We start from the raw sequence: 71,498 nt of genomic DNA, 5'->3' as shown, positions 1-71,498 counted from the left end.
GACATGACTCTGAAGGATCTCTAATTACAAAGGACTTTTGAGCGGAAGCGAATTGTCCAAAACCCATTGTGAATGAATGCATGAGTTTACAGTTATACAGAACAGATTATGCATTATAAACTAAATTACAACATGCTTTCGAAAATTAAAAAAAAAAGGTTGAGAGATTATACCTTTGAAAATCGTTCTTCAAGATAATCCCTTGATCAAACTCGCTCACGAACACAACGAACAACTCGAACTCCCTCGAACAAGTAGCAACTTGATCCTCGAACAAATCGGACACTACCACTAGATTACCATGGTATTCTCGGTGTGAGAATCCAGAAGTAGTGGACTCTGGCTTATTTTGGTTAGAGGGCAAGATTGAAGTTTAGGAGGAAGACGATCGTATATGCAACAACACTATCGTGTAGAAAAAATTAGTTTATTACATAGCCAAACTACTCGATCTTCTAGGCTCTCAAGTGATCGTATAGTGAGACTCTCTTACTCGTTTACTAATAATGTCAGTCGTCTCACTTGTCTCGTGGAATAATTAAAACAATTTCATTTATTCCATTTTTTCCATAAAAACTTAATAACTACCCACTAAGGGTGGTTATTTGAGAAAAAGAATTAAATTATCAAATAATTAATAAATATAAATAAATAGATAACTAACTTATCATAATATCTTTATAATCTATAGTTTTAATATTACATCATATACAATATATAAACCATAGTTCTTTTTCTTTATTTTATGATATATAAATCATATTTATATTAAATTTAATAACTATGAATCTAATCCATAGAAACTATATTTGAATCATATCAAAATATTAGTTCCTCCAATCAAACAATAATGTATCAAATACATTATATCAATTATATCATATATAATTGAATTAATTGAATTATATCATATATAATCAAATTCCCTCTTATTAATTTGAACAATTCAAATTTGTTGGAGTATATCAGCAAGCAGCGAAAGCAACAAGGATTAATAAGCACTCTAATTCATTAATTTTGGCATTAACTAAAGCATGCTCATACTAAAACAAGAGAGTTTCAAGCCATACCTTTGCAGAACTTCTTCAAATATTGATTTTCAGCTGCAAACTTCTCCAAATTTTGTTGTAGACTACCTCAAGATCTTTCCCACTATTCTCTTGGAGCTTTAGATTGAGTTGTGGGACTCAAAATAAGCTTGAATGAAGGGAACTTAGAGAAGAACTCACAACAGCAACCCACTTGAAGAACAATTTCTTCAACCCGAATTTTCAGCAAAAATTTTATAGATGCATACCTCAATTCCACTCCAATTTTCTCAATATATTGCAGGACCTTCATGCAAAGAAGATGGTTGCATGAGATGCAGCTCATGCTTGGAGTTATTGAAGCCAAACTATGTGAGTTTTGTGTGAGCAAGTTGAAGATGATAATAGAAAAAATCACAATTCCATTTTGTGTTTTTTAAATTTCAATTTTGATTTTAAAAATCAATTTGATTTAAAAAATAAAAAAATAAAATATATTATTAATTTTACAAAATTAATTTCATAATCAATTTTCTAATAAAATTAATAAATAATTATTTAAACAATTTAAATAATTCTAATTAATTTAATATCAAATATTAAATTAATTTGACATAAATTCACCTTCATATATTTAAGTCATATTTAAATATTAATTCTCCTATTTCGTTTAATTCTTAAAATTAAACGTGTAATTATATCTCATATAATTACTAATTCCTTTAATTTTAATTTTAACGTTTCAAATTAACTTATCATGCTACTCTAAAGCTAATCCATTTACGAGCTAGTAAGAGGACCTCGCGGACCTACAGATTATGGGCTTCAACGATCCAAGATTAATTGGCTACACTCATTACACCGAATTAACCCCATTTGTTAACTAATGGGTCACTCCACTAAAGCCCATAGTTGAACTCCCCTCACTGTAGATATAATATGTCCACTTGATATAATCATGATTAGTAAGTTGATCATTCACAGGTTGTTCGTAATAATGGTTGGGTCAAATGTCTGTTTTACCCCTGAGATTACCTCTTGTTCCTTAAGTCCCATTGATCCTCTAATGAGCAATTGATTTGTGATCCAATCAACAAACTGAGTCCCTCTCGGGCCAATGAGAGGGTGGGGCTCTTGTTCAAGACCTTGGGTCAGCTCTTAAGGGAACAACCTCTCTACGATCCCTAAAGGCAGGTAGGAGTGAATTCCTTCTTGCACCCTATGTCCCCAGCTATCTACCCGGTCTTACCCCTGAAATGGAGGTTTATTGAGCCAGCGTTGTTGAGCCAACCCTCACCTTTGGAAATCTAAGGATAATCACGAATAAACAGGAGTTCATAGTTAGCTCAGGATTAAGGTCAAGTTACCTAGGTCATCACTTTGAAATAATCAGTCTTAAAAAGTAAACAACGTTATAATGTAAGAGTGACTGATTTTGTGGTCCGATCTTGTACAAACCCATTTGCACAGGACACCCCCACTCCTCATATCATAACATGTACGAATTAGGATCACTTCGTTTGTAGCACTTTACAACTCTTTGTAACAACTACAGAGTATACCGCATCCAATAGTGTTACCAGAATAAAACACCCAACCTTTTTCATATACTATAGAACATTTTGACTATTTACTCGAACTTGATCCACTTTTATGTCTCCACATAAAGTTCAAGTACTCATGTAATAGTCAAGGGTTTTTTAGGTTTACTGGATTTCTAATAAGCAATAGATATATTCAATAACAACTTATTGAGTTTCCAGAATAAGTTTTATTACTTACAAACCATGAGTTTTAGGACATAAAAACCCAACAAAATTAATCCAAAACCTTATTCTCAACTTGAATCCATTGAGTTACCAATGGGACCTTATGGACCTGTAGCTTGAAGCTCCAACAGTATGTGAATAACTGACTAAACTCTTTAATCATATTATCCACCATCCGTTAATTGTCAAGTACTCCACTAAATACCGACAACTGCACTCTTTGCACTACAGATATATTCTCGTGTCCATTGTATATTATCAATCAACAATACGATGACCTTTCACAAATTAAGAATAGCTGGGCCAAATTATCGTTTTGCCCCTGTAATTACATCTAATTCCTTAGGTACCACTGATCCCTCTAATGAATAATAGATCATAGTCCCACTATGACTAAACCCCTTTCGAGCCAAGAGAGGGTGTGGCACCACATTGTTCAAGACCTGGAATCAGCCCTTAAGGGAGTAATTTATCTACTTACCCCTGCTTCGGGGAAGAAGTGAATTCCATCTTATGTAGCTGAGTTCCCAGCTCCCTAATCAGATGAATCCCCAAAATGGTAGGCTTGTTGAGGCAGCGATCTGGCCATTCTCACCCATGCAAATCAAAGAACTGCCCTCATAGACAGAAGTTTACAACTCACTTAGGATTAAGGTCATGTTTTCTATGGTCATCCTAGTAAAATGAAAGTCTCAATTATAAACGGGGTAATATAACGAGACTAAACATTTCGTAGTCCGGTCTTATACAAGCTCCTTTGTATGTAATATCCCTGCTTGCATGTCTAATACATGAATGATCAGATCAAATCATTTGTAGCATTCTAAATCATTTGTAACACCTGCATTTTAATGTGTCTCACGATTCGAAAGAATTAGGGGAGGGTCGTTTCATTTTTGTATCGAGAACGAAGGGCCATACTTGTAGTGTCACCAGGATAAGGTATCCAGCCTTATCCATATACTACTGATCATTTAGGTTATCACTTAAAATATGATCCATTTGTATGTTTTCACATACATGTTTAAGTTACAACGATAACCATGGAACTTAGTTTATTGGTTTGTGGTTAATGCAACTAAAATATCAAATATTTCATAGACAATGTGAATAAAGTATTATATATTATAAATCACAGAAAGTTTATTCATACAAATATTTACAAACTACAATACCCTACGAGATTTAGGGCATCAACCTCAACAGACTCAACCTCCAAGGACCATGTGCAAGGTAAGGTTTTGTGGCATGTAAGTTACAAAAATGTGCTAGTGAAGAGAGAGTGAAACATAGGGGCTCTAGGAATGATACCAGATCCTTCTGTGATATACTTGAGGAGTGAGTCATACAAAAGGATGCGTCTAAGGTTCATGTCTATCAACAACATAATTCAGTGTTGCTTGTAGTTGAGTGGGTTATAGATGTAATCGACATCTATCCTTCCAGGCTGATGTTCAACTACCAATGGGAGCATATAATCACATACATATGCTCTTTCTCCCATACTTTAGCATCTTTTTCACACGTTTTCTTATATATGGCGTGAAACAAGCTATCTGGATCCTATAGGTTCAAATGACTCTTTAAAATAGATAATAATAGGTTAAGTGTATATCAATCACGCAAAATTTAAATCATCTATAATACATACCAATATGTCATGTGACAACGTTGTGAATCGATGAACACATATCTCTGACCAGTTAATAAACTTTTGTCGGAGAAACGTGAATAAAGCATCGAGAATTCATAATATATAAGTTCAGTTAATGAGTGGAAATAGTAAATAACAAGAATAAAAACATGATGAAGCTGTTAATTTACGTTGTTCTCGACCCAATAATTGTCACGTGTTCGCTCATGGAACAACTCCTTCATCGTGCAATTCGTCCTAAAGAGGACTTCATTACTTGGCCAGTGAAAACCCATATCCACACTTGTCAACTAGCCCATGAATGCATTCATCACATCCTTTGGAATAGCATGTGTAGGGTCATAGGGAACGATGTCAATCGTGTTAGGAAATGTCCTAAAACTCATAGTTTGTAAACTTTAAATAGATTCTATTTCACAATAAAGATGTTATTGCGATTTTTAAATTGCATTTATAGATTTCTAAATCCAATAAACTAATGAACCCATGGCTGTAACATGAATACTTAAACTTTATGTAGAGATACAAAAGAGGATCAAGTTTGAGTATATAGTCAAAACCGTCTATAAGTATATGGATAGGATTGGGTACCTTATTCTGGAGACACTATGGATGCGACCCACTTTGTATATTGATACAAACAATGTGATCTCAAAGTCGTTCATGTGGAGACTACATGCAAGTGGGGACATCCTATACAAAAGATGTTTGCATAGGACCAGACCACGATATAGTCACTTTTCTTTATAACGACTGTTTACTGTCAAAACTGACTATTTCAATTTGATGACCTAAGGTAACTCGATCTCAATACTGAGTTAACTACGAACTCCTATTTATTCGGTATTATCTTTTAATCTGCATGGGTGAGAGTGGCTCAACATCACCACTTAATAAGCCTCCCATTTTAAGGGTAAGACTGGATAGATATTGCGGATATAGTACTGCAAGACGAAATTCACTTCTACCCATTTTAGGGTTAGCAGATAGGTTGTTCACTTAAGTATTGACTCTTGGTCTTGAACAAAGGGGTCCCGCCCTCTTTATGGCTGAGAGGAACTTAGTTTATTGATAGGACCATAAGCCAATTGTTTATTAGTGGATCAGTGGAGACTTAAGGAGTAAGATGTATTGCAGGGGTAAACGGTAATTTTGACCTAGCTGTAAATACGAACAACCTGTGAAGGATCGATTTACTGATTATGGTTAAATCAAGTGGATAGAAATATATCTGCAGTGAGGAGAGTGCAACTACTGAGCTATAGTAAAGTGTCTCGATAGTTAACGAATATTGACTAATTCGGTTTAAAGAGTTTTAGCTAATTAATCTCAAATCGTTGGAGCTCATGATCTATAGATCCATTAGGTCTCTCTACTAGCAAGTAAAAGGGTTAAACTTTAGAATAGCGTGTTGAGAGAATTTGAAATGTTCAAATTCAATTTAGGATTTGGATTGTTATATTCGATATAATTAAACATTTAATTAACGAATTACACGATTTTTTGAGAGTTGAAAATATTTAAATAAGATTTAAATATTAAATATATGAATAAGAATTCATGTTTTGGATTAGATTTTAATTAATTTAGTAATTGATATTAAATTATTTAATTAATCAATTAAATTTGTTAATTAATTATAAAGTATTTTAAATAATATTGAATTTCAAATTTCAAATTTCAAATTCAGAAATTTAGTTTTTTTTAATTTAATTTTATTTTATTTGAAATTTAAATTAAATTAAATGAAAAAAAATGTTTTAGAAATGGAAATATTGTTTTTCCCGCTTTTTCCATTTATCCTCCACCTATTCCACTTAATTAGTGGATGATTGAATGTCAATCTCCATATTTAGTCCTTTTGCATGCTCAAATCACTTAAATATAAGTTAATTAGAAGAGAATTTGTTGATGCAACCTGGAAAAAAAAAATAGGAATTTTTGTCAATTTTTTCCCTCTCTTCAACTCCAATAATCCTCCCCAAATCTCTCTCAATTTGGATCCCACAATCCAATTTAAGGACTGAGAATAGTAAAGAAGGCTCTTGTGGTGGTCTACTACAAAGATTGAAGAAGAAATTCAAGGAGATTTGGAGCAATCAAATGAATTCATCAAAGGTTGTTTTTCTTGAAACCCTATTTCTGATATCTTCATGAACATGCATGCTAAATCCACTAAAATTGATGTAGTTAGTGTGCTTAGGATCCTAATAGCTTCTTTGTGTTAAACGTAAGCTCCATCAAGTGGGACGTTGACCTAGCTGAATGTATTTATGTTTTTTCCCCACCACCCTAGCCATGTGAACTGGAAGGGTATTATCGACTTCCTCTTCCTATTTGTTTGTCTCTATTCCTCTTCAAAGTTTACAGGCTCGCTCTTCACATCAGACTCGACATTCATCTTGGGCTCACCCTTCCCATTGGGTTCGTCCTTCACCTTGAGCTCGACCTTAATCCTAAACTTCTTCAATACCTATGGTGAAAGCAACTCATAATGTGGTAGTGTCAAGTGAGGAAAGAGTGGTATCTCGGGAAGCAGCATAGAAAGATGTGGTATATTGGGGAGAGCGGCAGATACTGTAATGATGGGAAGGATGAGCTCGATGGATGGTGAAGGGATGGAGTCCCTAGATACGATGGATGATGGAGGGATGGGGTCACGGGACTTGGTGGAAGGTGGAGGAATTGGGACATTAGACTGGTGGAAGATGGAGGAATGGAGTCATGGGACTCGTGGATGGTGGAGGAATGGGATCACTGGTCTCGGTGGAATCCATGCCTAAACCCTACATCGTTTAAAAAGTACCCCTGCTCCTTATGGACCTTAAAGCTATTTCCTATAGCACCTACAACCGAAGTCGAGCATACATACGACGATCTTCATGCGTGAATAGCCGGGAGGAAAGAAAGGGGGATAAATGATAATGAAAAAGGGCGCCGCGTTTGGACGGGCGGGCGGAATGGATGTTCTGACTTTGTGTTCTTGACCTACTTGTCTCTTAGTCCTTATAGTCGAGTATATTATATAACCTCGAAAGGAGAATGAATACCGGGCTTTTACTTTCCTTTTCATGAGTTAGAAGTTTCACCTACTAATTACCGCTCCGTGGGAACATCTTAATCTCCAATCAACGAATAAGAAATAGGAAGCATCTGGTCAATCAGCAGCTGGGCGAACGGGCGAGTGGCCTTGACATTAGGTCAAACACTACATGTTATATATTTACGTTATGTTAGGAATGTCCTAAAATTCGCAGTTCGTAATCATAGAAACATATTCTATTTATCAATAAAAGTATTATTGAAGAATTTATTCAATAAAAGTGTTATTGAAATTGCATTATGTTACAAAATCTAATAAACGAATCCATGGCTATAGTATGAATATTCTAACTTTATGTAGAGACATAAAAGAAGATCAAGTTATAGTATATAACCAAAAAGGTCTATAAGTATAGGGATGAGATTGGGTACCTCATCCTGGGGACACTATGGATGCGGCCTACTTTATATACTAATATAAACGATGTGATTCCAAAATTGTTCATGTAGAGACATGTGAACGGGCATCCTATGCAAAAGATATTTGCATAAGATCGGACCACGAAATAGTCACTTTTCTTTATAACGATCATTTACTGTTAAAACTGACTGTTTTAATTCAATGACCTAGGGTAACTCGATCTTAATCCTGAGCTAACTATGAACTTCTGTTTATTTAGGATTATCCTTTGATTTGCATAGATGAGAGTAGTTCAACAACACTGCTCAACAAGCCCCCTTTTCGGGGATAAGATAGGATAAATAGCTGGGGACATAATCATGCAAGATGGAATTCACTCCTACCAATTTAAAGGTTAGCATATATGTTGTTCCCTTTAAGTACTGATTCCTGGTCTTGAACAAAGGGGTTCTGTCCTCTCATGGTCGAGAGGGATATGGTTTGTTAGTTGGACTGTAAACCAATTGATCAATAGAGGATCAATTGTGACTTAAGGAGCAAGATGTATTTACAGAGGTAAAACGGTAATTTTGACCTAGCTGTAAATACGAACAACCTGTGAATAATCGACTTACTGATCATGGTTAAATCAAGTGGACAAAAATATATCTATACTGAGGAGAGTGAAACAATCGAGCTATAGTGGTATGTCTCGGTGGTTAATGAATACTGATTAATTCAGGTTAAAGAGTTTAACCGATTAATCTCAAATCGTTGGAGCTCATGATCTGTAGGCCCATAAAATCCCTCTACTTCGTAAAAGATTAAACCTTGGATTAGAAAATTGAGGGAATTTGAAATGTTCTAATTCGAAATTAGGGTTTGAATTTGAAATGTTTAAGTTCAATTTAAGGTTTGGATAATTATATTCGATATAATTAAACATTTAAATTTATCAAAATTAAACGTAATTGGAGAGTTTAAAATATTTAAATATTGATTACATTTATAGGATTCATGTTTAAATTAGGTGTTTCATTAATTTAATATTTAATATTACATTATTATTTAATTAATTAAATTAAAATTATTTTAAAATTTAAAAGGAAATTCGATTTTTTTAATTTAATTTAGATTATATTTAATTTATTTTAAAATTAAATATAATGAATTAAATTGAAATTAAGAATTTTTAAGTTTGAGTGGAAAAATCTAACATTGAGTTTTTTAGTAGATTTTTCCATATTTCAACACCTAGGCCACTCACTTAGTGCTAATTGAAGTGTCAATTAGTTGAATGAGTGAGTGCTTGCATGCTTGAATTTGTTAAATACTTCATTTTTCAGAGATTTGAAGGGCATGCATTCTGATTTTTGAAAATTTTCAACAAAAATAGTTTTTGCTCTCAAACTCTCTCAAACCCACTAAATCTCTCTCAATTCTAAGTTTCCACCACCCAATCCAAGGCTGTGAATCGTAGAGAAGAATGTCTTGGTGGTCTACTAAATAAATTAAAGGTCAATTTTGTAGATTAAGCAAGGAGCAAGTGGAAATCTTCAAAGGTATACACAATGAAACCCTCTTTCTGTTAAAAACTTGTTTTAGCATGCTTTTGACAAAAATTAAGTGTAATTAGATTGCTTAATGATTCTGTTAGCTTCCTTTTTATGCATCTTTACTCTATCACATTAGAACAAGTTTAATATAATATTACATACTCGACACAAGAACCGCAGTAAGCTAGTGATTGCTTGTACATCGGCCTGAAGGACATTCAAGTCAGATTGCACATCGTCCAATTTATGTTCCATCACACACACTTTCTGGTCTATGTCATGGAGTGATGCACAAATGCCCACACCTTTAATGGGCTCCGAATTGGATGTATTCCGTCGAGATAACACTTGCTTCTCAATTGGGGGCACATGCTCGTAAGTAGGGAGCTCGTGAGACTCGTTATAAGGAGGGTGAGTCTCACGCACGTCACTAGAGAGCTTATAAGACTGATGCTAATCAAGTTCTGGCTGGTGGGACCGATACATGTGACTCTCGTAGTCACTGGAGTGACTATGAACATCTTTATCATGGTGTGATCTATGTGTCTCTAAGGAGTTCATCTCAACATCAATACACTCGTATACGGGTCATTCATCAACCTAATGTCCTTATACCGCCTCTCTCTATTCGACATGGCCAGTGCTGTGGGTGTGATCCTTATCTATACAAAACAACAAAGAATTTGTTAGTTATATGTGACATTCACCTTAAATTCAAGTAAATATTAATGTAACACTAACCTCGCTGGACTCAAACACGTCCCGTTGTATTATTTTAGTCGGCTATGAGTATGTACATTCCCACCTCAAGAATCAAGGTATGGCATGTCTACTAAGTTGGGTTGCAACTTTTCCGGCAACCGTTGATATGATCTCATATGCCTACACCTACCATAATTCATAAATGATTATAAAACAAGAATAAATAGTAAGTTATATTGTGACGAAAAAAAGTAGATCTCGTATGGCCAATGAATGGATTGAATGGGGATCGAATCCCGCAGCACAAGCGCTTTGTTAGAATGGTTTGCATCCCGCAATCCGATTTTTACATAAACATAACCATTGAATTAAAACAAAACATAAACATGTAATAAGCATGCACCAGGAAAAAGATTAGAACGATTTTTACCTTTGTAGATTTTCAAGTGCCACGAAAAATCCTCTCCTAATTCCATCGAACAAATTTCCAACAATCTTGATGACGAAGAATTTCTTGAACAGTCTCAAACACTACCACGAGAGTAACCTTGTTATTCTCTAAGATTCCAATAGAGTGATGGGTGGTATCCAACAATTGAGAGAGGGAGAGGAGAAAAGAGTTTTAGAGAATAAAGAGGATTTTCTTTGTAGTTTAGGAACAAAATTCTGCATAATAATACTATGGTATTGTATATTATGTTGTTTTAGTGTGTTCTTAAAGGGCCATAAGGAGGTCTTTATATAAAGAAGGGTCAAACTATTTTCCTAATAATTTCTTTTTCTATAATTAACTAAATAACACTTATTTAATTAATTAGCCAATTTAATTAAATAACACTCATTTAATCAATTAGCCCAAATAAATAATACTTATTTAATTTTAATTTTCACAGTAATTAAATAATTATTTATACATTAAACCTAATTTAATTTATATATTAAATTATCATATATAACCCATGTATATGTGCAAAATCTCTCTATTAATTAATTCTTTGTAAATTTAATTCACTTGAATTAGTTAATTTGAATCTTATTCAAATATTACTTTCCAATTTAATTATAAATCATATTCATAATTAGTTACATATCAATCACATTAATATATAGTTTCCTCAAACTAATTTGAACAATTCAAATTATCCATCTTAAGTATCATTTAGTGAGTTAATGAGGGGACCTGGTGGACGTGTAGATTAGAAGTTTCAACGATATGGGATTAATTAGTTAAACTCATTAACCAAGTTAATCAATATTTGTTAATTATGGGTACGATCTACTATAGACCCACAGTTGTACTCTTCTCACTTTAGATATATTTTTGTGTCCACGGATATAGACTAATACTAGCAAGTTAGTCCTTCACGAATGTCTTAACTCGAATTGGGTCAAATTACCGTTTTACCCTTAGATTACCTCTGACTCCTTGAGTACCAATGTTCCTCTAATGAACAACTTCTTTATGGTCCAACCAATAAATAGAAACCACTCTTAGGCCAATGAGAGGGTAGGGCCCTTTGTTCAAGTCCTGGAGACACCACTTAAAGGAACACTCATCTACTTACCCTTAAGGCGAGAATGAGTAAACTTCATCTTATATTATCATGTTCACAGCTCCCCATTCAGTCTTATTCCCGAAATGATAGGCATGTTGGACCGATGATCTGGCTACCCTCACCCATACAAATCAAAGGACAATCTCTCATGAACACATTCATAATATACTCAAGATTAAAGACTAAGTCACCTTAGTTATCCTAATGAAATAGGAACATAACTAGTCAATAGTATTACATCTAGTGGTTACTATTTCGTGGTCTAGTCTTATGCAAACTCATTGCATAAAATACCCCCACTCGCGTATCATCTACACGAACGCGTTGGATTATTACGTTTGTATCAAATACAAAATGGGTCGTATTCATAGTGTTACTAGGATAAGGTACCCAGCATTATCCCTATACTATAGAGCCTTTAGGTTGTATCTTGAATATTGATCCTTGTATGTCTCCACATACAGTTCAAGACTCATAAGATGGCATTGAATGTTAGTTTATTTGATTTAGGGTTATTAAGACAAAATAGACAACAATACAAGCAATAACATTTATTGAATTAATCTTCATAACTCTTTATTTATGACAGTCAATTAAAAACATTTACTATATACGAGTTTTAGGGCATAAAACCCAACATGGATATTACCTGAAATCCATGAGGAAATTTCGGTAGGTTGTACTTGACAATGTAGTTCTTATTGTTCTTAGACTTTTTTTTTTTTTTTTTTTTTGTAGTTATCTGCCTTGCCACTCAATCCTCTCTGTAGTCCAAGTAACGTTGATAACTTGTAGAAATATAAGTTATTTTGGCTCTTAAGTTGGAACAACTAAGGTTTTTAATGATAAAATCTCCTCATTTTTAGAAGAAACGCATGGAATTACTCAAACATTATCAAACTCATGCAAAAGAATGTTTATTACTAAATACTACGGCACCAACGCGTTATATTGCAGGATTTCAACAAGAAGCTAACGCATGATTAAAAAGTGTTGCAGGCAAAATTCTAACGTATGGGCCATGCGGCGGAGGGATTCAAGGCAAAGAAGATTCATTGATTTAGGCTGTTTGTGTCAAATCACCACTTGCAAGTTTGGACACCTGCAGTAGGCGGCGTCTGAAAAGCTTCCGAGTGTCAGGCGGCTAACCAGGGCATGGACTTTAATGCTGCCCATCACCAAGCTGGAGATGACCAATGCCTATAAATAGATGAAATCCCTCCAGAGTTTGAAGTTTAGAAATTTTCAAGTTTTCACTCTCAGTATTAGCATAGTCGTAGTTTAGATCTTTAGAAGTTGTGTTGTGGTGCCAAGAAGAGCAGAAGGGAAGAGAACCACCATCACCGCCGGTCAAGGAGTGGAGGAAGCCGAGCTTGAGAGAGACACTTCATCCAATTCCTATACAAGTGATTGTACACAACTAAAATTGAGCCAAAGAGATACAAAAGATTGTACTTTGCGGCTTGACTCAGTTCATTTCATCTTATTTATTACTTTCGTACTTTCATCTAATTAAATATTGCTTTTGTAAAGATAATCTGCTTCTTTATAAAATTCATATATTTGATCCATCACACTTTGCCATTGTTTATTTCTTGTTTATGTTGGATGCATCTATACTTCATGCAAATTTTCATTTCAAACGCTTAAGCCAACTTGATCAATTGGTAAAAACATCTTTAACTTAGACTATTCGAGAGAATAAATAAGCCCGCATCAAGTAGAACGCCTAGTACATCTAGAGATAGACTTACTGTTGTTTATTGCATCCTGTGTTTGACGCGTGCATCCTAGAGATAGGTTTTGTATGTTATTCGCATTGAGAAGTGTTGAATAAAGTCTTAACGCATAAACAAAGATAAATAAATCATCCATTCATCACATTCTAGTTCGTGTACACTCATCTTAGATCGACGCATATCACTTACAATAAAATCCATTTCCACACGACCCATCATTCTCTACTCAACTCTTTTGTATCTTCTTGCACGAGCACAACACCTTAGTGTAAATAACACATTCCTTCATACATTTAGGAAATCCCTATAACAGCTACAACGCAAGGTTTGCATTAGCTTAACCTGAATCCATAAGTTCGACCTTGGACTTACCAGGAACCTAAATTGGATTTATACTTGGGTCTGATTTAGGAAAACTTGAACATCAATAGAAGGAGTGTCGTGCGTTCTGTCGCACATTTCTAATGCACCAACGCGTTACAAATACATAAACACATCAAAGCATCAACACATCATTCATACTTAGAACTTATTCTTCCAATTTATTTTATACAATACACTCCTAGCTCGAATCATAATAGCAACGAACAAGTTTTTGGTGTCTTGCTGGGGATTCATAAACAAAACTAACCAGAAATTTCATTTGTATCTTTTGTAGGAACACTTCAGTCGAGGGAGTATTACGAGCTAAGCCTAAGCTTGTGAATGTTTATGAGCAGGGAGAACACTTCTAAACTTATATACGACCCCGAGTTTAAAAAGACCTTTCAACGTAGAAATCGATCTAATCATCGTCGAAGGTTGAGGTAACAACTTTTCAGACAACAGAACAGGCAACAAGCAATGGTGAACAACCAGACAAATCAAAACTTAGCTCAACAACTAGCTCATGTTGCACAAAATCCGATCCTAATGGCAAACAATAGCACATGTCCCATGAGGGAGTACGCGTCTTCTGTATTGTATGATTTCTCATCAGGAATCATATACCCAACGCCAGATGGGACGAGATTCGAGATGAAATCTGTAATGCTTCAAATGAGACTGCTGAACAATTTGGGAGTGGTCGTGGAGAAGATCCTCACGCCCACATGAAACGTTTTCTGGAAACGTGTAACTCATTTGTGATTCTTGGAATCACCCCAGAAGCGATCATGCTATCTTTGTTTCCCTATTCTTTGCATGATGACGCAAAGCAATGGGTAAGCTCACTGGAGCCTGGTGAAATCACAACCTAGGAGAAGTTGGTGGAGAAATTTATGCAAAAATACTTCCCACCCACCACCAACGCAAGAAAGCGTTGAGAGATTATGAATTTTGAGTAAGAATAAGCTTAAACCTTAAACGTCGCATGGGAGCGTTTTAAGGGATTGGTCAAAAATTGCCTAAATCATGGACTACCACTAACTATTCAGATGGAGACTTTTTATGGTGGATTGAACAGGGCATCGCAGATGGCAGCCGAGCAGCTGCAGCTGGTGGAATTACGGATAAATCTTACACTGAAGCTAAGAATATATTAGACCGCATTGCTAAGCACAACATAGAATGGGTGGACGATTCGTATGACGCAAGAGCTGACAAGAAGAAGAGATCTCAGAATGTTAATTCTATCGATTCTAACGCAATAGCCATACTTTCTGCACAAGTGGCTATGATAACCAACCTTTTGCAGAACATATCACTAGGAAGTGCATCAAATCAGCAGAAGATGAATCAGGTATAAGCATTCGGGCAGCCCATGGTTAGCTGTGTGGGTTGTGGAGATCCTCATTCCTATGTTGATTGCCCACAAAATCCGCAGTCAGTATGCTTCATTAAAAACAACCCATTTTTCAATACATATAATCTCGGATGGAGAACCATCCAAATTTTTCTTGGACAGGAGAAAATCAATAGGAGCACCACCCAGGGGCGAACCAACAGCAAAGGTAAGGACCTTAGCCTGCATTCCAATCAACGCATCAACCACACCAACATTCCTTTAATAGAGGAGGTCAGGCATCGAGTTCAGGATCTTCGCTTGAGAACCTATTGAAGGAGTACATCGCCCAGAATGACGCCTTGCTGAAAAGCCAGGCGTCGTCTATCAGAAACTTGGAGATACAGGTAGGGCAGGTAGCGAACGAGTTAAACAATAGGTTGCCTGGAGTTTTACCTAGCAACATTGAAACTCCTGGGAACAATAATGGAAAGAAGCAATGTCACGCGGTGACATTGTGAAGTGGAAAAGCTCTTGAAGAAAGAAGAATGAATCCAAGAAACAACAGTCCTTCAAAAGAACACAACACACGTTCAATGGCATTAGAAGATCAAGAAGAAAGAACGCCTGAAACAATAAGCCATTCAGAGCCAAGTACGTCTAATGCGGGAAAACCTGCGGTGCCGCTAAACACACCCCTAGACGCTTGATGAAGAAGAATGATGAACAATAATTTAAGCGTTTTCTTGAACTCCTAAGGCACTTGCATATTAATATTCCACTTATAGAGGCCTTGGATCAAATGCCAAAATATGTCAAATTTTTTAAGGATATTTTGATGAAGCAAATGAGAGTCAACGAGATGGAGGTAATTGCGCTAACGCAGGAGTGCAATGCGTTAGTAAGCAACAGTCTACCCAAGAAACAGAAGGACCCTAGGAGCTTCATAGTCCCGTGCTCGATAGGAGGGTTGGATGTGGGACATGCGTTATGCGATTTGGGAGCAAGAATTAATCTCATGTCATTCTCAATCTTCAAGAAATTGGGAATAGGTGAAGCACAACCCACTTCTGTTACTCTTCAACTCACTGACAGAACAATCAAGTACCCTGAAGGAAAGATTGAAGACATTTTGGTAAAAGTCGACAACTTCATATTCTCAGCAGATTTTATCATCTTAGACTATGATACGGACAGGGATGTACCAATTATCCTTGGACGCCCCTTCCTAGCCACTGGAAAATTTTTAATAGACGTGCATAAGGGAGAATTGACTATGCGCGTAGACAATTAAAAGGTGAAGTTTAATGTGCTAAACACATTAAAATTCCCAAATAGTGAAGATTGTCAATTGAACAGTATAGAGTTGCCTGAAGAAGAAGTGACCTAAGTGTGCGAGGTCCTCGCGTTGGAGGAGAACATGAAAGAACCAGAGTCGCCAAGTCTGAGTGAACGGCGGACGAAACCAACACATCCATCACTAGAGGAACCACCAGAACTCGAGTTGAGACTGTTACCTAATCACCTGAAATATGCCTTCCTTGGAACAAATAAAACTTTACCTGTAATTATTTCCGCGAATCTTATTGAGCGTAACGAACACTTTCTGTTGCAAATGCTACAAAAGCACATGCGTGCAATAGGTTGAACGCTAGCGGATATCCATAGTATCAGCCCATCTAATTGCATGCATAAAATCAGGCTGGAAGAAGGGAAGTGGGGATCGATTGAGCCTCAAAGAAGGTTGAACCCCATAATGAAGGAAGTGGTCAAGAAATAAATCTTAAAATGGTTGGACGCAGGAGTGATCTATCCTATATCCGATAGCAGCTAGGTAAACCCAGTCCAATGCATTCCCAAGAAAGAGGGAACAACTGTGATAGTCAATAGCAATAATGAACTCATTCCTTCAAGGACTGTCATGGGCTGACGCATCTGTATGGACTATAGGAAGCTCAACGCGGCAACAAAGAAAGACCACTTCCCCATTCCTTTCATTGACCAAATGCTTGACAGACTTGCTGGCAAAGAATTTTATTGTTTCCTTGATGGATACTCTGGTTATAACCAGATTTTGATTGACCCAGAAGATCAGGAAAAGACAACATTTACCTTTCCCTTTGGAACGTTCGTGTTTAGACGCATGCCCTTTGGGCTATGCAACGCACTTGGAACATTCCAAATTGTATGATGGCAATTTTCTCTGACTTCTTGGAGAATACCGTTGAAGTATTCATGGACGATTTCTCAATCTTTGAAGACTCATTCCAATCATGCTTAGATAATTTGGAGGCCGTCCTTGCTCGATGCGAGGAAATGAACCTTGTGCTGAATTGGGAAAAATGTCACTTCATGGTGATTGAAGGAATTGTCTTAGGTCACAAAGTATCTGAAGCTGGGTTGGAAGTTGATGAAGCCAAGATAGATGTCATAGCTAAACTTCCACCACCATAAAATGTTAAAGCTCTACGAAGTTTTCTAGGACATGTTGGCTTCTATCGAAGGTTCGTTAGAGGATTCTCTCAAATTGCGCAACCTATGAGCGCATTGCTAGAAGCGAACTAGCCCTACGATTTCAATGATGACTGTTGCAATGGATTGGATGCAGCGTTTTATTCTCATGTGCGACGCGAGTGATGTTACAGTAGGTACCATGCTAAAGCAGAAGAAATGAAATTTGATACATCCCATCTCTTACGTGTCCAAAACACTGAAAGACTCTCAGGAACACTACACAACCACGGAAAAAAGAAATGTTGGTTGTAGTGTTTGACATCGAGAAGTTTAGATCTTATTTAGTGGTGCGTCAGCCACTATCTATACAGATCACTCAGCCATAAAGTTCCTGATGAGTAAAAAGGACGCGAAACCAAAATTAATAAGATGGATGCTGCTATTATAGGAAATTGATATTGATATTCAGGATAGAAAGGGAACTGAGAATCCGGTGGCTGATCACCTGTCCAGGTTAGAAAATCAGGAAATCCAAGATCAAGAAAGTGAAATCAAAGATTCATTTCCTGATGAAAGCTGTTCAGAGTTGAAGGCTGGGAACCCTTGTATGCAGACATAGTTAATTACTTAACTACTAAGCAATTCCCTGGGAACTTTAACTCTCAGCAAAAGAAACGGTTAGTACATGACAATAAATTTTATTTTTGGGATGAACCGTTTCTCTATAAACAAGGCCTTGACTCCATAATGCGTCGACGTGTTTCGGGGGAAGAGATGCAATGCATCTTGGCTGAGTGTCATGACTCTCCTTACAGAGGGCATTTTGGTGGGCAAAGAACCGCTGTGAAGGTCCTTCAAAGCCGATACTTTTGGCCCACCCTCTTCAAAGACACGAGGGAGTATGTTCGTAAATGTGACCACTGCCAATGCACCGGGAATATCTCATCAAGGGACGCAACACACTTGAACAATATTCTTGAAGTTGAATTATTTGATGTTTGGGGCATTGATTTTATGGGATCTTTTCCCCTGTCATGTGGCCAACAATATATCCCGCTTGCAGTAGACTATGTATCAAAGTGGGTAGAAGCAGTAGCTTGTGCTAGAAATGATGCGTCCACTGTTTCTAAGTTTCTTACCAGGAACATCTTCACACGCTTTGGAACGCCAAGAGCCCTGATAAGTGACGAAGGTACGCATTTCATTAATCGTATCATTTCAAAATTACTTGCCAAATATAATGTTAGGCACAAGATCGTTACCGCCTACCACCCACAAATGAACGGTCAAGCTGAGGTATCCATTCAGGAAATAAAATCTATCCTGGAGAAAGTTGTCAACGCATTGCAGAAAGATTGGGCACAGAGGCTGCATGAAGCATTCTGGGCCTACAGAACTGCCTAAAGACCCCCATAGGTATGTCTCCATACTCTTTAGTATTTGGAAAAGCTTGTCACTTACCCATAGAGTTGGAGCACAAAGCTTTCTGGGCAGTAAAGAAGCTAAATTTAAACTTGGACGCTGCGGGCGATCAACGCAAACTTCAGCTCAATGAGCTTGAGGAGTGGCGGTTGAACGCATACGAGAACAATAAGCTCTACAAAGAGAAGACCAAACGTTGGCATGACCAATGCATTAGTAAAAAAGAGTTTGTTTTTGGCCAAAAAGTTTTTTTATTCAATTCACGATTGCGTTTGTTCCCAGGGAAGTTAAAGTCAAGGTGATCAGGACCATTCATCATTAAAACAACCTTTCCCCATGGAGCAGTAGAATTAACGTAGGAGGATGGCACAAACGCGTTCAAAGTAAATGGCCAAAGAGTGAAGCCATACTTTGAAGATGGCATAAAACGTCAAAAGTCATCTCTCGTACTATGCGAAGCCAATTGAGGCTCGCGTCGAAGCATCCCTACGTTCGCATCGACACAAATTCCAAGGATGCTTCCTCTTTCCTTATTCTTTTTGCATTATGTATTTTATCAATGCGTTTGAGTTAACTTTGTTTGTTTATCTGCGTTTTAAGATTGATTGTTTATTGTTATTGCCTTCATAATTAGAGATTTACTTGTTTTAAATAAATTAAAAAAAAGTTGTGTATAATTGGGATGAGAATAAATGGACGTGTCTAAAAAATGCCCAAGTCGAAAGGACGTGTCTCAAAAATGCAAAACACTCGAGTGCTTGGAAGCCCAATGCACGTCTTTCGACTTCGCATTAAATGCGGACGTCAGGTGCTGCCTGAAGTCACCCCTCTCTCTCTCCCAAGCTTATAAAAATCGAGACCTTTCGTTTTCTTCTTCTTCATTGCCCTCGAGCTCTCTGTGAAAGAAAAAAAGAAAAACCCTAGCGCCTCTCATTTCTCTCACCGCCATTTACTCAAACATTTCTCCGGCCACTCTTCAACCACGATGTCGTCAGCGTCTGATAGTCAGAATCAATCAATGAGCTTTGGAGACGTCTCGCTGGTAAGCTCTTTCTTCTCCTCGTCTGTTTCAACATCGTCTCCCCCAAGCCCTCGACAGACCTCAAAAACCTCTGTCCCAACCAAACGTCTGCACGGCGGAGCATCCTTCACTTCCCAACGATCGTCTCGGTCGAAGCCCACCAAAAACATCACAACCCTTCCTTCTAAGACCACCCAACAGTCAGAAACCACCCCTCAACCAAAACCTAAAACCCCTTCAAAACCAAGGCAACGTTCTTCATCATCCACGACTGCCAAGAAGCCATATACTAAGCTTGCCCCACCACCATTCATTCCAAACATCACTCCGGTGGGTGCGACGCATGACCCCATCCCAGCCTACCTCCACAGCGCCCCATCGCCAGTCGTGCGTCCACCTCCTCCACTGTCAATCCAACACTTGGCCACCATCTACTCAATTAAAGCAGACGCGTCCAACCAACCGCGCGTTCATCCATCAGGCACCCCACCATTTACTCCACCTAGGCCTAGCTCTGACAGTCCTGCGTCAGAGCGTAACCTTGAAGAATTAGTAGAATTGGCTTAAAGGGATAAGCAAGAATTGTTTGGAGCTATCTTGGCAAGTCTGAATCAAGGCCAAAAAGAAGAGCAAGTGATGCGTTCCGACCCACCTAACGCATCACTTGAATTGGACGAACAGAACGCTATGCAATGATGCTCGAAGTAAAGTTAGAAGAAGAAGATGAAGACTTAGTTAATTCTTGTATTTTTACTCTTGTATTTTTACGATCTTCATTGCGTTTCTATGATGTATTATGTGTTACACTTGGAAACATTTCCCATACTTAGTAAATTCTGACTAACACTTAGTTAATTCTTAGTTTAGCAGTACTTTACCTTTTATCTTTCAAAGTACTGCTCAAACTGTTAATTCTAAGTGGACCCAGAGATCAAGTGTATTCTTTGCACAGAGTTCATCAGGGCTGAATTTATTGGTGAAAAAGGATGGTTAAAGAGAATATGGCACCTGCTGGAAACCTGAGGGGAGATTTGCCAGTGCAAGATCCTGTTCTTCTTGCTACTAATCAGAACATCCCTATGAGGGAATATGCAGTGCCAGATTTTTACAAATTTTCACCAGGGATGTCAAGACTAGTAGTTGAGGGGAATGCAAGCTTCAAAATGAAACCTATCATACTGCAAATGATTTAAAATGTGGGACAATTCGGAAGATTACCGGGAGAAGACCTACACGCACATTTAACTAACTTCACAGACATGTGTAGCGCATTCTCCCTGCCTGGTGTAACTCAAGGAAGTTTTAAACTGTATCTATTTCCGTACACACTGCGGGATGAAGCAAAGAGGTGGGCTCAAGCATTAGAGCCGGGCGAAATTCATGGATGGGAACAGTTGGAAGATAGGTTCAGGAACATGTTCTTTCCTCCGTCTGTCAACGCACAAAGGCGGAGGGAGATTTTGAATTTTGAACAAAAGAACTATGAAACCTTGAGCACTGCCTGGGTGCGATTCCGACAGTTAGTAAAGAACTGTCCGCATATAGAGATTCCTAATAGTATTTTGATGGAAACCTTTTACAATGGCCTGGACCAGTCAATGCAAGCAGTTGCCGACTTCTCTGCAGAAGAAGGATTAATGAATAAGACATATACGGCAGCAAAGAATATATTGGATCGCATATCGCGACACTCTAACGAATGGGTTGATACTGGGCTTAAGGTAAGAGGTCTGGAGCCAGAACAAGTAGAAAGAGCCGATGTGCTGACAGACATAATGAGTGCATTGGTCGAACAAATGACTATGATGACCTCACTCCTCCAGACAGTAGCTAATCAGTGGAGAATTCTCTCCCAGAGCACATCACAAATTAAGGTAGTGAGTCACATAACTGCAATGGATTGCATGCAATGGGGAGAAGAGCATCCGAGAGATGTCTGCCTATGGACTCAACAACCCGTATATGCTGTTTATGATGAATCATAGGGCAACGACCACAACCATGGTTGGGGAGATCACCCAATTCTCGGATTGGATGAGACTCTCGCTCATGAAGGCCATAGTTTCTATCAATTTAATTATCAAAAGGATCGAGGCAACCCTTCGATCTTCACTACTTCGGACTGCAGCCCAAGTGATTCTCAAGGTACACAACCATGCAACCAACTGTTTGCATATGATACCTCTTGCAGTACCTCGTCTCTGGAGACGTCATTGAAGCATTACATTGAAAAGAGTGAGGTTACGAGGCAGTCGCAAATTGACTCTCTTAAAGAATTAGAAGACCAAATAGATCAGTTTGTGAGGGAATTAAAGAAGAAAACGCCTGGTACACCACAGGGAAGTTCAGGAATGCTGGGGCCAAAAGGTAAAGAACAATGTCATGTTGTGACATTGCGAAGCGGCTGAACAACAGCCCCCATTGCGCCGAAGGTACCAGATGCTATAACAATACCAACAGATTTAACTATTGATGATGACCAAGTACAAAATAACGAAAGCAACCCCAATTCAGAAGCAAGATTATTTACAAAAGATGAAGCCTCTCAAGACTTGAACTCTCAATCAACGCAACCTCCAGTCAATAACACACAACAAGCACATGACCTCACTAAGCAACAAAGTGAGCAGGAAACGTGACGGGATTCTCCACCTTTCCCATTCAGTCTGAAAAAGAAAGACAATAGTAAGCAATTTCAGAGGTTCCTGGACGTTCTTCGACAGCTACATATTAATATTCCCTTAAAAGAAGCATTAAACAGATGCTGAGTTATGTGAAATTCCACAAGGATATTCTCGCCAACAAGAGAAAGATTGGAGAAAATGAAACAGTTGCACTAACATATGAGTGTAGTGCCTTGTTTCAAAACAATCTCCCTGCTAAAATAAAGGATCTTGGGACTTTTACATTACCTTGCACCATAGGAGGGAAGATGGTTAGAAACGCGCTGTGTGATTTGGGGGCGAGCATAAATTTGATGCCCTTTTCAATCTTTAAGAAGCTGGACATCGGCGAAGCCAGGCCAACCACGATTACTTTACAATTAGTCGATAGGTCAATAAAGCTTCCAGAGGGCAAGAAGAAGATGTTCTCGTGCAAGTAGACAAGTTTATCTTCCCTGCAGATTTTGTTATATTGGATTATGAGGCAGATAGAGAAATTCCTATCATCCTGGGATGCCCATTTCTCGCCACAGGGCGAGCGTTGATCGATGTGCAGAAAGGAGAGTTGACCATCGGGGTCGATGATCAAGAGGTAAAGTTCAACGTTCTCAATGCGTTGAAGTATCCAGGAGATATAGAAAACTGCCAATACATCAAAGAACTGTAGGGAGAATAGCTGCATGAACCCCTGAAGGAAATGAAAGAGGAAGATTTTGAAGACGACGCAATATTGGAAGAAGATGGCACCGCAATTCATGTTGAATCTACTTTCGAATCACTCAAAGTATTTGAACGGACTTCGCAGCGTATTAAGCCATCTTTAGAAGAGCCACCTGTGTTAGAGTTAAATCCATTGCCAATGCATTTAAAGTATGCTTACTTAGGAAGTAACAACACATTACTAGTTATCATCTTTGCATCACTAAGTAAGGAGAAAGAAGATGCTCTCATACGGATAGTAAGAAACGACGCAAAAGCCTTAGGATGGACCTTAGCAGATATTCGAGGAATCAGTCCCTCATATTGCATGCATAAGATTCGTCTGGAGGAAGGAAAGAATGGATTAGTAGAAAGACAGCATCGCTTAAACTCGGCCATGAAGGAGGTTGTAAAGAAGGAAATAGTGAAGTGGCTGGACGCTGGTGTCATCTACCCAATATCTAATAGCAGCTGGGTGAGCTCAGTGCAATGTGTTCCAAAAAAAGGGGGGATGACAGTAATCACTAATGACAAGAATGAATCAGTACCCACAAGGACAACCACGGGGTGGAGAATCTGCATGGACTATCGCAAATTAAATTTAACCACTAAAAAGGACCATTTTCCACTACCGTTCATTGACCAGATGTTGGACAGACTTGCGGGGAACGAATTTTTCTGCTTTCTTGATGGCTATTCAGGATATAACTAAATAGAAATTGCGCCGGAGAACCAAGACAAGACAACCTTCACGTGCCCGTTTACGTTCGCATTCCGACGCATGCCATTTGGACTCTATAATGCACCAGACACTTTTCAACGATGCATGATGACAATCTTTTCAGATTACTTGGTGGAGTCAGTCGAGGTTTTCATGGATGATTTCTCAGTTTTAGGCAGTAAATATGACTCCTGTTTGACTAATCTTGAGAAAGTCTTGAAGAGATGCGTGGAAACAAATCTTGTTCTGAATTGGGAAAAATGCCACTTTATGGTAGAGGAAGGAATAGTTCTGGGTCACAAAATCTCCAAGTCAAGATTGGAAGTTGATCAAGCAAAAATCGACGCAATTTCCAAATTACCCCCACCGGTGAATGTAAAGACATTAAGAAGCTTTCTGGGTCACGCGGGATTTTATAGAAGATTTATTCGCAACTTCTCTCAGATCGCAAGACCCTTTAGTGCACTTCTTGAAGTTGACCGCGAGTATAATTTTGATGACACCTCCACTAAAGTATTTAACACATTAAAAGATGCACTTATCTCCACTCCGATTTTGGTTGCGCCAGATTGGACGCAACACTTTGCATTGATGTGTGACGCTAGCAGATATGCTGTGGGTGCAATTTTGAGTCAGTGCTGGGAAAAGGTATTGCATCCCATTTATTATGCGAGTAAAACACTGAACAACACATAGGAGAACTATACGACCACAGAGAAAGAAATGCTTGCAGTGGTATTTGCACTGGAGAAGTTTCGACAGTACCTGATCGGAACAAATGTGGTGGTGTATACGGATCACTCTGTGATTAAATATCTACTGACGAAGAAGGATACAAAACCAAGATTGATACGGTGGGTGTTGCTCCTGCAAGAGTTTGATCTGGAAATTAAAGATAAGAAGGGCACCGAGAACCAAGTCGCAGATCATTTGTCAAGACTAGAAAACTGTGAGGTTCAAGGGACAGAAAAATATATTGAGGAAAGATTCCCCGATGAGCTGTTGATGGCAGTAGGCGTTAATGTCCCCTGGTATGCAGACATAGTAAACTATATAGTTTGCGGTCAGTTATCGGATGATTATACCTACCAGTAGAAGAAGAAGCTAAGACATGCCGCAAAATTTTATTTTTGGGACGATTCATTCCTGTATCAACAAGGACCTGATCATATAATACGTCGATGTGTCTCTGAGCACGAAGCCAAGAGCATTTTTGGACTCTGTCATGAGTCCCCATATGGAGGAAATTTTGGGCGGCAAAGGACTGCAGCAAAAGTCTTACAGTGCGGCTACTTTTGACCAACTCTGTTCAAAGATGCCCATGCCATGTTATGCAATGCGATAGGTGCTAAAGGACAGGGAATATGTCCAAAAGAAATGAAATACCATTGACGTCAATCTTAGAAGTTGAATTATTTGATGTATGAGGAATTGACTTCATGGGCCCGTTTCCACCATCTGAAGGTCATCAATATACTTTGGTTACGGTTGATTATGTTTCGAAATGGGTTGAGGCCATCACATGTGCCAAGAACGACGCAGCCATTGTGGCGAAGTTTTTGAAGAAGAATATTTTTGCGCGTTATGGAACGCCACGTGCCTTAATTAGCGATGAGGGCTCTCATTTCATCAACCGCATAATTGCTAACCTACTCTAAATTCAACGTCAGCCATCGAGTGGCAACTGCTTGCCACCCACAGACTAATGGGCACGCAGAGATTTCTAACAGAGAGATCAAAACTATCTTGAAAAAGGTATTTAATACTACCAGGAGGGATTGGTCATCCAAGCTTGACGAAGCACTATGGGCTTATAGGATTGCCTACAAAACACCAATTGGCATGTCCCCGTACGCCCTAGTCTTTGGAAAAGCTTGTCATCTGCCGCTTGAGTTAGAACGCAAGGCAATGTGGGCATGCAAGAAGCTGAAGTTTGATTTAGCTAGTGTGGGGAAAGTCCGGAAGTTACAATTGAATCGGTTGATTGAATGGCGAAGGGATGCCTATGAAAATGCCAAGATATATAAGGAGAAAATGAAGAAATGGCATGATGAATGCATAAATGATTGAACATTCACTAAAGGTCAGTAGGTACTGCTATTCAATGCATGTCTGCAACTGTTCCCTGGGAAGCTGAAGTCTCGCTGGTCCGGGCCATTCCGGATCAAGACCATTTTTCCCCACGGCGCAGTGGAATTAACAACTTTAGATGGGAACAGCGCATTCAAAGTCAATGGTCAGCGGATCAAACCCTACTATGGAGGCGATTTCGATCGGTGCATGGACACCATTAATTTGGGCAAGTAGGATTAAAATGCTTGCAGGGAAAGAGATTGCGGTAACTCTGAGAACTTCTTTCAGTCGGCTTTCCCATCTATGTTTACTTGCTTTCTTTATAGCTTTCTTTTACCGTTTGTTTCATGTTGTGGTTGTTATTTAGTAGTATTAGTCTTTAATGCTCTAGAAGTTTCATGTCACATATGTTTCCTTACGTTACATGTAGTAACACTGGGCACATGTTTTTGTGAATGTTGGATAAATCACCACAAGATCTTTTCAACTTGAGTTAGGAAGAAAGGAAAATAAACTGGCATATAACGAGAGGATGGATGTAGTAAGTAGAAAGAAAAGGGAGATATGCATCTAATACACCCAAATACATTGCAGTGAGGGGTGTGTTGCGCACATGTGCATCTTTTGCCCGGCCTTAGTTAAATGCACTATGTTGAGGCATCCTCCAGAAATGTATTTAGTTAAGGGGTGTGCTGCGGGGATGTATGCGTGTTACCTATCCTTAGCAAAAATGTATCTGCGTTTATTGGAAGCATGATATGCACTGCAAATCATGCACCCTTCCGAATCAAATTTTATAACTTAACCAAATTCTTTGACTCTTGTACAAGCATTTTCTTTGTAATGCGATCATTTATAATATATTCGCATACTTTGTTAATAGTCAATACAATCAAAGTACATAATTCACTCTACTCTTTGCATGTGCCTCTTTTGTTATCTTCCTTTGATAATCTTTGCTATATTTTTACTCTTTTATTTTTACGATCTTCATTGCGTTGCTATGATGTATTATGTGTTACACTTAGAAACATTTCCCATACTTAGTAAATTCTGACTAACACTTAGTTAATTCTTAGTTTAGCAGTACTTTACCTTTTATCTTTCAAAGTTCTGCTCTCTTTTTGAAATTTTCTCTTAAGTGTTTGTCTAGTCTATCCAAATAATGCAATGAGGACCTTGCTCATCTTTAAATTTGGGGGTGGGGAAGGTCTGAGCAGATGAGATCAGGAAGGAATATGCAGTATTTAAGAAAATGCGTCCATATTTATACCATATATATATATATATATTATGCAAAACTCCAATGTCAGTGCAAGGGAAAATTTCAAAACTGTTCCCAACCTAATAAGAGTTTATTTGTGAAATGAGCCTGCTCGTAGTTGGATGCTCGTATGACACCCGTAGGAGCAAACCAAAATGAAGGTAGGTTTCTAAGAACAACATAGTATAAACCAAAAAGAGAAAAGGAAGGCAAGAGACGACTCCTCTGATAATCATGAGTTAAAAGTTGAAACTGGCACACAACCGTAGTTAGATGTCCGCATGACACCCGTGGGGACAAGCCAAAACGAAGAGTGTAACCATGACCAACTGTCTCTAAGTGAATAAATGACGCAAAATTTTGCTCACCGCATATAGATACATCAAGTTGTTTTGATAAAGAAGAGATAAGCATTCTATTTTGAAAATTAAAAAAGTGTCTTTGAGCAGAATTTTGTTACATAGAAGAATAAAGTAAGGCTTGCTAAGAATTAGCAAGGATAGAAGGAAAGTACAATATCAGGTAATGTGCCTAAGTGTAACATTCGGAGCAACCAATCATCGCAGAAATATAGGGTAGGAATGGAGCATGATTGCCTTGGTAGAAGATATGCTTGAGGACAAGCATATATATAAATTTGGGAGTATGATAACTTGTAGAAATACAAGTTATTTATGCCACCTTATCTAGATATTGCGGCCAAAAATTAGTAATTATACGCCAATTGTATGAAAATTAGCCTAGTATGACAATAATTATAAATGTTTGCGATTACACCCACTAACGCCAAAAAGATGGAAGACAAGCCAAACTTTACTCTGTTTTGCAGGAGACCAAGTCACCGCTTGCGCTTAAGGCTCATGAGAAACTAATCAACGCATTTATGTCATAATTGTGCCCGTCGATCAACCATGAAGAGACGATTACCGAAGTGATGGCGCAAGGCGATAGTCTGTCCAGAGCTATGCTTCAACTACATGCGGTAATAAAAACAGACACCGCATGCGAACCTATGATCGAAAGATGCAACTGAACGACACGAGAGCGGAGGATTGCGACACGTGTACAACTAACGGTTGTGCAGAATTGATGGTCTGATTGCATAACAGAAGGAATAATATCCCTCCATCTGCAGAATTATCATAACCATCAAGTGGGGACCACAAGGCTGGAGTCAAGGATCTACTCCTATAAATACCCCATTGATTTCAGAGAAAAGTATGCTACTGGATACGGGGCTAAGTGTTGTAAGATTTTAGAGAGAAAAGGCTGAGCTGAGTGCTAAAGAGAAGAAATCTGGGAAGAGAACGAGATAAGGCCAAAAGGCAAATCTCAGATCCGACCTGCCATACACCCGATCGAAGCTCTGTGCAGAGATCTCTGCTACCGGTGGAGCAAACCTGAGAAGGAAGCTCTTTTTACCATCGAAACCATCCGATTCGACAAGCAGATCTCCATCGAATCTGTGCCAAGACGTTGGCACTTGTTTGTATCTGTTCTAACTTTTTTTCATTATATTTCATATTTTCTTTACCTCTTCGTTCACAAATGACCTCTTCATTCACGAATCATGTATCAAACGCTTAGTAGAAATATTAAATGTTTCGATAGATTCCATCTACCATTTTCTATCTATTTCCATTCACCCGTTAGTCACTTTCTTCATGATGTTTTCTTAATCTCCTGATGAGCAATATGAATCACCAAGAACTTAAGCTGTATTAAAGTTATAAAATATGTTTAGCTAAAGCATGCTAGACGACATCTTCACCTGTGAGAGCAGAAGTGAAGATGTCATTCCGATCTATTGAGAAAGGGTCAGAAGAGTGTGTTAACTAAAGCGAGTAGTACTTCCAGACATGGAAGTAACCTTGCGTTCATTAAGTTAGACTCTGTTTCACCACGGACATGTGGGAAACATGGCTGATCATTGAGAGGTATATGCCAAGAGAAGACCGGAACCGTATTTTTACCTTCAATCCAATTAAGAACTTGCGTTGTTTATAATACTCATCTTTCTCTTTCTATTATGTTCATAGGACTTGTCGCCATATCCCACATCTTTGCACAAACTTCACACCCAGTATTAATCCTAGCATCTTGTACGTGAAGTTTGTATCTTGTAACATCTAGCTTAAGTTTATTGTATCTTTATGTTTTATCGCATCTTTACTACTTACCTTTATTTTACCGCAATTTACATGTACAAACCCCTTTATAAAGAATTGAAAACCTGGTCGCATATACCACGAACATACTGCAATAACCAAAAACCAGTTCCCCGTGTTCGACCTTGGATCATACCGAGAAACTTGTGGTGGAATTACACTTGGCTTCATCGTAAGGAAACTTGTGACAACACAGAGCATACTACATGAATATTCCTAATTGACGCATTAATAGAAGTAGTATCGTATCATTTTGAGCATTTAATATCATACAAGCCTGGAAGCAAATGGCAAAGGTCTAGAAATGGAGCAAAGATACTAGCTTCCAGGAACCTAAACCCAGATGCGAATCTATGGTATTATCTGATTAAGAAAAGCATCATGCCTACAATGCATGATGAAACATTGTCGAAATAACGCGTCTTGGCTACCTATGTATCATGCAGTGCATCCCTTTAGATGTTGGGAGAATAATAAGGGATCAGATCAAAGCCATCAATATCAAACCAAGAGGACAACTTTATTTTCCATGGCCGATCTGCGTACTGTATGAACGTGGGGGCATCCCTCTGGGGGATGATCATGAAGAGATCGACGATCTGATGGACATCAAGTTAATCAGACGTTTACTTCGCGGTTCACCGCATCAGCCTGCCTTACTTCCCAAAGAAGTGGCAGCTAGACCTCGATCATCTAAACGCGCCCCCAAAAGAAGACACATCCGGATAATTGAACACAACGATGAAGCTTCAGAGCATGAAGCAGAGCTTGAACTTATGGATGAAGAAGCGCGACCAACCTTAAACCTCACTCTCCAAAACTCACCAGTGGTCCCGCCAGAAGGGTGTCTTGATCCAACGCTCCAAGAACCTACTGATATAGATCAAGACATTCCTTGCCCCCTTCCTTCGCCCTCACCAAGTCCAATTCCCAATTTTGTGCCTCTTCCAACCATCTTTGAACCAGCTGGGTTAGGGTCGAGTAACGCAGTAAATTTGAAGAACCAATTGAAAGAAGTGAAGAGCCAACACCAACTCGACGCAACATTGATATTAAAGATTTGAAAACTTTCATCAGTGATCAGCTCAGACCATTGGCCGCTTCCATTGAAGGTCTTCAACAACAAAACAGGGTTCTAAAAGATTACTTAAGGCAGCAAACAAGAAGGATGCAAGACCAATTTGTTTATACAACGCAGTACATTAATCAGGTCTTGGTTGGAATGTTTGCCCTGCCTCTACTACCTGCTCATCTTAGAAACCCTTTGCACTTTATGGATGAAGATCCTGCAGAAGAACGCAGGGATGACGCGCCAGCACAATAAAGTTTTGGGGTGTTGGTTATTTTGTATTTTGATTTAATTGATGATCTTTTGTATTTGTTTGACTTGTTTGTTTATTTCATGTTATTCTATGAAAATGAATGAAAATTTCTATCATTTTTTTTCCTTGCGTTTGACCTAAGCATACTTTTTTTGTTCTTTAGCTATTTTCTAGTCTTGTGCTTTGCCTTACCTCAATGATATCAACAATATGAAATCTATAAGTATAAAGTAGGCGTTAGAAAAATCAACAAAGCCTGAACTTCTCTAAAAGACCACATGTTTTCTTTCTAACGCATGCAAGCTTTAATTCAAAACTCGTTTCGGAATTCTCAAAGCCTTTTCGAAATTTTGTTTCTCTTTTAGCAATGAGGATTTAGCTCATCTCCAAATTTGGGGATGAGGGAAATCCGAGTTTAGACGCATTAACTGAATACATCAAAAAGAAAGGGAACAAAATAGAAAAATATTAAACGCAACTCCTCTGTCATTACTTCAAAAGAAAAGCTTCAAAGTGGCATGAGTTAAAAAATTGGAACAAGCACTTAGCCGTAGTTGGATGCTCGCATGACACTTGTGGGGGCAAGCCAAAACGAAGTTAAGTCTCCTAGACCAATACGTCCCATAAAACTCCTCTATCTAGTCTAAAGAAGTTGTGTCTTGAAACGCATAAATATTAGATATGAGTTTAGTTGTGAAAGGTTTTCACCCATAGTTGGATGCTCACATGACACCCGTGAGGGCAAGCCAAAATGAAAGTGGGATACTTGAAACAATGCATGGGTAATTGAACATTCATATTTTTTCTTTTTATCCGGCATCTATCTTAAAAAGAGCATCTAATGCATTGCTGGTTTAGAAAAAACGGGAATGTTTTGAGAAACAAAAGGAGTTGTTGATAAAAGGCTTGCTGCACCTGAAACTAAACATTATTCCTTTTAGAAAAGAGTCAATGTTCATTACATTTTCCAAACTCTTGTCTCGAGCTTATAATTGAATATGATGAGAGGTGAACTCTGCACACTAAAGACAAGGGAGATAACAAAGAATTATTTATGGAATGCTTGAGGACAAGCATTGTTCAAATTTGGGAGTGGTGATAACTTGTAGAAATACAAGTTATTTTGGCTCTTAAGTTGGAACAACTAAGATTTTTAATGATAAAATCTCCTCATTTTTAGAAGAAACGCATGGAATTACTCAAACATTATCAAACTCATGCAAAAGAATGTTTATTACTAAATACTGCGACATAACGCGTTATATTGTAAGATTTCAACAAGAAGCTAACGCATGATTAAAAAGTGTTGCAGGCAAAGTTCTAACGTATGGGCCATGCGGCGGAGGGATTCAAGGCAAAGAAGATTCATTGATTTAGGCTGTTTGTGTCAAATCACCACTTGCAAGTATGGGCACCTGCAGTAGGCGGCGTCTGAAAAGCTTCCGAGTGTCAGGCAGCTAACCAGGGCACGGACTTTAATGATGCCCATCACCAAGCTGGAGATGACCAATGCCTATAAATAGATGAAATCCCTCCAGAGTTTGAAGTTTAGAAATTTTCAAGTTTTCACTCTCATTATTAGCATAGTCGTAGTTTAGATCTTTAAAAGCTGTGTTGTGGTGCCAAGAAGAGTAGAAGGAAAGAGAACCACCATCACCGCCGGTCAAGGAGCGGAGGAAGCCGAGCTTGAGAGAGACACTTCATCCAATTCCTATACAAGTGATTGTACACAACTAGAATTGAGCCAAAGAGATACAAGAGATTGTACTCTGCGGCTTGACTCAGTTCCTTTCATCTCATTTATTGCTTTCGTACTTTCATTTAATTAAATATTGCTTTTGTAAAGACAATCTGCTTCTTTATAAAATTCATATATTTGATCCATCACACTTTGCCATTGTTTATTTCTTGTTTATGTTGGATGCATCTATACTTCATGCAAAATTTCATTTCAAACGCTTAAGCCAACTTGATCAATTGGTAAAAACATCTTTAGCTTAGACTATTCGAGAGAATAAATAAGCCCGCATCAAGTAGAATGCCTAGTACATCTAGAGATAGACTTACTGTTGTTTATTGCATCCAGTGTTTGACGCATGCATCCTAGAGATAGATTTTGTATGTTATTCGCATTGAGAAGTGTTGAATAAAGTATAACGCATAAACAAAGATAAATAAATCATCCATTCATCACATTCTAGTTCGTGTACACTCATCTTAGATCGATGCATACCACTTGCACTAAAATCCATTTCCACACGACCCATCATTCTCTACTCAACTCTTTTGTATCTTCTTGCACGAGCACAACACCTTAGTGTAAATAACACATTCCTTCATACATTTAGGAAATCCCTATAACAGCTACAACGCAAGGTCTGCATTAGCTTAACCTGAATCCATGAGTTCGACTTTGGACTTACCAGGAACCTAAATTGGATTTATACTTGGGTCTGATTTAGGAAAACTTGAACGTCAATAGGAGGAGTGTCGTGCGTTCTGTCGCACATTTCTAACACACCAACGCGTTACAAATACATAAACACATCAAAGCATCAACGCATCATTCATACTTAGAACTTATTCTTCCAATTTATTTTATACAATACACTCCTAGCTCGAATCACGAAAGCAACGAACGAACGTCCTCTCCTATAGCATATTTCCCCAATCCATAGAATTGAAGTAATCCAAATCCTCCACATCAATTAATAAGGTCTTTTCGACATTGATCCTCGTCTTCTCCCTCCTTATCATACCCAATTTAGTGTAATAGACCAATGTCATCTTCACAGCATCCATGTCGTTATCAAACTTCATCTCCTTGTACACTGTCTCTAAGGTATCAATGTAAATTTCCTCCACAAAATCATTCTTGAAGTACCTACTACGCAGGGAACCAAGTGTTTCACCTCTTCTTACAATTGTTGGATTAGGTGACTTCCATAATCCCATCACCAACAGGAAGTCTTATTTGGAGAAAGTAACAACCGTACCATTCAAATCAAAGGTCATTGCATCATTCTTATCATCTAAAACCTCCTTCAATAGAATGTAGTAGACCAATGGATTGTTGGAGATAATATCCATGTCCACGAATACCCTAAATATCGTTTTCTTGAAGAAGGCAACCTGAGTGGGAGTAAGCTTCTCTTTCATAATCTTGTTAGTCATCCCAATGTGAGAGGATAGGTTGGTCGATTGGCCTGGGAAACGATCCCGGGGAAGAATCTTAAATTATTTAGCCATACTGCACAAAATAATAAAGAGCACTAGAAATTAAGCATTTTGTTCGATACTCGATACACGATGTACGATACTCGATGCACGATACATGATACTCGATACATGATACACGATACATGATACATGATTGCTCAATACCAGATACACGATACATGCTACATTACATGTGACTAAATGGTCGATCATCGAGAATTTGGTTTGATTTTCCACCTTCATGACTTATCCTACTCAAACCCTAAACCCTAAACGGTTCGAAATACCAGAAATATGAAAACCGAAACGAAAAATATTCGAGCTCCAGCCAAACATATAAGATATGAAAACTAAAATAAAAATCATATCGGTCGAGTATTGAGGAACATGTAAGTGCATGATGACAAAATATAACAAACAAAGAGACAAATAATGCCAAAATATAAACAAAGAGAATAATGTTACCTGATGCAGAGAGAATCGAGAGAGTTTCGAGTATTGAGGTGCAATTGTCGAGGGATATAGAATCATAAGACAAGAGAGAATAGTCTAAGAAACGAGTTAAATGGTGAAATAATAGACTTCAAACGGGGTAAGAATTCAGAAAGTTCAAACTGATCGAGTATAAATTAATCGAGTATCGAGTATGATGTGACTATGATCGAGTATACACGTATTGACTGCACACGTAACGAGTGACCATGCATTCGGATATCGAGTGACTGTACATTGAGGATCGTGTAACGAGCCAATGAGGATTGAGTAACGAGTAATCGAGGACCGAGTGACGGGTAATTGAGGATCGAGTTCCTTGGTAGGCCTAGGCATGCAGAGTGCATTTTAGGGACGGAGGGGTAAAATCACACGTAGATGACATCAGCAGAAGACCACATTCCATTACTTTTTCTACCCGTGGCCATTTTTTATTTGGGTCTCAAATCTAAAAAAACCCACAACGCAAGGACTAAAGCCCACCGGTAGCATTTTTGTTATTTCCATGAAAGATTTTATTTCAATTTTCTTCTCTTCTTCTCTTCGGTGGCGTTAATAAAATAAAATAAAATAAAATAATCCTATTCTGCCATCGGACTCGCCCCATTTCCTTTTCCGATTCTCTCGCTCAATTTCGCCAATTTTCGCTGTTCGGCAGGAACAGAAAAATCAGATCTCTGTTTAGCTTCTCGATTTGCTATTCGTAATCAATTGATTCTTGGTTTAGTAGGTATGTAACTTGTTTCGTACGATCCTTGTGCTCTAAGAGGTTTGCAACGCTTTCGGATTGTTTTTCTTTTGTTCTACAGAATCTCATAGGCAGTAATTGGCATGTCATATGAGGAATTTATTCCATTTCTTGTCATTAGACAACTGGGTTCTTCCCAGCGAGGAATTTGTTAAGTAGTTGAAATCCTGTTCAATTAGGTGCTTTTTAATTGCCAGAATGTGTTTCTTTTTGCCCTATATTTGACTGAATGTGCATTATGATAGGAATTTGGTTGGAATATGGATGGAGAAATTCCCAACATAAAGAGATGGGTAGTGTTGTATCCCATCTATATTAATTCAAAGAAAACAATTGCTGAAGGAAGACGTATAGGTGTTAGTAAAGCATGTGAGAATCCTACGTGTGCTGAGATTGGGGATTGCTGCAGTCATCTCAAACTGCCTTTTGCCATTGAGGTTTTCTAGCAATCATCTGTCATCGTTAAAGATCTTACCTTCCTTTTAATTTTTGTTATCTCTGCTGCCTGTTTGTGTTGAAGTTACCTGCAGCCTGCATTGAGTTTATGTGAACCTGTGATAATTGATAGAATGTTTTAATTGGATTGTTTTCTTACATCATTAGGGAAATCAAAATTTCAATTTAAATCCAATAATCATTTAGGCCATGTTTGGTAACCATTTTGTTTTTAGCTATGCTTTTGAACTTTATGCTTGTTTTCTTCCAATTTTCTTTCCATGGTTTTAAACTTTTTTTAGTTTTCAAAACATGGCTTGATTTTTAAAATTGTTAGTAAAAAGTGGACAACATAACATACAAATTTAGAGCTGAATGCAGAGTTTCGAAGCTTAATTTTCAAAATCCAAAAATCAAATAATTATCAAACAAGGCCTTATATGAATTCACAACCAATAGCGAGTGGTTTCCATTTGTCCTGAATTTTTGCTTTGGTGACTGAAAATCCACATTTTTGTTTCTTTCAACAGAAAAACAAGCAAAGATTTTTGGTTTATATTTATAGCATTCCTGCAGATTGATAAAGCATATCCTCGTGATTTCATGCAAAGAGGGAGAGTGCGGGTTCTGCTGAAGAAGGAGGATGGAACTCTGTCTAATCCAGCTATTACTTCCAGTAAGGCTTGTGCTTGTCTCTGGATATCCTTCAAATATCTCTCATTCCAAACGAAATAAAGACTTTAACATCCTTTCTGGAAATTATAGGATTTAAATTTTTTTCTCAAACTTTTTTGGTTCATATCGAGGGTGAAGCTTTAGGCAGTTGTCCCATGAGATTAGTTGGTGAGCGTAAGTCGGTCCAGACACTTACGATTTTAAGAAGCAAAAAATGCACCATCCCTTAGTATTTGGTCAATGCATAAAGGTTGAATTTTGGCATGCATAAAATAAATTTAACTGTATGGTTTTTACATGAAGTAGATTTATAAAGATGAAATTAGTCCATAAAGAAACATTGGAGGGTAGCCCAAAAAGGAGAGGAGCTCCCCGAGTCCTTCTACCCATTAATATTGAAAAAGTTGTCTATTCTTCATCAACAAATTTATAATAAACTAATAAGCAAACATGTACCAACTTTTTAACTAAATAAATTTTTTCTTCTAAATAAATTCTTTCAACATTCATCCCATTTATTAAAGAGAAAATTTGTCCTTCTATTTGATTGAAACACCTTGAAAATTCTGTTTGAAGCTTATTTCAAATCCAGAGTGTTAACATCGCAGCTCTCTTAGGAATGAAACAAAGTCCTAGTTCCCACCCTTTTTTCTCTGCCTTGGCCCTTTGATTTTCAGCCTTTCCATACTACCTTTCACAGAACATATCATATCAACTGACTTATAGTGATGATTTGTGGATGTGAGATTCTGCAAGTATATTTTAAACTGTGCTGCTTGATTAACCAAACATCTAATCCCTAGTAGTGGTATCAGTTCAAGTATTTTGGATAAGTTTATCTGTCTAGCTAACAGCTGCAACAGTTTGTCCAACTTTCTCCTCAAAGAAAGTGTCTTTCTTTGAAAAAGTTCTGTTAAATTACAAGTTAATTCAATAAACTTCTGTTCCTTATAACTCTAAAAATTGATTAATAGGTTCCAAATTTGTATTTTGTAGGTTCAACTTTAATATGTCTAATAAGACCTTGAGCTTTCAATTATATGTCTAATAGGTCCTTAAATATTTAATCTAATTAGACACTTTTTTCGAACCTTTAAGACACGAAATTGAAATTCAATGGAAAAAAGGTCAAATATACTAAAATTTTATTAGATGCTCAATTGAAAGTTCATAAACCTATTAAATAAGAAGTTGTAAGCTTGTGGAACTATTAGACACATGACGTGAACATGAAAGTTTAAGAACCAAACTTGTAATTTGACCTAAATGTTTCAAAATTCCCCTCCAAGTTCTTATTATCAATAAAAATACCCTAATGATTACAATTTTACATGAGATATCTGGCACAATTTTACATGAGATATCTGGCTATATTGCAGGAAAACAACTGATGCTTCGTATAGCCGAACTTGTTCCTAGACATCCTGGGAGGACAAAGAAGCAGGAGCCTGCATCATCATCAACGGCAGGACCTTCAAAAGGCAAGGGTGGAAGAAAGAAGAAATAGTTACATTATGTAATTGCAAGAACCAGATTGATATCGACCAGGCAAGCGGTTTCGTTTTCAGGTCTTATTTCTTAATTCTCAACGACCTTTGACTATTGATGTCCTACCCTGCCCCCATCTGAAACGAAAAACTAACACAGTGGTCTAGAAGTTTTTGTGTAGTGTCATTGATACTTTTTTCTTGATGTTCGATTCATTGACTGAAAAAAATAGTCACGAAAGGTAGTGGGGACTGGTAATTATTTTGAGTGTCATGGAATCTTACATTTGGTGTAGTGTGGGTTTGTTTTGAACAATTTTGTAAAATAATGGATTATGAAGTTTTACTGAGATAAAGTTGCTGATAGGAGTAAATGATGGTGGATGAGAATTAAGTTGAATGGTCCACTCTTTTCTAAATCCTTTGAGATTGGAGGTGAAATAGCCTACCTGTGAATATGATTTACAGGTCTGGAGATTGATAAATGTGGTAATTTCTCAATAATTTGCTGCCAGATTCAGAATCTGGAAGTATGAAAGTTTTGAGATTTTTGCTTGTAATCTTATTAACAAACATACTTGAAACTCTTTCCAGGCTGTTTGTTTGCTTCAGAACTTTGCAAACATTAGTTGGTGTTATTCCTGGTTGGATACTGGATGTCCATCTAACCTGTCGGGATCCTAATTACATGAGGCTCTTGCCCCGATTATTATTATTATTATTATATGATACTGAAAGAAGACTTACAGAAATTAGAAGTCTATGTTGTAAAATTTAAAATTTAAAATTTAAAATTTAGAAACTGGACATTTTAATTATATTAACACATGCAATATTATTGTTTCTATTATGAAATTCATAATGTTTTCTTTAAATGGAAATTATATTGGAAATGATCCACCTAAACATGAAATTTTTTTAAAATTCTATTTGTTGAGAATAAATTAAAAAATTATGAAAAAAAATCAAAAAAAAAAAAAAAAAAGAGTTACAGGAAACCCAATTGATGGAAAATTTTGCGTTGAGCATAGATGCATCTGAATGAGATAGGGACTGAAATATGGGCGGGATCCCGAGTCCCCAACACTGTGAACATCTAATGGTGGGCCGTAGATGTAATCTTTTCTTGAATCGAATTTCTCGTGGATTATTCTACTCTCAGTTTTTTTTAGTTTAATAATTTTTGGACTGTTGTGCTGATTCGAATCTGTAATGTAATATATTTAAAAATCATCGATCTGTAGTATTAAATTCATTTCGTTCTGATAATTTTCAACTCAACTTTTTTTCTATCTTAATTTTGATTACATTCCGACCTCCTAAACAGGCCTAAGACTGAAAGAAAACTTTAATATCATTTGGTTCCCGTTATCACTGTACTCACAAAATTCTAAATTTAGTACTTATGTTTTAAATGAATTTTTAAAATAACCTTCCTTGTCCATATATTATTTGTTGATTTTTTTCTTATAAAAAAATCTAAAAACTTTGAATGAGTAAATTTATGATTTATTGAAGGTATAGAGACTAAAGTAGACTAAATGAAAGCTAAAGTGAAAAACAAATAATATTTTAACTTCATTCTTATTTTCATCAGGAATCTTAAAAATGGTCTTGAGATTTGAAAAACTAAATGATCTTTCAAATGACACTTTTCAAAAACCAAAAAAAAAAAAAAAAAGTGAAATAAAGAAGAAATAAACTTAATTTTTAAAAGACCAAAAACAAAAAGCGAAATGGTTATTAAATGGACCTTAAATGTTTTTATGATTTTTGAAATCCCTAATAGAGTTTAGATCGTGGTTGTTATTTACTTTTTTATCTCCCTATATTGCTAATTTGAATATATGGTTCAAGATATTACAAACAGAATTTAGTATAAATTCTTGTGTTTGACATATAAACTAGATTTCGTCTTTGAAAATTGTCTAAATTTCGTGATAAAAACAATGTGAATTTTAAAGACGAAATTTTTATGTTTTCAATATATTTATATTTTGAAATTTATAATTTTAAATGCATAACCCATATCTATATCTATACTATATTAAATGGAGATATATGGGAGAATCTTTATCTTCCCATATTACCCTTTAATTTTAAACAAATTTCCATTATACACTCTCATCTCTTACCCTCCATTTGCTACGTTAGTTGCTACTTATTATTCTCTTTCATATCATAGATTAGTTACTAATTATCACTTATTCTACTTACTCCCATCCTTTCTTGTGATTGTTTGTTACGATTGTGTTTTATCAATCCTTCCTCATATTGGTAACCCACAATTTCTCCATATTTACAACATGTTGTTCCATACTTTTCCTTTAAATCTCTGCAATGGAATACAATCTTGAAGCATGATATTGGCCTTCTTTTTGTATTGTTTACACTTCCTGGTAATTTGTCTTTTTGTGATTTAAAATTGAATAGTTTGTGAAAACTTCTAATCTAAATCCAAATCCAAATTTCACGTTTTTGTTTTTCTATGTAGAGGCTAATTTCCAAATTTATATCCCTATTATTATTGTATACATAGCTCTTTTTAAGAGCATTACAAATTCTTCTCATTCTCAATTCTAAATCCATTATCGTAGAAGTTTTAGTTCAATCTACCATTGTAAATTTAGTAGTCTTTTTTTTTTTTGTTGATTTTTTAAAATTAGTAAGTTCAATTTTTCAAATTTATTTCTCTATTATTATCATATACATAGTTTTTTCAATGAGCAATGTAGATTCTTCCCACCTCATTTTGAAATCCATCATTGTAGATATTTTGATTCAATCCATCATGGTACATTATGTTTAGGCATACCTTTTGTTGATTTTTTAAAATTAGTAAGTTCAAATTTTCAAATTTTATTTGGTTGATTTTTTTAAACTTAATGTTTGATTTAGTTGCTCACATTTGGGTTAAATTGACCACTTTCATTAACATATATAGAATTATTTATTTATTGTTAAAGAAATATTAAGGTCACATATATATATTTATTTATTGTATTTACATGTTAAAAACAAAAGGAAGTTTTATATTTTAAGAAAAATAAATTAATATTTTAATATTTAAAATATGAAGGTAGTTTTTTCCTCTAATCATTGCTTTTGGTGTTGTTGTTTATATTTTTCTGTTTGAAAATTCTTAACTTAGTGGCATACTCAAAGAAAGATTCATTAAAATCATGTATCAATAAATTCAAAATGTAAATTTGATTTAACAATACAAAAAATTAAAACACTAATAAGAGAAGATTTAATTATTATAATTTTTTTAAAAAGATTTAATTATTATAATTTTAAAAAAAAAATTTAGTTATTATAATTTTTTTAAAAAATTATGATTTGGGATCTTAATGATAAGAAAACAACATTCAATTTCACTTATCAAATTTTAAGAAAAATTCACAAAAATTGTCCATATCATCAAAGAAAAAAAAAAGTCATAATAGGAAGAACCATACAATTGTTATCCATGCATATAAATTTTTTTTGTTTACGATGGGATTTTCCCTTAATAAAAAAAATGAGAAATATGCTTCTTATGATTTTTTTTCTCCCTTTTTTTCCTTCCAAAAAGCAACCATCAAAGAATTACCCCATAATCAAACTAATATTTTATGTTATTATGTCACTTTCATATCAACTATATTTCACAAATTTTATTCTAATTTAACTATATCATTGTGTATTTTAATTTGATTCATCAATCTTTTTTTGTATCTTTATTCACTGTAATATATTTATATATATTTACTGTATTTAGATATTAAAAGCTCTTGAAGTTTTATATTTTAGAACAAATAAATTAAAATATGAAGGTATTTTTATTTTTCTAAATAAATATTTTAATATGATCATAGTTTTTTACTTTGTTGATTTTGAATTTTTCTTTTAAAAAATTCATATCTTAGTAGCATATTAAAAAAAAATTCATCAAAATCAAGTCTCAAACAAACTAAAAAAGTAAATCTGAGTAACACTTAAAAAAACCTTTAAAACATGAGAAAATTTAATTATTATAATTTTTCTTAAAAAATGATTTGATAGATTGAATCCTAATATAATATAATAGGAAAACAACATCCAATTTTGTTTACAAAGAGATTTTTCTTTATTCAATGTCACAATTATTAAATATTTATTTACTTTTTTTAAATGAAGGTATATAATTATTTTGAAATATATTTTTCTCTCTTTTTTTTCCAAAAAGTAACCAACTACCCCATAATAAAAGTCATTTATATTCCTATGTCACTCTTTACCAATTTTACTTCACAAGTTCATTTCAAGTATATAATTTTGTATTTTAATTTGATTCATCCATCTATTTTTACATATTTATTTATTGTAAATTAACTTGAAACAAGAAATATTTAGTTTAACAAATTTTTTAAAAACTTTATCTACTAATTAAATTCAATGGATATTCAATTAAATTTAAATTATTTCTTAAAACTTTATGTCATAAAATTTTTTCATAAAATTTTTTAGTCATGTGTAACACACATGTCTTCCAACTAGTTATATTAAACAAGGATAAACATGTTTCAAAATACAATATATCATGTTACAAATTCAATGCCTCTTTAGCGTAACAACAATAGTTTATTAATTAGTATTAGTTTATAACTTAATTAGTATTAGCTTGTGGTCATCCTACTATTTAGTGGACAACTACATTGGTTTATAAATATAGTATCAAACACATCTAAAATAATTATTTAAATTGAAATTTAATTTCAAAACTTGATACAAAATACATATATGAAAATATGAAATACAATCATATAAGAAAAAATTTAAGTAAAGCCTTGTTGTAAAAAAAAAAAAAAAAAAATTGCATGTTACAATTTTTTTAAAAGAAATTTAGAATATAAAATAATTAGTTTCCCTTGACTAAAAGTTTGTTTAATCCAAATTGAAAGATGATAATTAGGAGTATTTATGGGTTGAGTTGAAAGACTTTTTAAACCCAAGAATTGTTCGGGTTGTAAAATTTTTTTCAACCCAAATAACTCATATTAAAAAATGAACCCAACCCAACCATAAAATATTTGGGTTAGGTTGGTTTGGGTTAACCGGGTAAAGAAGTAAAATGTAAATATGTAAAAATCTAATTTAATTATTTTCATATATTAAATTAAGATTAACAACTCAATTTTAATTTATATAGTGGAAATTTTCTTTATAAAGTACAAATAAACTACTTTTAATAGTTGTTGAAGAATAAATTATTCAAAAAAAATATTGAAATTAAATAAAATTAAAATCATTATATGCATAAATAATTGTGTTATAAATAATAAAAAATATTTTAAAGTTAATAATAAATTCGGATTGGTTCGGGTTGGTTTGAATTATATTAGGTAAACCCATGAATCAATCCAACCCATAAAATTTTTATTTATTTGAATCAAACCCAGTCAAATGAGTTAATAACCTAACCCAAACTGTACGAATTGGGTTGGGTTGATCGATTTTTTTGGATCATAATGTGTGCTAAAGAAGGGTCGTTCTTTTCAAGATAATAATAAAAATAAATAAATAAATAAAGTTGGGTCGTTATATTCATCAAATGACAGAAACACCCATGGCCTTTTGTTCGAAGCTAAGACAACAAACCACCTTTGTGCAACAAGAAAGCAACTTCCATTCCTCCAGTACCTTCCAGATTTCGACCATATAAAACCCCAACGCCAACAGAATAAAGAAATTTGGAAAAATTCCAAATCAAATTTTCAAAGAAGAAGAGAAGACGACACAGATCAGTGAGAAGCAGAAATCATCAATCATGGCGACGGAGACTTGTACACAGGCCTACGGCGAGCCCTCGTATTGGGACAATCGCTATTCCAATGAATCTGGCCCCTTTGATTGGTACCAGAAGTATCACTCCTTGGCTCCATTGATCAATCTCTATGTCTCTCGCCATCATCGCATCCTCGCCGTCGGTTGCGGCAACTCAGGTTTTCCTCTTCTCCATTTTCGCCTTTTTGGATTCATTCTTCTTTACCAGATCTGTTACTAACTGCTATCGCATTGCATTTCGACTCTGTTTGTATGAAAGAGGCGTTTTATTGGCATTATTTGTGGTTTTTTTTTTTTTTTTTGGTTATCATAGCATTTAGCGAAGGCATGGTCGACGATGGCTATGTGGATGTGGTCAATGTCGATATATCATCTGTTGTGATCGAAGCAATGCAGAAGAAGTATTGTAATCGTCCGCAGTTGAAGTGTACGTTTTTCGCTTCCTTTTTGTTTAATTGGCGTTTTATTGTTCTTCGTAATTTTAGAGGAGATATTGCCTGGTTAGTGTAGTTTGGAATTACGAGTCCTAGTTTGTTTATCTAGATTTTGGAGAAGAATGAACTACAGAAATCTATTCTATAGTTTTATATTTTAGCGTTTGGTGTGGGAAAGTGTGTTTAGGTAAGTTTGATTTCATAAATTCAAGCTATACAGACTTAGTTTGCAAGCCAAATGACCCTTGCTCTCTTACAATGAAGAATTCAAATTCATTCCGTTGCTCTTTGAAGTTGAACTGTATTATCTATATCATTGTTTATAATTAGACTGTACATGATGGGAATTTTTAAATTTAATTCATGATTCAAGTATTCATTGACGTTCCTTTATAATCGAACAGATATGACAATGGATGTTCGTAATATGAGTGCATTTGAAATATGTTCTTTCGATGCCGTTCTTGACAAAGGTGTAGTAATCCCCATGTACACAATTTCTAATTCTCTCCGTGCACTGTTATTGTGTGCGCATGAGTGTGTTGTTTTCCAATTTTCTCTCCTCAACATTTTGATTATTTCTATGTGATGTTTCCAGGTACCCTAGACTCTCTATTGGTGAGTGTTGAGTGTTTTGATAGGTTTATCTTTTCTACATTAATTGCTTATATATGGGCAACTTTTAATTTTAGTGTGGAAATAATTCACGGGAAAATGCGACTAGGATGCTTGAAGAAGTTTGGAGGTAAATCGCAACAATGGACTAGATGATTATCTTTCAGTTCTTTATTTTTATGTATAAATTTTCTTTCTTGATCTGTTCACCATATATTGAAGCAGTTGATGACAAACTATAGGGTCCTCAAGGAAAATGGAGTATATATTTTGGTAAATTCTGTAGTTAGTACTCGTCCCTGTTTCCTTGAATGTGTTTGTTAGTGTTACATGCAAGGAATAATCACTGTGTTTTGCTTCAAATCTGCAGGTTACATATGGAGCTCCCACGTATAGACTAAGTCTACTGAAACGTTCTTTCTCATTGATAAAGCTTCATGTCACAGGTCTGATCAAAACTAAATTTAAGCTATTTAGTGGTTTTAAATCGGTACAAAGTGTTCTTCGAGTCTATTTATTTCATTTTCTAGTTCAACCACAGCTGCACGGAAACACGGGCATATTTTATGCCTCTGCCCCTTATAGTGTTTCAGTTCCACACAATGTCTTTGCTTTTTTTGTAGGAGGTTTATATAATACCTAAACTTCTTAGGCATCCAAACTTGTTATGATGTGTGATCAATTTGTTATATATATATATTTGATATCACGAGTGTTCTGGTCAGTTTACGCGTACTTTGACTCATTTGATCCTACAACATTTATGTATCAAGAAAATTTGTAGGATATTAACTCTTAAGTACGTGGCCACCATAGATTGAATCAATGACCCTTAGTCCTTTATCAAGGTCATGCTCCTTATTTATCTCTAGGCCAATCTATGATGATCATATACTGAGTTCCTTTTTCTCCTTAGCACATGCTCAGATATTAATAGACTAGAGAATAAAGTCTTCAATACTGGGTTTTGACAAATTTTATAACCCACAACCTATTTGACAACTATTTATTGAATAAATTTTATTCCAATCATTGTTCTTCACTATACTTCAAGTCTTTAAACCGCTCTAGAAACACTTGTAATGACTTTCCTATCATGTCATTCTTATCTCTTATCGACAACTTGCAGAGAAATATGTTTCAGAAAAAAGGACTGACCCTCCAAAATGGGACCTCTTGAAACCTGTTCCACTTGACAACGACACGAGCCTGCTAGAAACCGTGCTTGGGCAGAATCCTGATGTGCACTATATATACATCTGTACGAAGGTCAGCATTTCGCTTTTCAATCGGTTATCCTTAAAGTTGAAAAGAGCTCCTTTCCTCCCTGTACTGTTAGAAGATGCATAAATTTTCGTTTTTGCAGTTAGTTTTCATTTTAGCTGTGATCTTACCGTCGAATTTGACTTTCTTCTTTGCGCTTTCAGGATAGTTCTTTGAAGCCAGACCAGAAGCATGATGTTGCCGTTGAGTGAGGGGAGAACCTGATAAAAGGCCAGTGTTTTCCTTTAACTGAAATGTAGGAGTTTGTTGAAGTTTTTTTCGTTCTCTAACATGATAGTATTTAAAGTTTAACTATTTCTCACTTCATTTAATCATAAATTATCTTTGATGCCAGCCTTCACATCCTCGTGACTGTCATTTGATTACATTTGAGATAGAATTCAACTCGGTCATTATAGCACAAGAAGTTTTTCATCTTGGGAAAATTGCACTGTTCCACTCATTTTGGAGCCCAAAATGACGAGTGTCCCACTTTTTAAAAACCATTGATAATTCATCATATCATACATGTGTGAAATTATCAATTTGCTCTTCCTTCAAATTCTTTTCTTCTTGTTCTTTGGCGAGCAACTTTTACGAAATTGTTTTTTCTTTTCTTTTTTAACCTTCTCTTTCCTTCTTCTTCTCCGGCGTGGCTAACTTGGGCGAAAAACCACACCTCCTTTAAATGTGAGAGGAGAGTGATCTTTGAGGAAAAGAAAAGAAAGAGCGAGATAGTGATGGCTCTTCCGCATGCGCGAGTTTATTTTGGTATTAACAAAAGATCAATTGTCATTTTTTTTTAAAAAAAAATGGGTTATTTGCTATTTTGGACCTAAATTTTGGGTTATCCATACAAATTTTCCTTTAATATTTGAGATACCATTTTTCGCCAATCGTTTTAAGGAAAAAAAACTCGAGTGTAGCCTGACACCATCTTTTGTGTAGTCCAAGTAACACCAAATAATAATCTACCTGTGATAAATTTTTATTGAATTATTTTTATTTTATTTTTAGTATGTAAAGAAAAGAGGAGTATGGGAATGGATGCAACTTAGACTGCACGTCTACACCTAATAATTGCTCTTGTTTTATTAACAAGGTGTACCGTCTACACAAAAATCGATATTGACATGAAAACAAAGATAAGACTTATGGAATAGAAGTTTTTAGATTTTGTTGTTTTGATTTTTTTTATGGGGTTTGGAAGTATTTGAGAGATTTTATTTAGTCAAAATGTAAATGTGAGAATCTTTTTTCGAAATTTAGAGTAAGGAAATCTAAGAAACCAAATTTGAGGACGAAAAAAATAGAAAAGAATAAACCATCTCTACTACCCATACAAAAATTGACCATACAATAATGTAAGAAGAATTGGCTCGAACTTTTGTACTTGTTTTTTTCTCTATTTTGTTCAATCTTGATTGTCATCTTTGTCTAGATTCAATTGAGGGCTTAAATTCAAAAACAATTGGGCGAAACATCCAAACTTTTTTTTTTTTTTTTTACCAATTTTGTTAAATTTTGTTCGTCATCTTAACCAAGATTCTACCGAAAAAGTTCAAAAAGTTGGTGATTCGAATGTGTTATTAAAAGAATATTAAAGTTTTTATTTCTATCTCAATATTGATCTAGCCTGGATGCATTGAGACAAGACATTACAAGAATTGACAAAAAGGGTACTACTTGTGAAAATAGGAAATTTTTTGTGCTATTTATGACAATTATCAAATTCAACTCTCTAGTGGAATCTTCCGCTCATGATGTGTGAAGTATGACGTTAGAAACATGGATTTGTACGTATATTTGGATTTGTATAAATAAATTAAATGCTAATGTGAGGTGGGGGACTCGAACCTTTGATCTTAAGGTTGATAGTACATACTTTATGTTAGTTGGATTATAAAAATTTGAACTTAAATGGGGTTCGGCGATTTGATGAACCTCAAACCTCTACATCAAGAGTTACTACAAGAAATCTGAGTTTTGATATCAGTTGGAAAAAACTAAAAACGGATGCACAATGTTAGTTTCTTAGTTTCTTATATATATAAAAAAAACTGATCTTTAATGTTGGTTTTAAACTGACATTGTAGGTGTATTTATAATGTCGGTTTAAAATCGACATTGTAGGTGACTCTGTCTTTTAAATCCAAACAATTTTTTGATTTTCATTTCTTTGTCTCTCTCTCCCTCATTTTCATTTCCCTCCTTCCCAAATTATCCATTAGAAAATGAAAAATAAAAGAGGTTAAAAAAGAAAAAGAAAAGAGGTTAAGAAAGAAAGATCAAAATTTTATTTCTCCATCTCTCTCCCCCAACTTCTTCTTCACGTTAACCCTACCCCGGACCAGTTGCTGCTTCCATCACACGACTAGTGTCCGGCCAACTTCTCCTTCATGCCGGTCTTCCTCTCACCCAACCTTCAACCAGCCGCTAGGCGTCACATATCTTAACTAGTTGAGTGATGTTCAATTGACCATGTAGCTTGCATTTTGTACTTGGATTTACCGGTTGTAATATTTATTATGTTATATAAAATGTGGATTCCTCTTTCATAATATTTTCTTTTTTATTTTCTGTTTTTGAAACATCGCTTGTTTCCTCCCAACTTTCTTACTATGATTTGCACAATTTTTTTTGTTATCTTCACCATTTTTAAACAAACATTTGAATTCTTAGTTAAAGTAAAAATGGAAAAATGTTTGTAAAAACTACGGCTCCATTTTATTAACATTTTTTTTAGAATTTTGTTTTTGAAGTTTATTGTATATATAATAATAAGAAGCCAATCCTCTCATTTGCATCCATTGAAATTATGACAAAAATCAGAGTGTATATGTTAAGAGCCAATCCTCAATTTTGCATCCATGGGGTTGTATGGTTCAAGTAGGTGTTACATTAATGTATATCAATAGCATGGTGAAGAACCACATGTAAACTAGATATATAAATTTTGTCTTGATGGATATTTTGCTATATATCATGAAACTTTAAATACAATTATTGTTATTTCTTAAACAAAAAAAAAAAAAAGAAAAAAAAAAGAATACAATTATTGCTATTATGGTATATATAGAAAATTTGATAATATCCATACCATCGACATATGGTGGTAACAAATAGAAGTCCTCGCAAATGGAATCTATTGCAATTCAAATAGGGTTTTGATTATAAATTTTGAAAGTATTACGTGTCACCAACATTTTAATGAATAGAATAACCACAACTGGGTCATTTACTTAATTTACCTACAATAAATGCAATATATAAAAAATCAAATCATTATAATATGAACTATATGTATGAAAGGGCCATTTGGCTTGCCAATTTCTAAAGTTGGGTATAAACAACTCAATTTCAATAGTAAACACTATCCGAATTTACACATTTATAGAATAATTTCATTCATTTTTTTTTACTTTTCATTGATGAAGTGAATACTAAAATTTTCTAAATAAAAAAGGCATATGTGATGATGAATAAGAAAATAGTATTAAGAAAAAGAAAAAAGAAGAAATGAAACGAACGTTATCCATGAAGAATATGTCAATTATTTTGTAAGAAATTTAATTAAATCAAATAAAAAAACAATTGTGTAAAATTATGAAATATTATATTAAATAATTAAGCAATATATATTCATAAGATCTAGAAGAAATGTATGGAATAATTGCAATGAAAGTTTGTATATTAAGAAAATACAATTTTAAACGGGGTAATTAAGCATGGAGAGAGTATTAATTGAGTGTAGTATTACAAAGAAATTATCTTTTTTAGAAAAGAAAAATTCAAAGTTATGACACCATATAACCAAAAAAAAATTGAAAACGTTGTATAATAATAGAATGAGTTGCAAAACTTATAATAAAAGAAGTTGCAAACAAAACAAGTTATCGATATCTATTATAGAGCTAAAATGAGCTTAGCTCAGTAGTTTTGACATGTATATTCAAGAGGTCGAAGTTCAATCCTCCATCCCACATTTAATTTTCACATATAGAAAAATGTCAAATGTTCAAATTATTTATAGAAATAGCAAAAAAAAAAAAAAAAAAAAATATTAATAGGCACTAATAGACTTCTATTAACATTATTAAATTTTGCTATTTTATGTAAATAGCTTCCCCTTTTTAATCTTAGGTTAGGGATATTTTTATTTGTAAAAATAAATTTAAACAATTTTTTCTCCCATTTTTCATATTATCTACTCAACATAAAGTTAAGAGTTTATGTTTACATTAAAATAATAATAATAATAGTTCCATCAGACATAATATTCAAACTTTTATTTAATAGAAGATAAATAAGATATTTTTGAAAGTCCGAGTTCAAATAGATACAAACTTCAATTCATTTTTTTAATTTGTTTTAAATAATATATTTCAATACTGACTTAGAGTTATGTTAAGAATGCTTAAGAAAAGAAATATGAATTCTCCGATGAATACAACCGATGCCTGATTTGGTCCTCCACTGATAATGTTTCCACCAACTGAAAAAACACAAATACAACCTTTTAATATCACATATTTAGGTGCATCTCAGACAACACCTATCTTTATGCATTCCACCAAATTGTCTAATCATAATTTGTCATGTGCTAAATTTTATTTATTTTTTTATTTTTTTTGAAATATTTTAATATTTTCTTTTATGTGAGTGGTGAAAATGATGCACAAACATAGGTGCATCTTGGAATGTATCCAAGTATTACCCATAAATAAAAACTAAAAATAATTTTACATGTACATTTTCAAAACTTAAATTTCAAAACAAAGTTTGGAAAAAACTAGATATGAGCATTGCTAATTATAAAAATGACATAATTAAATTTTTTAATACGAAAAAGTTCATAGTATATTTTAATTAACATTCATTTTTAAATTTTTAAGATGTATATTTTCATCCAATTTGTCATTTTGGTTACTAAAAATGTCTAGTCTTTTTCACTTTCAAGTTTCACAAAATAATCTTTGTGTTTTTTTTTTCTTTTCTTACAAATTAATAACATATTTTTAAGTATGTGTACTACATTGTTAATATGAGTATGATTACAAGTTGCATATATTAGAGAAGTATATTAAACAAGTGAAAATTAAATGGAAAAAAATTAACATAATAAAGATAAAAATAGTTGTTTTAAAAAAATTTAGAGACTAAAATGACGTAAAAATAAAAGTTCAAAATCCAACCTACACTTTTGTTTCCTTTTTCTTTTGTATTAAAAAAAAGTTGATGTTTTTAAAATTTAAAGCCTAAAATAATAAACCATTTTCATATATATACTTTAAATTTTCTTCTATTTTCGTTCTTGTACTTTCAAATATCAAATTTTAGTTAATGTACTCTATAAATTTTTAAACTCAAATAAAAAACTAAAAATGATATTTTAACTTAAATAATATAAAATTAAGGGAAAAAATATTTTTTTGCCCCTAGATATTTGGTTTAGTTTCAATTTGGTTCTTAAATTTCAAAATATTGAACTTTTAGCTCTTAAGTTTTGAGTTTTATTTCAATTATGTTACAATTTTACTCTTAAGACTTGAATTGTGTTTCAATTTAATTTGGTCCCTAGGTTTTAAGATCTACATTTTTAATCTCAAATTTTCAATAAATACTCACTCTCGATTTCTGATGTTAATAATAATTAATTAATTTAAAATATTATAAAGTAAAATTTTAAATTTAATTCTAGTGATAAAAATAGTGAAACTTAGTTAATTATAATTCTTTTAATTATTTTAAATGAATTAATAAACAATAATACTAAATACAAAAAATAAGTATTTAGTGAAAATCGGCAACATTTTGAAATCGAGAGACTAAATTAAAATCAAACTCAAAAATTAAAGACTAAAGATGTAACATTTTCAAATATATGAACTAAATAAAAATTAGACTCAAAACTTAGAGATAAAAAATGATATTTTTTTCTAAAATTAAAAGTTTAGAAATAAAAACAAGATATTTAAAAAAAGGTTATTGAAAGCAATGTAATGCAAAAGAGGCGTTACCGCAATCCCTAGTATGATTGGAAGAAACAGAGCAAAGGCACAACAATCCTTCCGTTTCAGTATCAAATCCACAACTTCCTCCCGATTTCGCACACCGATCGCATCCCAAATCCGCTACCGAAAAGCTCAATTTCATCCCGTATTCCCAATCCAAAGCTCCAACGCCTTTCAGATTCTCCGAATTCAACACCGTCGTGTGATGCGAACAATCCAGAATGTTCATACTCATCAACTTCACCGTATCGTATCCAGTGAAACAGCACGGCGGCGAACTACTGTTCGTCAACAGATGGAACACTCGGAACGCATTGCAAGCCCCGTACAGTTCATCGCAGGAATGGCCTGAGAAATTGAAGCAGAGGTACTTGTAGTGGTTCAGGATTGGAGAGTCGATCGAGCAGTTGAGGAGAGCGAAGACGGTGTCTGGCGACGGCGGAATGATGATCGATTGGATGTCGGTCATGATGAAATCGTGGTGCGGTTGGAGGATTGAGCAAGTCGACATCGCTGGATCGTAGATCACCATGGATTGCTTGTCGTAATCGATGGATTGGACTTTGTAACTGCCGGAGGGAGTGAGGAAGAAGAGATCTGTAGAGCAGTTGAACATGCGGCGGAATTGAGGCGCTCCGCAGCCGTCGTCGATTCCGAAGGGGTATTTGATCGGAATGTTGCCGCAGGAGGCCCGGCAAGGCGAGGCGAATGTGAGAGAATTAGGTGAAAGTATTGCTGTCAGTAGGAGGAGTAGTGGCCATGGAAATGTGAGATTCCGGTGGCCGGAGATGGCGGAAAGCGGTAAGGACGCCATGAAGTTCATGAAAGTAGTAATAATTTCTGGTACTGAGAAACTCAATGGAATGGTTGATTAATTTGATTTTGAAGGAGGAAGAGGAGAACAGCTCAGAGCAAGGAATTGAGAATTTCGAGGAACAATTATGGACTGAAATTACGGTGTTTGCTCCATAAACTTTTCGAGGTAAATTTCTCTTTTTAGTTTTATTATTATTATTATTATTATATTTTGTTGGTTTAAAATGAACTAATTGGAATGATAGCCGGTGCCTTGCTCACTTACTTATCAATTATATTTGGATAAAGAGATCTTTTTGTATGTATGATCAAATTTAGTTTCATTAATATCGAATGATGTCAATTATTGACTATATTTGGATAAGGAGATTTTCTTCCGATGCATCACAAGGTAACTACTAATGTTAAATCACTCATTCGCGATCCCAAATATTACCTATTGCAAATTTATGAAATCTTGAATATGATTTCACGTTCGAAAAAAGTTACAAGATTTTAAATTTTGTGAAGAAAAATTTAGAACTCGTTTGGATTGACTTGAGAAAAAAAAATTCAAAAAAGATCATTTTTATTTAAACACTTTTGATAAAAATGGTTGAAAATACTCTTCAAAATCTATTTGAGTAGTTACTAAACACTCTAGTTTTTTCTAAAAGGACTTATTTTTCTAAGTTAAAATTCACTTTTAGTCCTTAAACTTTTATAAAAATAACGATTTAGTTCCTAAAATTTGGTTTGTAACATTTTAGTCCTTGAACTTTAATATAATAATTTAGTCCCTATACTTTATAATTTGCAACAATTTAGTTTCTAATTTAGAAATTAATAATAAGATTTCATGATATTTCATGCATAAATAAAATCGTTAAATTGATTAGAGACTCAATATTTTTGCAAAATATAAAATCTACATCATAAAATATTAAAAATTGACATCAAATTTTGATTGATTTTTTTTGTGTGATGGACTAAATTGTTACATATTAAAGTTTAGAGACCAGATTGTACAAATTTGAAAGTACAGGGATTAAATCGTTACAAACTAAAATTCAGAGACTAAATTGTTATTTTAAAAAAAAATTCAAGGACCAAAAATGATTTTTCATATTTTTTAAATTAAACACTTGAAAATGCATTCCAAACATATCGTTAATGTTGGTTAATACTTTGTGATGTAAACAAAAGGTTAGTTTTCATTGTCTTTAAAATCTAAGTATTTGGGTCATTGGTAAAAAGAAAGAAAAGAATCTCTGGATTTTTTTTTCTTATACATCCTGTCATAAGAGTATAACTTGATTTTTGAGTGTCTTCCCTGTTTAGTCCAACTTGAACCTTGTTGAATGTATACTTTTGATTAAAAGGTCAAAGATGTAAATCATTTATACCCTAAGTATTAAAAAAAAAAAGGAAAAAAAATAATCTTATTTATTATCTTCTCTATGCTAGGCAGTTTAGGTGACTTGACTTTACAATTATTTATATCTATATATATTAAAAGGGTCAATAAGGGAAAAAAAATTCTCTTCCCTTTTTGCCCTTAAAGTATTTAAGAATTCTAATTTTATCCTCACAATCCTTCTGGTAAGAATTCCTTAAGCAAACACATCTCCTGAAAAAAGAATATCACACATTTTCAGCTTGATGCATCATTTCACATAATAACTAAATTTTATATAGACACATTCCTTGACATTATAACTAAAAATTTTATAACCAATTTTTTATAGTATAAATACAAACTTTTTTGTTTTTCCTTGTCTCTATCTTCATTTTCGAAATTTCCTATGATTTTGATTTTTTTTTTTTAAAATGATAGTATTGAAGTTTTCATTCTCCATTTCAAGATAATCGTAATTCTCCTCCATATCTTCGTTTTATTAGTTTTTCAGTGGATTTCTGTTGCCACCCCTCATCTAAGGCTCTAATTAGACGGTGAAGTCTCTAAGGAAATTATCTAGAGCTCTTCCATTCGTAATGGAGACCGATGAGTTTATTCTCTCTTAAAAGAATAAAAGATGTTAAGTAAAAAAGGATTGAAAAGATGAAAAGATTTGTGGAGACATTTTCTATATTTCCATCAAAATTGAAGACTACTAATATAAAGAAGCATAGATTCAGAGATGTAAAATTATATACATATCAAAATAACACTACACAATGATTAACAATCCAACAAAAGAAAACAGAGTAAAAAAAATTATGATACTATGACTTATCATTTAGTTTGGATTGATAAGATACATTGGGTTTCGGGGTTAAAAGAAATTTCTACTTTTTTTTTTCTTTTTTAATTTTGATATAAATAAATATATATTATATCCCTAATTTTAATTATCTGTACCTTTTCTTGTTATTTTTATATGTTACTTTATTTTATTTATTTATTTTACATGTATTCTAAGAAAAGAGAACAAAAGGGGCATGGTTGGGTAGCAAAGAGAGGAGGGAAAAAACAAGGTACAATCACGTCCACATATAATTAAAAACAACTATGTTTACAATCCGTCCACATATAATTTGATAAAATATATTCATTCTTTTTTCCTTTTTTTTTTCGTCTTTAGCTGGATAAATAATTATCCACGACATAATAGGATTATTTTATCTTATTTTGTCTATTCTCTTATCGATTTTATTTTACAAATTTCATTACAATTACATCACATGTATTTTATTTTTATTTAATCTCATCTACTCTATAATTTTTTTCTTTGCTTTTATTCATGTCCAATATTTTAAAGTTAAACTCAGTTAGTTACAAGTATAATTATTCAAAAGTCTTATTTCTGCATTAAAAATTATGTATCAAAATTTTGACCGCAATTTTATTATTTATATTCTGATTTGAATGAATAAGTAGATATATTTAATTTTCACAATTTTAATCTTTATTTTAAAAAGTAGAATCATTATCAAATCATTGGTTGTTATAAAACTTAGATTGGTTTGGTTATTTTCACCATTCAATTTTATTGGGCCAATGATTAAAAAATGTTTCATTTCTAAGTTAAAATAAAATATGTGAAAAATCCAAAATTACATGATATAATTTTTAATAAATATATTGTACAATAAGCAATAAATATATAGTTTTACATTCACAATAAATATATATTTTTAGGTACATTCTTTTTTACTTCGTTTGATGATAATTATTTACTAATTAAACTCAAAGAAAAAAAAATCTCAATCAAAATTTAAATTTTATCATAGAAGTTTTGCATATTTTATGACATAAACATCATAAACATTTCAAACCACGTGGAAAAACAAATAGTTTTCAAGTTAATTCAAACAGTTCTACTCAAGGGTGAGTAAGAACTCCTGCTAACTTGGAGTTTGGTAGTCAGTAACTGTCTCAATGTTAATCACTATTAAACCTACTTATCTTATTTAAAGTACTATGTGTGATTGAAATGAAATTTGAATATTAAAAGTTGAAGATTAAATTTGATTAGTAAAATAGAACGAAACTCAAAGTACTCAACCAAATTGTTGTTTTAACATTTAATTCTTAACCAATACTTTTAATTACTAAAAAGGCTAGAATCCTTACCTAAAACCACAAAAAGAATTTATAAAATACAAAACTCAATCACAAAATTAATCAACCAAAGAATCCAAAAAAAAAAAAAAAAAAAATTGCTAAAGAAATAGTGAATTTACAATTCATCAACTTTTAAAATTTTAAATTGAAGGAGAGAAACCTTAATTCGTATTTATTTTATAGGAATAAAGCTGCCGTTCATCTTTTTCAGTCTATTCCAAATTTTAATTATATAGTAAATAAAAAATAAAAAATAAAAAATAAAAAATAAAAAAGAATTAATTTTCATTTGAAGGTAAAAAGAAATAATTGATCTTATGATGTATTTAGGGAGGAAGGCAATAGACGGTCACACCGTTTTAGACCGTTGGAGAAGGTGGCGGTAGGGGAGACATCATACGAAGATGGTCAAAAAGGTTTAAAAGGAAGCTCCACAATGACAATGGGCCATACTTTTGACTATTCTTCTCCCTCTCAATCAAAATCCTTTCCCGAGTTAAATTTGTAATACCTTTTTAGTCCTTAAATTTTAAAAAATAAGTGTGTTTAACCCTTGAGTTTTTATAACATAATTTTTAGTTCTCGAATTATAAAAAATGGGTGTATTTTGTTTTTTCATTATGTACCATTTTAGTCATCAAATTTTTTGGAATAGGCTTTGAAAGATCCTTCTAGTATTTTCTTTTGATTTACAAGAAAAAAAATGCAAGACCTTTCTTCAACCTATTTTTAAAAATTAAGGACTAAAAACATACATTTTGAAAACTTAAGAGGCGTTTGGAGCAACGAGTTGGTTATTATAGTATTATGTTATTATAGTTAGGTTATAATAATTTGTTTTTGGGATGTGAATTATTTTAGTTTGGGTTATGATAGTATGGGCTTGAGGCAAGGATAGATTTAGTGGGCCTGGAAAGCTCGAGCTCCTATCAACTTTATGCTCTTTATATATATATATATATATAAAATTGGCATGGTATCAAAATCGCTAACTAATCCAATATAAATCTACCTTCCAATCCGCATTTTAATAGTAAACAGATCCATGAAAGTAATTTACTTTCTTTCACACACATCCCATAATTTTGGGCCCTTGACGATATCTTAGAGCTGGGTGAATTTGAGTAATGATTCAATTCTGTTGTGGGGATGTAAAATGTGTTTTACAGCTAATCCCCAAAACCTAAAAGTCCAAGCAAAGCCCCAAATATTCAAACGGGTCAGAAGAATTTAAGTCAATGAGTACCTTTCCATGTCCAGATGGCTTTTGGTTTTCGAATAAAAGTGTACAAAATTTGTAGGTTTCCCATTCGATTTCACACGTGAAAAATTTAGGACCCATTTGATAACGTTTTTTGTTTTTAATTTTCTGTTCCCTATTTTTTATTTTCCGTTTCTTCTTTTTTAGAACAAAAAAACTCGAATATGTTTGATCTTGTTTCCTGTTTCTTAGAAAAAAAACAAACAAAAACTTGTTTGATAATCATTTATTGTTTTTTGTTTTTTTTTTTCCTCTTGTTTCCTCTTTTTTTAATAATATAATATAAAAAGGGAAGATATGTCATAAATTAAACATCGAAAAATATATTATAAAAAATTTATGTCATCTAATACAAGCAAGTTCCGATGAAAACTAAATAGAATAACAAATTGTATCATATTCTTTATATGTTGCCCAAATTTGATCGTCATTGTCATTTCTAACTCGAGTCATTTGTCTTAAATGACGTCAAATTAAATCAAACTTAATTATATTATTATGTAAATGCCATGGTTGTAAAATATTAAAATTAAACTAAATGATGTCTTAATCGGCAAAATTTATATATATGGTTAATGTCTACTCAATTTCAAATATACTAAAATATTAGAATTAAGATAATATATAAACATGCATATTGCAATATTTAATAATAAAAAGTTTAAATATATAAAAAAAATAGTATACATATTGAAAACTAAAGTAATATATAAATCTAAATATGTAAAAATTTTAAAATTCAAAATTAAAGTAAAATATAGATACAGAAAATTTATTTTTATAAATAGAAAAATTAATAAATAAATATATAAGATGAAAATAAATATAAAAACAAAGAATAAATAAAAGTCCCTTGAGTGTTTGAAATTTGAAATATAAAAAAATTAACATACATATTGAAAATTAAAATAATATATAAATTTAAATAATTGAGAATTTTAAAATTCAAAATCAAAATAGAATATAAATATAACAATTTTTTTTTTTGTAAATATAAAATTAATAAACAAAATAAATAAAAGATGGAAGATGAAAATACATATAAAATAAAATAAAATTACCCATCTTAGGACTTAAAACACAACTAAAAGGTTGAAGAAAATTATGAACATGTAAAGCTATCAAAAAGTCAAGGATACATTTTATTAATTAAAAGAAACAGCTTAATATACGACAGAAACAAAACCGTCTCAAAATTGTCCATTTCTTAGGAACGTTCCTTAAATTTTAGAAACAAGAAACGAGAATGGTTATCAAACAAGTTTGTTTCTTGAAAAATGAGAAGCAGAAATAGGAAACAGAAAACGAGAACGTTATCAAACGGGTCCTTAGTTGCTGAGTTTGTGGTATTTTTCTCCACTTATAGTGGTATATGTCTGTAGTCTAAATTATTTTAGACTTGTTAGATGATATGATATTAAATTTGTTTTCATCGTCATTATTTTAAATTTTTGGATTAATCGATGATTTAAGATGGTATCAAAGTAGGGACGATGGTGTCAAAGTAAGGAGGTCTTGTGTTCAAATTTCTATAAAGTTATTTCCTCTTAATTTTAATATTGATTTCTACTTGTTGAATCTTCCTATATTTCAAGCCCCACAAGTGAAAAAGTGTTATATGATATCATATTAAATTTATCTTCACTTATTAACTTAAGTTGTTAGATCAATCAGTGATGTATGAGTGTTAATGGTAGGTTATAATAGTTGTAATTATAAGGATCCACTCCCAGAGTGAGGTAGGCATAATTCAAATTGAATTTCGTTTCTTTTAAGGGTCTTTTTCAAAACCTCAAAATTAGCGAAAGTAAATAGGACCAACAAGAAATATAGCATATTTTAACTTTTCATTTGGACAAATAGCAAAACTACTTTTCATTTGTAAAAATGTCAAAACGGAATAGAAAATAATAAATAGAAATTATAAAAGTCCAAAGTAACCCTAACACATAGATACACATAGATACAACCCTTATTATGAAAAAAAATCTTAGATACACTTTAATTATACCCACCCAAAATTACCAACATGCCTTTAATGTGATGGAAAACGTATCAAGCATTTTGAAGTATCAAAACCCACTTGCCAATTTATCTTCCCAAAAACCTAACCTTGTTTTTGAACTTGTCACTTCCAACATTGAATGAATTGACAAAAACTCAAGGGTCGTTTACTTAACAATTGTTATATGAAGAAACAATTAATTACCTTTGTATTTGTTTTTGTCCTTTTAGGTGTTTCGCTTACATCAAGGGCCATTTCACTCATTTCTCTTTTCTTAGTTGTTTTTTCGGGTTGATTCTTTCAACTGAAAGACTTGTCATTGTGTTATTTGTTCCCTCTATCAATGCAAACAATCAATTCATAGTTCTATTTATACAATTTACAGCTTAATAGTTACACCGTTGGTTATATAAAATTGCTTCTATAATCTATCGTATATAATATACATAAAATAACATTCTTATTGAAAAGACAAATGTAGCTCCTCGTCACTGCTTAAAGTGTATAGTGATTTGATGTTTTTAGGCTTTCTTCCAGTTATCCCCACAACACGCAATCGGTCACTATTTCTCGTATTCTTTTTTTAAAACGTATATTCGGTTTGTGATCTCTTAAAAATCGGACTGGATCTTTTTCTAAAAAAAATCAAAACAAATATATTGTATTTCGAATATAAGAAATACCGCATGTACATTTAAGGAGAAAAGTATGTATGTTGAAACTTTGTTGTAGCACCCTTCTAAGTTTTGTAGATTTTAAAACAAAGATTTTTCGTTGAAACCCTAATCCATTCGTTTGTTGAGTTCGAAGATTGCATATTTATGTCCGAAAGAACGGCCAGAGCACCTCTTATTGACAACTAGTTATCGGATTCTGATGGTTTCGCCGAATCTTCTAAGTATCTGTCGATTTTTGGTGGTTTCTTCAGAAGCAACGGTCAGAGCACCTCCTATGGAGTAGAACCTTGAAGACGGAAGAATGAAGAAGTTTGGTATTTTAGCAGTATTTTTTTATAAACAAAGTTTTTGTCCAATTTCTAGGTAACTTTCAAAGTTACTTAGAAATTTGACAGAATGCATATATTTTTAAGTCATCTCCATTTCACGGGAAATTATTAGAAATAGCACCCTCAACTTTCCATCTTTCAAAGTTAGCACATTTTTTGAGAAGTCATTATACTAGTTTTTCTCTGTGCATCTAAATCTCAACCATATCTTATACCATCGAGATTTAGTTGAAAATTTTATTTTTTCTAACTTATAGATTGTTTTGGCCCTTTTGGCCATACATGTCGAAGAGATTAAATGCCGAGATTTTAGTAATTTTTCTAAATGTTAGATAGTCTATTCATATCTTATATTAAACCTTATATATTTTCAAATTTTCTCCAAATTTGGTTATTTTTACCTCATATTATATTCAATTTTTATGTAATTTTAGGCCAACTTCTACTTCCATGATTATATGAATTTTTAAATTTGATTGCATTTTTATTTTTAATTTTAGGAAAGATCAAATTTTGCAAAATGAAAAAAAGGTAATATATGAAAACTATATAAAATCCAAATATTAATTTAGTTGAGAATTCATCGATCTCGGTGTTAATCTGTCAGAATTCATCGATCTCGGTGTTAATCTGTCCGAGACTCATACTGAGATTTTATATATTTTCATATTGTAACTTTTTTTAAAAAATTTTAATCTTTCCAAAAATTTAAAAATCAAAATCAATCACTTGATATCCATCTAAAAAATTCATTGGGACAATTGGTAAAATGATTTGAAATTTAGAAATTTGACTAAAGATTTAAAAAGTTGCATATAATTTTAACATAATATTTCATTTGATAAAATATAATCGAATTTAGAGAAAAATTGATAATATATAAAATTTAGTATAAGATTTAGGAAAGACAAACATAATATTTCTTTCTCAAAAGAGAAGAAAGATGATAAAAGAGATACTACAATGTAGAAGATAGAAACTTCCACATATGATGCACATAAATTTAAAAAATTCAAAATATAATTAAAAGGTGTGACTTTTCATTTTTTTTTTTCTTTCATGCATATGCTATTATTTAGTTTAGTTACACGTGTAGTTCATGGAAAATCTTTTTAATGATATTTTTTAATTTAGGAATATACTAGATTTACTTTCAATTTTCAAAATCAAATACCAAAAAGAGAGAATCTTATTATAATATATTTAAAATTTATATTAGATTTACTATTTAAATTTAAGTTTTTAACTTTTACTTCTACCTCGCCCAGACTCGATCCATACAGGCCAGTAACCTTCTTGACCCGTTCCCCACCCGGTAACGTTCTTAAGAAGCCCGATCGAGTATATCTTCCGAAACAATTTCGATTCATTTCTTATATATATATATATATATTAAACTATTTTTGTGAGAATTGTTATAAAAGAAATTAATTTAATAGGTATGTAATTACCAGTTGAATCAAAATTAGACATTAAAAAAAAAATGACAAACAAGCAAGCATCGATCGCTAATTCAAAACGAAAACAAGGTTCGAACTATTCAGATACAAAATGAAATACATATTTTTTTATGTAATATATTGATAAAATTACAACTTTCGTGGAGTAAAATTTTGAGAAGAGAAATTTTGGGTTGGTGAGAGAATTGGGTTTAAACGTTGATGATGGAATTGTTGTTAACTGTAGATTATAAAACAATTAATTTCATAGGTAGAACGATTATTAGTTGTTGAATTAAATATGATAAAACTTAATTAGGTGTGAATTAAGTGAACCGGGGAGGGTATAAGAATAATGGTACATTAAAACTTTCCCAAGCTTACCTCACTTTCTTGAGGGAAAAAACAAAACAAAACAAAACAAGTTTTTCCAAAAAATACCCTCAAGGGGACTAAAAATGTCGATTACCCAATATTAACATGACATATTGTATTTTTATATATTTTTAATATAATTAAACATAAAACTTGTTTGCAAAAAGTTTGTATATAAAACGTCCTCGTAAATATTGAAATCTTGTGTTCATGGGTAAGAAACGTCAATCTAGTCTGATTGGATATATATTCAAAAATAAAAAATATTTAAATTAATAAATAATCATTAACTATTTGTATTATATTCAATTTAATACCATGCACTCAGCTAGTGTAGGAAAGGTGTTAAACACCCTCCAACTGAAACTATTACTAAATTTATGTGAAAACCATGGAGGAACGTGAGTGGAAAGAGGAGATGGAGAATAAAATTAAGGAGATATATTGTAAAATTAATTTAATCATCTTCCTAATTTCAATATCCAATATTGATTTCAGATTCAAAACTTATTATTACGTAAAAGCATTTTGGTAGAGGCCAGAGGATACATAACTGCAAAAACCATACATACATAGCTATTGCTTTTCATCATCTTATACACAGAGAGAACAACATAGTTACCACTTTTGATCATTCATTCATTCAAACTACACATAGAATCTCATTACCGTGACGGCCTTCACACAGCAGTGAAACGCAAGTATTCCTTCTTTGATGGAAGCTCCACAGTTTCAAAGCCTTCAGGGAACATTTGCTTGGCCTGCTCATTACTCACACTCGGCGCAATCACGCACTTGTCCCCCGGTTTCCAGTTCACCGGAGTTGCCACCTTGTGCTTTGCAGCCTTTTGCAAGGACTCCAAAACCCTCACCACTTCCTCCAAGTTCCTCCCAGTACTTGCTGGGTATAAGAAGCTCAGCTTCACTTTCTTGTCCGGACCGATGATGTGCAATGCCCGCGATGGCACTGGACTACCCGACAAGAAAGTCTCATCGGGGTCGACCATATTCAGTTCCTTAATAATCTCCCGCTTTGGATCCGCCAGTATTGGATATGAGACTTTTTTTCCTTTCTGTAACCGTATGTTTCTCTACTAAATTAACTATTCAAATACGAAAAGCATTCAATACAGAATAAAAAAATTCGATCCTCACATTGTAGGCTTCGATATCTTTGATCCACTCGGTATGAGATTGAACATTATCGCAAGACAATCCTATAAGCTTTACACCACGTCTACTGAACTCCTCTGCTTGAGCAGCCATCATCCCTAGCTCCGTCGTACAAACTGGGGTGAAATCACCTGGAATCCGCTGACAACCAATGAGGGATGCATGCAAATGCAAATGCCAAAGCAACAAACAACAATGCCACATCAATGTCTAAGTGCACAATCAAACCAGCCGGTTGGATAACTATTTGATTTTTAGTTTTAGATTTCTGAAAATTAAAACTATAAACACCACTTCTACTTCTATATTTCTTGATTTGTTATCTTAAAAACTAGAAAGAGTCTGCTTTTAAAAACTTGTTTTTGCTTTTAGAAATTGGCTAAGAAGCCACAAGCAAAAATGCTACATCAATGTCTTGGTATAAAATCAAAGATTAAGACCAGGTTACGTAACTATTTGTTTCTTGAATTTTTATTTTTAAAAGTTAAACCCATAAACACCCTTCTACCTTCAGATTTTTCAATCGTAGTATTGAATTATATTCAGTTTAGCTTAAATTTCTTGATTTGTATTTCCTAGAAAAAGTAGCTTTTAAAAGGCTGTTTTTATTTTTAAAATTTGGTTAGGAATTCAAAAGCTTAAAAGATCGGGAGTGATTTTGAAAGAGTACCGGGGTGAGAGAAGATAATGGCCCAGCTACCACCGATGTAATCATGTAGACTGATCTTTCCATGGGTGCTATCAGCTTGAATATTGGGTATTGTATCGCCGATTGTAAGGCCCGGCATCTTCAACCTCCAGGAAGGAAATAGTGGAATTGGACAAATTCGAAGTCTTTGGTGTTTTGATGTGTCTACAAATTCGAAGTCTTTTGTTCCTTTCGTGTATATATGCAGTTCTTGGCTTGCTGCATGAAGTGAACGTGGCAGTTGTCGTGTCTGTTGAAGGATGTTTGCACGCGTTTTGTTGAAGACATGATATCGATTTGTCTCTCACCATGCATAGCCACGTTCAGTCTCCATATTTTTCTACATTTCCCCCCCTTTTTTTAGCCTTCAAACACCAAGTGTCTCAAGTAATGCACTTCAGCCAAAACGACATTTGGAAGATTTTTGGCCTTGCTTCTTTGATCCGATCAACGTATGAGAACATAGAATTAGAAATTCAGTTCCTTCCTATGACATCGTTCATTCCCGAACTCTTCTGATCAATCATTAATCTGATAATTCCAGAACTGTGGGCCCTTTCACCTACTCCAAAACAGTGAGCTAAGAGGTAATACTTTTGCCGTATAACATAAAAATATAATATTCATACCTGTAGTCACAAGCAGTAGGCTCTGAAGGAATTCAACCCTGCAGTTATAAGGTGGCCATGGATAGGAGAAGCTTAAGTTTTGCATTGCCGAAAGGTTAATGAGTCACCAATTCAACCCTTTTTTAGGGTGGGTTGGAGAATTCAAGAATGCAAGAAGCCTTACAAATCAATCAACATTCATTTTTCAGTTCGCTCATGAATACAATTGTAACCAAAATGAAACAGATACATGATACCAGTGATTTTAATTATGTGAAAAAAGTCACCTCTAAGATTCAGTTTACAGAAAGAAGAATGAAGGGTCTATGCATGTTTAAACTATTGCTGCTACACTATTGCTAGTTAAGTTCCGTCGTGTCTCAATGACGCTTCTACGTTTCATCTGCTGCTAGTTTAAGATGCTTACTAACCCGCCAAGAGAAAAAAAAAAAAAAAAAATCAATGATTCAAACATGCAACATTCCTACAAATCATCATTCATCTTTTCATTAGTTCATGAATACAATTCTAACGAAATGAAATCAATATAGGCGATTTTAAAATTGTTAAAAGGGACACCTCTGTTTCAGTTTACAGAAGGGAAAAATGAAATGATCTACGTTTCTACTACTGCTAGTTTAGTTCCATCCTGTATCAATGAGATGCTTCTATGTTTCTTCTGCTGCTCACAACCCCCAACCTCCAAAAAAGAGGGAAAGAAGAACCAAAAAAACATTAAGCTGCTGGCTTACTGTTCTATTCATTCTAAATGTCCCGCATGTCCTCCCGTTCAAGATGTCACGATGTCCTTAACGAAAGTCTCTCTGATAAAAAGCATATTAGAGGGTTAAACAGAAATACACAAAGATCGATTATATATTTAAGGGTAAGTTTAGAGTTAGGAAAAAAAAAAAAAGGATATACATATAAACGAAATGACGAAAAATTAAGAGCAAGAAGATAATAGGTACGTGAGTATGTTTCTTTATGTTTTTCTAATTTGTTAAAATGAAACTTTTCAAGTTGGTGGAAACCAATATACTTCAGGTATTTTTTATGTTTCCTAAATCCTAATGTTTTGCTTTAGTTTCATAAACCTTCACATCAGACAAACGTGAAATCCGGACTTACTGATCAGTTCATAAGTGACTATCATCGTGGTTCCATAAAGAGACATATTCAAAAACCGAGGTCCAAAGCCTCTATAAAATCCCAACCATCCATCTTCCTTGAGAAGTGCTCTTGAAGTCTTGAGCACGGATGGTCTTCCAATTCCATAGTTATCGATGACCTGCATTGGAGAGATCCATATAAAAGAAGTGACCGTCTTAGTCTTTTCATCATTTCATACCAATGATGTACAAATACACACACATGTAAATGTATAACCGATTTCAGAAACCCAACTCCCTCTCATACTGCAGCACATTAATATTAACAATTAAGTTACCTGAAGTCGCGTCTTTACTGTGTCTACGGGAGTTGTAATCACAGAGGAACAAGCACCTGCCACCATTCCTGCTGTGGCCTGAACCGTCACCATCTCCATGTGAGAAGGTTTCTTCTCCATGCTATCTCGATATCCTAAGCTCCTAACAATGATTAGATTACTTCATAGTCCAAGATTTTGGCCATTTAGGTAAAGTTAATCCGCAAAGTTGACAATACTAGAAAATTATTGCACCTCCAGATAATATGCTGAGCAGCACCATAAACACCCCACCAGAGAGCAGATGCTGGCGACTGAGTTACAGCCGTTAATCCAAAACCCCTATATAAACCACGAAATCCTTCAGCCTTCATCACTTTTTTGACAACATCAAGTGGGCCATTGCAGAAGGTAGTTCCAGGAAGCCCTTGAACCATCAGCCTCTGGCAAGTCTGAGGTTAACAATTGACATTTTAGATTCAGATATACATACAGATTAAAATTAAAGCTGCTTTATAAACTGTTAAGTAGCAGATGTTCACTGTTACATCCCACATTCAATCCAGAGCAAAACTAAGTAGTGTTTTTATCCATAACTATTCTTTCTTTTTTTTTTTTTTTTTTTCAAACCAAGTAAAGAATTTACCACTCCATCCTAAAAACTAAATTTGAAATCACGCATGGGAACTTTTTTTTATTACAAACAAATGGAGGGTATGGGGACTCGAACCTCCAACCTCAAGGAAAAGAGTACAGGTCAATTAAACTATGTCAGGTTGGCTTAAGAAAGGGAACTTCGAACCATGGCCCATTCATGGAAAATCATTTATTTCAATGAAGTCTTAAAGAGTTCTCTCATCAAGTTTCAGTCCCAATCTTCTGAACGAAAACTTCTTCAATCTTCATAATAAAAAACACAATCTCAAAAAGACAAAACTCGAAAGGAAAGATTCACCTACCACGTCCAATGGTACATAGTATATGCATGAAACTAAATTTGAGATCATGCCTGCCACTCCATTAGCAAGACCAACACGTGTTGCTTCAGGCATTTCCAGGTTTCCAGTATATTTCAACATGATGTCTTTTGATACTTCTAGTGATGTTAAAGCCAGTACTCTACCAGGTAATGATCCAAGCGCTGAAGTACCAAAACCTCTATACAAGCCAGAGATTCCATCAGACTTCAATATAGTCCAGAAAACTGACAGTCCACGCATGTGAGATAGACCAGATCCAGCAACTTGCATTCTAGTTTTTACAACTGCTGTTGGATGTAACAAGGCTGACTGAGCCGTAAAGAGTATTGCCCCAATTATATGAAACTTTGTCTTGTCCAACCTAATTGAAGTCATCAGTAACATTGCAAGAAAAACGGATACAACATTACACAAAGCATGGAAATACATTCCAAAATATTTGTGAAAAAAAGATCTACAATTCTTAATATCCAAAGATAATTTCATTTTGACAAGAAAACTACAGTAACATTGGCAAGAGTGTAAATTAAAAGAAAAGCCTGAAGGCGTACTGGTGGAGATTATTGAAGGTGAGGACGTTAAAACTTAGAAGTAAAGTGGAGATAAACTCCACAAATCGCATAGTTTAAAATTATACGTTATATTTATATTGTGTTATGATCAACTCACATACAGAAGCCTAGTGCGGCAATTAAAGAGCATTAACTCAGTTTAAAGCTCCAAATTCCTAATTCTTAACCAAAAAAAAAATGATGGCAAGACTATCAGATCCTAATACATTCTCCAACCAAAAGTCTTCCAAGGTCTCAGACAAACCAAACAAAATTCCACAACAATCGGACGTTAACATCTAGAACGCATTTCTCAGTCCTTTAAACGAAATCCTAAAACGGAGACCTAGACATACAAAATAAAATTCCACAACAACAAGAAGTTATCATCTACCACGTTCATTCATCCCTTAAGCGAAGTCCTGAAACAGAAACCTACACTAATAATCGTTCTAAGCCAAGAATCAGTGAGGATCATGGTTTTCGCTAGCAAATTAATAGAACATTGATGCAAAATGGTACAAACGTGATGGCAGAGGGAAAGTTGATCGAGAACCTGTTCCAGTTGATGTCGGTATCAGCAAGCGCCAACTCCGCCGCTGGTGCAGCTTCGACGTCGAGAGCCATTGATCTGGCGCTTCGGTTCCGTGATCACAAAGCTATATACGTAAGGCTATAGCTACGGCCACCACGTTTGAGCTTCTTCTTCAGCTTGCTCTTTCAACCAGAATTGAGAAAGGAAAAGGAAAAGGAAAAGGAAAGCAAAGAGAACTTGGTACGGTTAGACCTTTCCAGCAGTCAATTTAGTTGGATGGGAAGGTTCTAGCATTTTATATCATGGGTCTCTCGCGTGAATTTGTTGCATTTAATAATTATTATTAAGTTGTAAATTTGAGGAATTTAAAATCTTGTTATCATGAGCATGAGGAAAATATAATATGATAATAATATATAATAAAATAAATAATACATTAATTAAATTAAATCAATAAAATATGAAATAAAGAATTTCTCTAAAATCTCCACTTTTTCTAATTTTCATGGATTTTGTTCAACGTGTGTCTTCCAAAATCCATCAAATGCTACTATTTATAAGCAATTTGGCGAGTAGGAGGTAGATTACATGAACACCAATAGTGCGTAACGTTGAGACACATGGACAACACTTTGAGAAATGAGGGCATGACACATGGTTAATGGATACTAAGCATGAGCATCTAATGACATCTATTATCATAATATTCATAATACTCCCTCTTAGATGCCTATTATGTATATGAAATATCCCTCGTTAAAACCTTACTAGGAAAAAAACCTAATGGGAAAAAAATTCTAGTGAAGGGAAAATAGTACATATTTCATATAATTTATACTCCTAACAAATATATTTACTCCCCGTCATGGAAACATCAATTGAGATCTCTGAGTCGTCACATTCCAATATTGTGCACCAATTTTTCAAAGATTGCGGTAGGTAATGCCTTTGTAAATAAGTCCACCAGGTTATCTTTCGAACAAATTTGTTATATAGTGATGTCGCCATTTTCTTCAAGATCATGAGTGTAGAAAAACTTTAGTGAAATATACTTTGTTCTATCTCCTTTAATATATCCTCCTTTACTTTGGGATATGCATGTTGTGTTGTCTCCGTATAATGTTGTTGGAAGATTTTTACTAGAAGAAAATCACATGTTCCACGAATGTGCTGAGTCATTAATCTTAGCCATACACATTCTGGACTAGCTTCGTGAATTGCAATAATTTGAGGAAGTAGTCGTTATTATCTTTTCACTAACTGCCACAATACAACAGTTCCTCCATATGTGAATAGATAACCTATTTGAGATTTAGCTTTGTGTGGATCAGATAAATATCCAGAATCTGCATAACAAACTACATCAAAATTCGATTTATTTGAATAAAACAAACTATTTATTTGAATAAAACAAACTCATATCAATCGTTTCTCAAAGATAACAGAGTATATGCTTAATTCTGTTCTAATGTCTTTTTGTTAGAGAAAAACTATATCTTGCTAATAAATTTATTGAAAATGCAATATCTGGTCTTGTATCATTAGTAAGATACATAAATGCATCAATTGCACTAAGATATGATACTTCAGGGTCAAGAGGTTCTTCATTATCATTTCGAGGTCGAAATATATCTTTCTTCACATCTAGTGAACGAACTTCCATTGGAATGTTCAATGGATGTTTTTGTCTATATAAAACCTTTTCAAAACTTTTCATGTATAAGTTGACTGATGAACAAATATCTCATCTGTTAACTGCTCAATTTGCAAGCCAAGGCAAAATTTTAATCTTCCAAGATCTTTTATCTCAAATTCTTTCTTAAAATATTTTATTTCCTTTGAAAGCTCTTCAGGAGTTTCAATTATATTTAAATCATCAACATATACAATTATAATAGTAAATCCTTACTATGATTTCTTTATAAAACCACATGGACATGTTGAATTGTTTTGATATCCTTCTTTTAACAAATATCCACTCAGGCAAATGTATCACATTCGTCTTGATTGTTTCAATTCATATAGCGATCTCTGTAGCTTTATTGAATACAATTCCTGGGAATTTAATTTATATGTTTCAGGTACCTTAAATCCTTATGAGACTCTCATATCAATGATTCAAGAGATCCATATAAATATGTTGTGACTACATCCATAAGATGCATGTCTAGATTTTCATACACAATCAGACCAATTAAATATTTTAATGTAATTTCATTCACCATCGGAGAATATGTCTCTTCATAATCAATACCAGGTCTTTCTGAAAAAACTTGTACAACTAGTCTTGTTTTATATCTTGTGACCACATTATTTTTATTTATTTTCCTTACAAATACCCATTTGTATCCCCCAGGTTTGACACCTTCTGGTGTTCGAACTACTGGTCCAAAAACCTGACATTTTAAAAGTGAGCTTAATTCTGCTTTGATTGCTTTTTTTCACTAAAGCCAATTTTTTTTATGTCAACATTTTTCAACAAATTTTGGTTCAGGATCCTCACTTTTAGATATAATATCAAGAGCAACATTATACGAAAAAATGTTGTCAATAACTATATTAATTCGGTTCCATCTTTTTCTTGTCATGACATAGTTTATTGAAATATCATTACTATTTTTAGGTATTTCACCTTCCTCACTAGTCATGTCAATGATTTTTTTTCATGGATATTTATATCCTCAACCAAGTCTTCTTGACTATTTATTATTTTCTTTTTCGAGGATTTTTATCTTTGGAACCCAGTCTACCACGCTTCTGGCGTGTTCCAAACTCATTAATGACAACTTGTTATGTTGGGATATCAATTTTTTATGGAACATTTGCAGCTGACTTAGTTACTTTCTTTGCATCTATAGATGCATCTGGTAACCGATTTACTATATTTTGCAAATGAATTATATTCTTAACTTCAAGTTCACATTGATGTATATGGAGATC

The 71,498-nt window shown here is 34.0% G+C and overlaps 6 protein-coding genes and 1 long non-coding RNA gene across 10 annotated transcripts; 4 read left to right on the top strand and 3 right to left on the bottom strand.

Annotated features, from left to right (window-relative positions):
* Positions 1-22,806: 22,806 nt before the first annotated feature.
* On the top strand, positions 22,807-26,198 carry LOC150038339 (uncharacterized). The gene is made up of 5 exons (XM_090312752.1): positions 22,807-23,119; positions 23,170-23,300; positions 23,403-23,666; positions 24,825-25,159; positions 25,901-26,198. Exons 1-5 carry the CDS (start codon positions 22,807-22,809, stop codon positions 26,196-26,198), a joined length of 1,341 nt encoding a protein of 446 aa, XP_090168878.1.
* An 8,930-nt stretch (positions 26,199-35,128) lies between these two features.
* LOC120071380 (signal recognition particle 19 kDa protein, putative / SRP19) lies at positions 35,129-38,361 on the top strand. The gene is made up of 4 exons (XM_039023634.2): positions 35,129-35,396; positions 35,660-35,851; positions 36,426-36,525; positions 37,904-38,361. Exons 2-4 carry the CDS (start codon positions 35,675-35,677, stop codon positions 38,029-38,031), a joined length of 405 nt encoding a protein of 134 aa, XP_038879562.1. The 5' UTR covers positions 35,129-35,396; positions 35,660-35,674; the 3' UTR covers positions 38,032-38,361.
* Positions 38,362-43,601: 5,240 nt separating this feature from the next.
* Positions 43,602-46,773, top strand: LOC120072743 (S-adenosyl-L-methionine-dependent methyltransferases superfamily protein). Of its 2 annotated transcripts, XM_090310722.1 has the most exons (10): positions 43,602-43,977; positions 44,133-44,246; positions 44,658-44,726; positions 44,852-44,871; positions 44,946-44,998; positions 45,111-45,141; positions 45,239-45,314; positions 45,998-46,137; positions 46,296-46,387; positions 46,487-46,773. In XM_090310722.1, the coding sequence occupies exons 1-9, from the start codon at positions 43,803-43,805 to the stop codon at positions 46,341-46,343; spliced, it is 726 nt and encodes a 241-aa protein (XP_090166848.1). In that variant the 5' UTR covers positions 43,602-43,802; the 3' UTR covers positions 46,344-46,387; positions 46,487-46,773. The 2 variants fall into 2 exon arrangements, with proteins under 2 accessions (XP_090166848.1, XP_038881154.1); XM_039025226.2 differs by lacking the exon at positions 46,487-46,773 and having other exon boundaries at positions 46,296-46,485.
* A 3,620-nt stretch (positions 46,774-50,393) lies between these two features.
* LOC120090426 (wall-associated receptor kinase carboxy-terminal protein) lies at positions 50,394-53,043 on the bottom strand. The gene is made up of 2 exons (XM_039048088.2): positions 52,152-53,043; positions 50,394-50,626 (listed from the first exon to the last, which is right to left on the bottom strand). Exons 1-2 carry the CDS (start codon positions 52,966-52,968, stop codon positions 50,517-50,519), a joined length of 927 nt encoding a protein of 308 aa, XP_038904016.1. The 5' UTR covers positions 52,969-53,043; the 3' UTR covers positions 50,394-50,516.
* On the top strand, positions 52,809-57,125 carry LOC150038338 (uncharacterized). 2 transcript variants are annotated; one of them, XR_016524314.1, is made up of 3 exons: positions 52,809-52,946; positions 53,034-53,127; positions 56,839-57,125. It is a non-coding gene; the product is annotated as an uncharacterized LOC150038338 (long non-coding RNA). The 2 variants fall into 2 exon arrangements; XR_016524312.1 differs by lacking the exon at positions 56,839-57,125 and having other exon boundaries at positions 53,034-53,346.
* A 5,895-nt stretch (positions 57,126-63,020) lies between these two features.
* On the bottom strand, positions 63,021-65,522 carry PER1 (1-cysteine peroxiredoxin 1). Of its 2 annotated transcripts, XM_090306014.1 has the most exons (4): positions 65,085-65,242; positions 64,438-65,017; positions 63,750-63,898; positions 63,021-63,667 (listed from the first exon to the last, which is right to left on the bottom strand). In XM_090306014.1, exons 2-4 carry the CDS (start codon positions 64,553-64,555, stop codon positions 63,275-63,277), a joined length of 660 nt encoding a protein of 219 aa, XP_090162140.1. In that variant the 5' UTR covers positions 64,556-65,017; positions 65,085-65,242; the 3' UTR covers positions 63,021-63,274. The 2 variants fall into 2 exon arrangements, with proteins under 2 accessions (XP_090162140.1, XP_038877334.1); XM_039021406.2 differs by having other exon boundaries at positions 64,438-65,522.
* A 4-nt stretch (positions 65,523-65,526) lies between these two features.
* Positions 65,527-68,857, bottom strand: LOC120069588 (uncharacterized). The gene is made up of 6 exons (XM_039021380.2): positions 68,580-68,857; positions 67,452-67,833; positions 66,748-66,944; positions 66,514-66,655; positions 66,195-66,354; positions 65,527-65,887 (listed from the first exon to the last, which is right to left on the bottom strand). Exons 1-6 carry the CDS (start codon positions 68,648-68,650, stop codon positions 65,862-65,864), a joined length of 978 nt encoding a protein of 325 aa, XP_038877308.1. The 5' UTR covers positions 68,651-68,857; the 3' UTR covers positions 65,527-65,861.
* Between the last annotated feature and the right edge of the window lie 2,641 nt (positions 68,858-71,498).

This window comes from Benincasa hispida, chromosome 1, assembly GCF_027475165.1.
Source record: "Benincasa hispida cultivar pf3 chromosome 1, pf3_genome.v1.1, whole genome shotgun sequence".
NCBI lineage: Eukaryota > Viridiplantae > Streptophyta > Magnoliopsida > Cucurbitales > Cucurbitaceae > Benincasa > Benincasa hispida.
Note: the sequence above shows the minus strand (reverse complement) of the source record. Positions and strands in the feature narration are given on the sequence as shown.

What these genes read in the sequence shown, in the direction of transcription:
- LOC120090426 (XM_039048088.2), bottom strand. Translation starts at nt 52,968, where the DNA reads ATGAACTTCATGGCGTCCTTACCGCTTTCCGCCATCTCCGGCCACCGG. An exon ending in CAATCATACTAGGGATTGCG is followed by an intron (nt 50,627 to 52,151) that starts GTAACGCCTCTT and finishes GTGTTTTTTCAG; the next exon opens with TTGGTGGAAACATTATCAGT.
- PER1 (XM_039021406.2), bottom strand. Translation starts at nt 64,555, where the DNA reads ATGCCGGGCCTTACAATCGGCGATACAATACCCAATATTCAAGCTGAT. An exon ending in CATTATCTTCTCTCACCCCG is followed by an intron (nt 63,899 to 64,437) that starts GTACTCTTTCAA and finishes AGCGGATTCCAG; the next exon opens with GTGATTTCACCCCAGTTTGT. An exon ending in AAGATATCGAAGCCTACAAT is followed by an intron (nt 63,668 to 63,749) that starts GTGAGGATCGAA and finishes ATACGGTTACAG; the next exon opens with AAAGGAAAAAAAGTCTCATA.
- LOC120071380 (XM_039023634.2), top strand. Translation starts at nt 35,675, where the DNA reads ATGGATGGAGAAATTCCCAACATAAAGAGATGGGTAGTGTTGTATCCC. An exon ending in AACTGCCTTTTGCCATTGAG is followed by an intron (nt 35,852 to 36,425) that starts GTTTTCTAGCAA and finishes GCATTCCTGCAG; the next exon opens with ATTGATAAAGCATATCCTCG. An exon ending in TAATCCAGCTATTACTTCCA is followed by an intron (nt 36,526 to 37,903) that starts GTAAGGCTTGTG and finishes GCTATATTGCAG; the next exon opens with GAAAACAACTGATGCTTCGT.
- LOC150038339 (XM_090312752.1), top strand. Translation starts at nt 22,807, where the DNA reads ATGCTGAGTTATGTGAAATTCCACAAGGATATTCTCGCCAACAAGAGA. An exon ending in GTCAATAAAGCTTCCAGAGG is followed by an intron (nt 23,120 to 23,169) that starts GCAAGAAGAAGA and finishes TCTTCCCTGCAG; the next exon opens with ATTTTGTTATATTGGATTAT. An exon ending in AAGATGCTCTCATACGGATA is followed by an intron (nt 23,667 to 24,824) that starts GTAAGAAACGAC and finishes AACAACACATAG; the next exon opens with GAGAACTATACGACCACAGA.
- LOC120069588 (XM_039021380.2), bottom strand. Translation starts at nt 68,650, where the DNA reads ATGGCTCTCGACGTCGAAGCTGCACCAGCGGCGGAGTTGGCGCTTGCT. An exon ending in GCTCAGCATATTATCTGGAG is followed by an intron (nt 66,656 to 66,747) that starts GTGCAATAATTT and finishes AATCATTGTTAG; the next exon opens with GAGCTTAGGATATCGAGATA. An exon ending in AGTCACTTATGAACTGATCA is followed by an intron (nt 65,888 to 66,194) that starts GTAAGTCCGGAT and finishes GCTTTTTATCAG; the next exon opens with AGAGACTTTCGTTAAGGACA.
- LOC120072743 (XM_090310722.1), top strand. Translation starts at nt 43,803, where the DNA reads ATGGCGACGGAGACTTGTACACAGGCCTACGGCGAGCCCTCGTATTGG. An exon ending in CGATGCCGTTCTTGACAAAG is followed by an intron (nt 44,727 to 44,851) that starts GTGTAGTAATCC and finishes TGATGTTTCCAG; the next exon opens with GTACCCTAGACTCTCTATTG. An exon ending in GATAAAGCTTCATGTCACAG is followed by an intron (nt 45,315 to 45,997) that starts GTCTGATCAAAA and finishes GACAACTTGCAG; the next exon opens with AGAAATATGTTTCAGAAAAA.